Here is a 72,089-nt window from a genome sequence, read left to right as displayed (position 1 = left end):
AATGAAAACAGGATCTCAAAGAGATACCTGCACTCCATGTTCATTGCAACATTATTCACAATAGCCAAAATATGGAAACAAAAAATGAATGGATAGGGCTTCTCTGGTGGCGCAGTGGTTGAGAGTCTGCCTGCTGATGCAGGGGACACGGGTTTGTGCCCCGGTCTGGGAGGATCCCACATGCTGTGGAGCGGCTGGGCCCGTGAGCCATGGCTGCTGAGCCTGCGCGTCCGGGGCCTGTGCTCCGCAACGGGAGAGGCCACAACAGTGAGAGGCCCGCGTACCGCAAAAAAAAAAAAAAAAAAAAAAGAATGGATAAAGAAAATGTGGCATATCTTTACAATGGAATTTCAGTCAGCCACAAGAAAGAAATAAATCCTGCCATTTGTGACAACATGGATAGACCTTGTAGGCATTATGCTAAGTGAAATAAGTCAGACAGAGGAAGACAAATACTGGATGATCTTTTTTATGTGTGGAATCTTAAAAAGCTGAATCATAGAAACAGAGAGTTGGATGGTGGGTACTAGAGGCTGGGGAGGCCTAGGTGGGGGAAATGTGGAGGTATCAAAAGGTACAAACTTCCAGTTTGTACCAGATAAATAAATTTATTGTACCAGATAAACAAATTCTGAGGATCTAATATACAGTATGGGGATTATAGTTAACAAGGCTGTATTATATACAGTTGACCCTTGAACAATGCAGGGGTTATGGACCCCAACTCTCCATGCAATTAAAAATCCGCCTATAGCTTTACAGTCAGCCCTTGTATCTGCTGTTCTGCATCCACAGATTCAACCATCCTCAGATGGTATCGTACTGTAGCATATAATTATTGAAAAAATCCACATATAAGTGAACTTGTGAGTTCAAACTCATGTTGTTCAAGGGTCAGCTGTACTTGAAAGTCTCTAAGAAAGTAGATCTTGAATGTTTTCACCAAAAAAAAGAAATGGTAATTACGTGACCTGATGGAATGTTAGCTAAAGCTATGGTGGGAATCATTTAATGATATATGTGTATCAAATCTACACATTGTACATTTTATACTTACAAAATCTTATATGTCAATAATCGCTCATAAAGGTGGACAAATCTTATTTTTAAGACTGTATTTTTGAAAGTAGCTCAGGTTTCTACCAATAATTAAAAGTCTTCATTTTCAGATTATTTAATTTGGTTATTTTGAATAATATTTCTTACCAATTTCACTTCTACATAAGTTCTATAAAATACACTTATATTAAAATTTTAGATTTTTACTTGATTTTTTTTTTTTTTTTTTTTTTTTTTTTTTTTTTTGCGGTACGTGGGCCTCTCACTGTTGTGGCCTCTCCCCTTGCAGAGCACAGGCTCCGGATGTGCAGGCTCAGCGGCCATGGCTCACGGGCCCAGCTGCTCCGCGGCATGTGGGATCTTCCCGGACCGGGGCACGAACCTGTGTCCCCTGCATCGGCAGGCGGACTCTCAACCACTGCGCCACCAGGGAAGCCCTTTACCTGATATTTTAAAATATCATTATATGTTTTATTTTTGAAATGTCTTAACTATTCAATTTCACTAATTAAAAAATTATCATACAATATGTAAACAACAATTCCAACTATGTCATTTGCTCCTCAGTTTTCCTTAGTTCACTCTGTTATTTCAGACCTTATGCCTTGCAACTACTATTTTCTCTGCTTTGAGGGCAGTCCTTCCCTGCCACCATGTGAAAAATCTTATTTGCCTTCAACATCCAGTTTTGGTAAAATTTCTACTAAGAAGCATTTCTGATCCTCCCCCTACAACCTCTACCACATATAGCCTTTTTCCTGCCCTGTTTTTTTTGCTTTATTGATGACAGTAGGTTATAACACCCTGCAGCATCTCAATGGGAAGACAGTATCACAATGAGAAGTTTTGAGTTAGCATGAATGAGTTGGTGTGGTTTCAAAATTGGTGTTTCTAAAAGGTAGGAAATATTTTTTTCCCCTTAGGTTAAGGGTTTAAAATGGGTTTCATTTATTACAATGCAGAAATCTAGCCTGGGAAATGCTCCTTTGATGCTTTTAACAAAAGTGACCATCTACATAATCCTACATTACCACAACCTCCCACTGGTTGCCTCTATTCCCACAAACTGGGTGCAAGAAATGACAAAGTGTGTTTGGTCTTAAGCAGCAGCAGGATGCTATCTGTGTTTTGATCCTGCCTGTTTCACAGGACGCTGTAATTTATCTGTGGATTTATCTATAATTTCCTCCAGGCTGTGGGCTTTTTGAGGACAAGGACTTGTTAACCAACACCTTGATTCATTTCTGTAATCCCAGGGTCTACCACATTGCCAGGTGCATGGTAAGCACATAGCAAATATGAACATACATGCATATTCATTCCACATCCAGTACCTTACCTGCTCCTGAGGGCGGATAACCACTGTATTAAAATCAGGCCACTTGTCCACCAGGGCCTTTAGCTTGAAAGTGTTTCCCTGGTTCATGTGGAAGACGGTCCCATAAACCTGCAGTATCCCAAGAAAGTGAGAATGTCAGCTTATTAGGAAGAGATGGCAAAGTGCCTTGTTTGATCAGGACAAGGTTTATTTCTATGACATAATGAAATTTTTTTTCTTTTTTTTTTGGTACGTGGGCCTCTCACTGTTGTGGCCTCTCCCGTTGTGGAGCACAGGCTCCGGACGCGCAGGCTCAGCGGCCATGGCTCACGGGCCCAGCCACTCTGTGGCATGTGGGATCTTCCCGGACCGGGGCACGAACCTGTTTCCCCTGCATCGGCAGGCGGACTCTCAACCACTGCACCACCAGGGAAGCCCTGCATGTGTACCTGATATTTGCTTAGGGAAGGTTTTTAGAAGGGAGATTGCTGGGCCTAAAGTTATCTACATGTTTAAGGCTTTTTAACATATATTTTAAAATTATCCTCTAGTAAAGGTAAATATTTCCTACCAATAAGTGGAGGCTATAGTAATTAAAGGTCAGGGACAATTGTCTCTTTGGTCCTTTTATAGTAAATAAAAATAAAGCCAGATAGTCTACCCATAGAAGAATGCTTACCTTTCTCTTCCCCAGAGTAAAAGGATGGTTTACAAATGGTTAAGATTGAGGAAGGTGAATAGATTCAACTCACCCCAAATTATGCCAGGTCTTTCAAAGCATTAGCCTCACATAAGATGCATCCACAGTTCACCCCACTGTAAATTTATGGTCTGATCTGTAATAACAGTGGCTAATATTTGCATAGCTTCTCTGTATGCAAGGCACAGTTCCACCTGTTCAACATAAAGTCTTCTCATCCTGACAATAACCCCAAGAGGTTAGAGCTCTCATTACTCCCTTCTTTTTTTTTTGGCTGTGCGGCTTGTGGGATCTTAGTTCCCCCACCAGGGATCGAACCCAGGCCCTGGGCAGTGAAAGCGCCAAGTCCTAACCATGGGTCACCAGGGAGGTCCCTCATTACTCCCTTTGTGTATGAGAAAACTAAAGCATGTAAAAGTTAAGTGATGTAGTTTCGACATACAGCTTGATGGTGGAAGAGACAGGCACAGACCCAGGCAGGCTGGATGCTGAGTCTGCCCTTTTAGCCACAGAACCAATGCGATGTCACTGTCATCCACCTAACTCCCATGGTGGGATTAGGGTGCATGTTCTTGACAAAACTAATAATAGAAATTGAAATATATAACTTTATCGACCAATGTCCAAGGCGTTATGCCCAGTGGATGAGCATAATGGTTAGTACTTGGCTTCAAGGGTTAACCTGCCTGGAATAAAACCCTGGCTACTTACTGTGTGAACTTGGTAAAGTGCAGAGACCTAGTGTCTCTGTGCCTGTAGAATATCACAACCAGGGTTTTGACATTGATACGGTCAAGATGTGGAACAGTTTCATCATCACGAGGGTCACTCGTGTTGCTCTTTAGAGTCACACCCATTACCCTCCACTGCTCACCTCCTCCTTCACCTCCAGCAACCATCAATCTCTTCTCCATTTCTATAATTCTGTTATTTCAAGAACTTTATATAAATGGACTCATGTAGCATGTAACCCTTTGGGATTGGCTTTTTTTTTCACTCAGCATAATTTTCTGGAGCTTCATCCAGATTGTTGCAGGTATCAACAGGTCATTTCTTCTTTGTCATTTAGTAGTATTCCATAGTATGGATGTACCACCGTTCATTTGGCCATTCACCTACAGAAGGACATCTGAGTTGTTTTCAGCTTTTGACTATGATGGATAAGGTTGTTATAGACATTCATGTACATAGTTTTGTGTGAAAATAAACTTGTATTTGTCTGGGGCAAATGTGCAGGATTGTAATTGCTGGTTGTGTGCTGGTTGCAAGATTAGTTAGAAACTTACAAATTGCGTTTCAAGAGTGGCTGTACGTCTCACATTCCCACCAGCAATACATGAGAGATCCAGTTTCTCCTCATTCTTAACAGCATCTGAAGTGGAGGGCCTATTTTGCTCAAAGCATGCAGGTAGGCTCAGGTGAGTTGAAATTGGGTAAATGGATTATATTTCTGGCCTCAGCAGTAACCAGTTGGGCAAGTTATTTAAGTTTCCTTGGTCAGATGCATCATCTACAACATAGGGAGAAGAGGGATACCCTCCTCATATGGGAGTTTTGAAGTTTATATGAGTTCACAGATAAAGCCCAGTGGCTGGGATGAGGTAAGGGCTATAAGTGCTTTCTGTTGCCACTAATGAACTGCGCTGGCGTTGTTTTGACCTTGAGGTCCCCATTGGTGCTGGTGCTGGGCAGTGGTTGCATGTGACTTAAGCTTCTATCTTTAGGTGTAAAAGGAGCTTTTAAAAAGCAGTTTAGACACTTCCCTGGTGGTCCAGTGGTTAGGACTCCACGCTTTCACTGCCGAGGGCTTGGGTTCAATCCTGGATTGGGGAACTAAGATTCCACAAGATGCATGGCCAAAAAATAAAAAAATGAAAGAAAAGCATTTTACTCGTTTCATCAATCCTCTGAATGTTAAAAATGAAAATAAATATAAAATGTGCATAAATCCAGCCACTTTGTAACAAATATTGCTGCAATAAAATAATGAATAGTATATAATTATTTCTAGGTCTCCTCCATGGATAGAGCACAATCTTTTGGATTTCAAAGAAATAGGAGTTGACCTATTAAATGTTCCAAGAAGGTACATGGTGGTTAACCTTGCCTTAGGCACAAATGTTTAAAAATTAGTATGTACTTAGATCAACCTTTTAAAGAGAAATCAAGGAAATGTTTTTGAGTCTGCAGAGAGCGGTTTTTTTGCCACTTAAAAGTATCAGGCAAGTCATATTACTGAGACCTGTTTCCTCTTCTGGGACATGAGTATAATAGACCTCCCTTGCCAGGAGGTGGTGTGAACTATGTGAGATGCAGCATGAGTGAGTTCCTGCCACAGAATGGGTGCTCAGTAAAAGCTCATTCTCTTTCTCACCGCTATTACAAGAAGACGCAACCATTTGGTTCCCTAAGAATGTCCCATGCTCACCTTTAAGGACTCAGGGAGGCTCTTCCTTAAGTATTTTTCTAGCATCTGCAGCATCTGTGGACCCTGTAAGTGGAGCATCTTGGCAGGTACCTTAGCCTAGAGAGAAGATCAAGAAACAGCCAGGAATGAGAAGATACTGAACCAATAGGAATAGATTGGCACACATTTACCTGAACCTTAGAAGATAACAAGTGAGATAAATTTGCCTAGAAAACTGCTTTGGGAGATGGGGAGAAAGTATAGTCACCATAGATTTCTAGCCTTACTATGAAGGACAGGAGTTTAGAAGGGCATCATAAAAGTCCTGAAGGGGCCACCTCATAGAAGACACAAAGAAACAAGAGCCGAAGATTCTATCCTAATACCTATGTCCAAGCGCGTCTTCAGTGCCTTTTATTGGTGTCACTGTCACTGAAGTCCTCACCAACTCCAAGGAAGGATGAGACGGGCAGAAAGCACAGGGTTCTCTTTCTGATAATTTTCGCTTCACCTTCTTATACTACCCTGAATTTCAGTCATTAAAGACACATATATTTTAACAAACATATTCTGTTTTTAAATTGAAGTATAGTTGATTTACAATGTTGTGTTAATTTCTGCTGTACAGCAAAGTGATTCGGTTATATATATATATACATTTAAAAAAATATTCTTTTCCATTGTGCTTTATCACAGGAGATTGAATATAGTTCTCTGTGCTATACAGTAGGACCTTGCTGTTTATCCATTCTGTATATAATAGTTTACATCTGCTAACCCCAACCTCCCACTCCATCCCTCCCCTTGCTCCGTCCCCCTTGGCAACCACAAGTCTGTTCTCTATGTCTGTGAATCTGTTTCTGTTTCATAAATAGGTTCATTTGTGTCATATTCTAGACACAATCATATTCTAGATTCCACATAGAAGTGATATCATATGGTATTTGTCTTTCTCTTTCTGACTTATTTCACTTAGTATGATAATCTCTATTTGCACCTATGTTGCTGCGAATGGCATTATTTCATTCTTTTTTATGGCTGAGTAATATTCCATTGTACATATGTACCACATCTGCTTTATCCATTCATCTGTCAATGGATATTTAGGTTGTTTCCATGTCTTGGCTATTGTGAATAGTGCTGCTATGAACATAGGGGTGCCTGTATCTTTTTGAATTAGAGTTTTCTCTGGATATATGCCCAGGAGTGGGATTGTTGGATCATATGGTAATTCTATTTTTAGTTTTCTAAGGAACCTCCATACTGTTTTCCATAGTGGCTGTATCAACTTACATTCCCACCAACAGTGTACAAGGGTTGCCTTTTCTCCACATTCTCTCCAGCATTTGTTATTTGTAAAGTTTATAATGGTGGCCATTCTGACTGGTGTAAGGTGATACCTCATTGTAGTTTCAATTTGCATTTCTCTAATGATTAGTGCTGCTGAGCATCTTTTCATGTGCCTATTGACCATTTGTATTTCTTCTTTGGAGAATTGTCTATTTAGGTTTTCTGCCCATTTTTCAATTGGGTTTTTTTTTTTTGGTTGTTTGGTTGTTGTTATAGAGTTGTATGAGCTGTTTGTATATTTTGGAAATTAAACCCCATTGGTCACATCGAACAGACACATTCTTTAAGTATGCAAGTGCATCTTTCATGATTAAGTTGCTGTCCATGATTATCCCAATGTCACCACTAACAAGCTATGTAATCTTCAAAAAGTTACTTGACTTCCTTGTTCCTTGGTTTCCTCATTAATAAATCCTCTGGAAAGAGATCCTATTTTAGAAAATTGCTGTGAGAATTAAATGAATTAATACATATTAAGTGCATAGAAAAATTTCCAGCATATATTAACTCAAAATGTTATTATTTTTACTATTGTTATTATTAATATTGTCACTGGCCATTAACTACACAGTAATTCAAATCAGTCCATTGGATTTTTTTTCTGTATTGAAGGAATGGGATGTAACTTAAACACAGACCATGATGTGAATGTCTTCAGTTAGAATAGTGCCCTGGGAAAAATCATAGATGTGAGGATTAAATGAAGTAATCCACGCAGTGGCACCAAATGAATGAAAAAGTGCATGTAAAACTCTTAGCAGAGTGCCTAGCAGAGAATAATATTAATACATCATTATTATTATCATTCCCTGAAGGAAGCAGGAAAAATGTAGATTTATGTACTTAGTCCTTTTGTGCTGAGGCACTTTACCTTTCCAGATCACTGTCCAGCATGTTCTTGGCTTTCTTCTTTTTAGGAACATATGCCCTTTGGCATGGTCGGTTAAGATACAGACTTGTAGAGATGGAACCAGTGGTGCTTACTTTCAGTGGGAAAATGCTTATGGTTCCAAAGATCTCATCTACCTTTTGGAACCTGCTGTGTGAACAAATTTGAGATTGCTTGAATGAGTGAATATTCTTGACATTTCCATGTGTGTATCCTGCCCCACACTCCCAGGTGCTCTCCAGTTCTTTGGGGACACCAACAGGCCATTTTGTTCCCTATGTTCACTTATTGGTTTGGGGAGAGGAGAGTCTTTGACAGCATCACTATAGCTGTGGTTATATCTTTAAAAAATACATTTATTGTTGAATAATTTAAATGGGCATAATTAAAAGCATATGTAGGGTACAATTCTATGGATTTGACACATGTATATGCCTATGAAACCATCACCACCTTTCAGGTATAGAATATTTCCTTCATCCCCTGTGTTTCTTTTTTTTTTTTTTTTTTTTTTGCGGTGCGCGGGCCTCTCATTGTTGTGGTCTCTCCCGTTGCGGAGCACAGGCTCCGGACGCGCAGGCTCAGCGGCTATGGCTCCCGGGCCCAGCCGCTCCGCGGCATGTGGGATCTTCCCGGATCAGGGCACGAACCCGTGTCCCCTGCATCAGCAGGCGGACTCTCAACCACTGCACCACCAGGGAAGCCCCGCTGTGTTTCTTGATTTCTCTTTGTAGTCAGTTGCTCCCCACTGCTAGCCTACTCAAGAACTGATCAGCTATCACTATGGATTAGTTTGCCTTATATTGAATATGATGTAATCATACTATGTACTTTTCATGTGGTATAATGATGTTAAGATTAAAACAATTTGATTGGGCTTCCCTGGTGGCACAGTGGTTGAGAGTCCGCCTGCCGATGCAGGGGACACGGGTTCATGCCCCGGCCCGGGAAGATCCCACATGCTGCGGAGTGGCTGGGCCCATGAGCCATGGCCGCTGAGCCTGCGCGTCCAGAGCCTGTGCTCCGCAATGGGAGAAGCCACAGCAGTGAGAGGCCTGCGTACAGCAAAAACAAACAAACAAACAAAAAAACCCAATTTGATCACATAACAGTTGTTTGTTAATTTTTATTTCTGAGTATTATTTCATTGTAGAAATATACCACAATTTATTTATCCATCCATCTGTTGATAGGTGTTTGGGTTGTTTCTTTTCTTTCCTTTTTTTGGATATAATAAGTAGAACTACAATGGATATTCATGTAAAAGCTTTGTAGTGGTTATATGTTTTCACTTATCTCAGGTAAATACCTAGGAGTGGAATAGCTGGATTGAATGGAAGGTATATGTTTAACTATATAAGAAACTGCTAAACAGTTTTTTCTAAGTAGTTGTTTCATTTTACATTCCTACCAGCAAATCATGAGAGTTCCAGTTACTCCACACTTCAACAATGCTTCGGACTGTTGGTCTTTTTTTCTTTTAATTTATTATTATTTTTAAAAAGTTTATTTTATATTGGAATGTATTTGACTTATAGTGTTGTGTTGCTTTCAGGTGTACAGCAAACTGACTCAGTTATACATATACATATATTTATTCTTATTCAGATTCTTTTCCCATATAAACTATTACAGAGTATTGAGTAGAGTTCCCTATGCTATACAGTAGGCCCTTGTTGATTAGCTGTTTTATATGTAGTAGTGTGTATCTGCTAATCCCAAACTTCTAATTTATCCCTCCGCCCACACCTTTCCCCTTTGGTAACCATAAATTTGTTTTCTAAGTCTGTGAGTCTGTTTCTGTTTTGTAAATAAGTTCATTTGTATCATTTTCAGACTGCTGGTCTTTTAAATTTTAGCTAAACTATGGATGTGAAGAGTTATCTCATTGTGGTTTTAATTTACCTTTTCATGATGACACGGTACTGGTAATTCATGTTCTTTTTAAAAACTTCTTGATCAGTTTAGAGCAGTGCTCCTTAAATTTAGCACTACTTCTATTTCAGCCCAGACAATTCTTCGCTGTGGGAAGCAATTCTGTGTACTGTAGAACATACAGTAATGTCCCTGGCCTCTACCCACTAGCCATCAGTAGTAACACCTCCACTCTCAATTGTGAAAAACAAAAATGTCTCCAGACATTGGCTCCATCTCCTTGAGAGCCTCAGGATAGTGGAAGTCTAATGTTCTGAGAGGCAAATGTGACCTTTTGTCCAGAAGCATCTTGTAAGAGGTAAAATGAAGCGGAAGAGACAAAATGAGCTGGGGTTGTAACATCGTTATAACACTGCAAATCACATAATGTGAGACTGCTCTACATATAGGCATGCACACATACACACAGTGGAAAGTACCACCACCACCAACAACAAACATATTGTCCAGTTAATAGGGTAGACTGAAACCTGAAGAGGCTCTAGAACACTGTACAGTCAGGGTGAGCTTTTAGCTTTGGCAAAGGGCAAAGCCCACAGTTCAGACCCAGCCTTTGCCTTATTGGAAATGTTTGCAAAATGTTGAACAATTCAAACAGATAAAACAAGTTCTAAAGAATAGTTTTATAAAACAACATTAACAAATAGGAACAAATAAGACACAATCTTGATGTCTAGCACTAGGATAAGATTACATAAATTATGATCTCTTAGTATGTTGCAACTCTAGGAACCATTAATATAATAACTATCACACACATACACAGGAGAATACTAAAATAAAAGGAGAAAATAGAACATAAAACAGTACATAATTCCTGATTACAATAGGTAAATCTTTGCTTACACATATTCTATATGCAACATATATGAGAATTTTAAGGATGTAGAAAGATAAATTTAGAAGGCAAAACAAAATATTGAAAGACAGTTTATGGGGGCTTCCCTGGTGGCGCAGTGGTTAAGAATCCACCTGCTAATGCAGGGGACATGGGTTCGAGCCCTGGTCCAGTAAGATCCCACATGCCACGAAGCAACTAAGCCCGTGAGCCACAACTATTGAGCCTGCGCTCTGGAGCCCACAAGCCACAACTACTGAAGCCTGTGAGCCTAGAGCCCGTGCTCCGCAACAAGAGAAGCCACCGCAATAAGAAGCTCGGGCACTGCAACGGAGAATAGCCCCTGCTGGCCACAGCTAGAGAAAGCCTGCATGCAGCAATGAAGACCCAACAGAGCCAAAAATAAATTAAAAAAAAAAAAAAGACATTTTATGGCCATAGCATTATTGATAAAATCTTTTAAATTAACTTTCTTTTTCACATGATTTGAATTAACAGTAAATCTGGCCTGCATTCTAGTCCACATTCCTCTGCATATTTCCTCTTTGACTTTGAACAGACTACTTCACTTTCCTGGTTAACCTTTATCTAAAGAAAAAGCTACCTCCTTTAGAAGGTTTCCTAAAGGACTAAGTAGAACGCTGTTTGCTTGGTATCTCAGCACATTAGGTGTTAGATAAATGTTACTTGGATCAGCATCCTTCCTTGCAAATGTTATGACTTCTTCACTCACCCACCAGCTTCCCATATCCCCCCCATATCATTTATCTGCTTAGAACGAAACCTGGCTTAATACTTCCAAGAATTTCTTCCACAGTACACCTGCTGTATACAGAGTACCTGCAATGCATTATTTCTCAAATTGAATAGACTCCCTTTTCTTCAACCTAAGTGTCAATAAATAAGCTCGGCCCTTCATTTGGAAACCAACAAGAGCATTTGATTTTTCCCACCTTGTCGTGAGAGGAAAATGAGGAAGCAGGTGTCACAAAGTAGCGATTCTCTCCAGTGAGATGAGCCCTCACCTTGTCTCCACGGAGAAAGGTCCCCAGGAACAAATGAGAAGCAGCAGACTTTTCCAGAATATGAACTTTACCTTTACCCTGGCAAGTACAGCCAGGAACTGCAAAGTGTGTTTTGGTAATTTTTCTACAGAAATAGCTAAACTGAAGCTGTTGAAGTAGACCTTGTCTCTTTAAAAGCAGCGGGGAGAAGCTTCTGTTAGCTGGTGTGGAATCCAGTGGCACCTGGTCCCTCCCTCTGGGTCACATGTTCTGCTGCTTCTGCAAATTTGGGAGTCTGACTGTAACTACGGGTTTGTAGTCTCATCCTACCATTTACCAGCTGTGTGTCTTTGACCAAGTCATCTAATCTCTCTGTGCCTCTGTTTCCTCATCTATAGGTGAGGTAAATAATACTACGTACTCTCACTAGGTTGTGTTTATTTTTTTCCAATTTTCTTATAAATTTTATTTTGTTATTTATTTATTTACTTTGTTTTTTATTGAAGTATAGTTGATTTACAATGTTGTGTTAGTTTCAGGTGTACAGCGAAGTGAATCAGTTATCATATATATATACTTACTCTTTTATAGATTCTTTTCCCATATAGGTCATTACAGAGTATTGAGCAGAGTTCCCTATGCTATACAGCAGGTCCTTATTAGTTATCTATCTTATATAAAGTAGTGTGTATATGTCAATCCCAATCTCCCAATTTATCCCTCCCTAGGTTTTTGGTTTTTTAAGTTAAATAGGCTAACATTTGTGAAATGCTTAGGTAAGTGCCTGACAAATATAAAATGTATATTAATGTCTCTTAAATGAAACATAGCAAAACAAAATTACCGTCATGTAGGGTAAGCTGCATATGTAAATATCTCTCAACATATTTAGTGAAATACTTTTTCCCTGTGGTTATGGATCCAGCCCCTTTTGATAGGATCATTCTAATGTGACACAATGAAGAGAAGAATGTCAGAAAGAGATGACATGTTGTCCTACTACACCATCCATAACACAGTTATACACAGTGTGAGCTTTTCCTAGAAACTTCCTCACCAAATTCCTCATTTATGTTGACTCAAGGCGGCCGTTCCTAACTAGCTCATTATATATAAGGGAAGATGCACAAGTCACAGTGTTAGATAAGGTTTTGCCTTAATTTGGGATTCCTGGTATTCAAGGAAAACAAATTCATGTTAAAACATTATCTGTAGTCAGATAGCATGCAGAATGTATCTTGCAAACGGAGATAGAAGTATGGAGGCAAATTACTTTTACAGTATCAGGGAACTAACTTAGGAAAAGAAACAGTTTTCTGTTGTGAAAGCATAGAAAGCCAGGGAGAATTTTATTTATCTTACACATAGATTGTTCCAGCTTTCCTTTGGTGTTAATCCACTGTGTTTGCAATGGCACAGATTCTTACCAGCCAGCCAAAGAAAACTCAAGACTGTTTCATTATCCTTAACTCTGTGGGCTAAAGAAGATCAGCTAGTTTGATATGGCTGTGTAGATTGAAGTGTGTTCTTTATTGTGATCGTCATTATGAAGGACAGTGACAGATGACCACTTGGAGCTAGAGGTGTCCCATCAGCTAGCAGGTATAACTCCAGGTGTACTTGACAGTTCCAGACTCTTTGAAAGGACCCATAGTACACTGGGGGAGTCGGGGAGGAAATACACTGGAATGGTCTTAACTAAGATTCCCACAGTCCTGGCTTAGCAGAGAAGAACCTGATTCCCTCATAAGATAAGAAGCCAGGAGCCTCTCGTAAGGTGTGGTTAAATTTATTATTTCTGTAGGTGTTCCATATCTGGGTTATATCATGAAGAACAGTTCCTGATTCTCAGGAATATTTGTATGTCTGTCTTTACAGCACAGGAATTTTCTTTTCATAGTATTGTCCAAAAAGTGTATCATTATTGATAAAATTAATGTAATACAGTTTAGTACAATCCTCACTTTTTTTTATGTCTAAGAAATTTTAACCTTTTATCATTTCATTAGGAATAACTCAAGGTTTCAAATGTCTGAGTGTTTGGGACTTAATTTGTAGTATTACTGCAAAGGAAATACCTCTGAACATTGATAAAGGGCTAGTCTGACTGAGGGTTGGAGTGATTCAAATGATTAGGTTGAATGACAGTATTTTATAATCTTGATCAAGTTTGGTCAATTCCTATCAACAAGACTTTCCAAAAGTATTGTTCCAGCAAACATTCCATGAATGTTTATTCCTAGTATCTTACTAATATTCCTAAAGGCTAGTAGTTGATCAGAGTATCATTTTTTAAAAACATTCTGAAATTATATTTTTATTGGTTTTAACAAGATTTATAACCTACTCAAAAATGCAATAGAGTGGGCACCATAAAACAAATTTTAAAAAATTTATTCATTTATTTTTGGCTGCATTGGGTCTTCGTTGCTGCGTGTGGACTTTCTCTGTTTGTGGCGAGCGAGGGCTACTCTTCGTTGCGGTGCACGGGCTTCTCATTGCGGTGGCTTCTCTTGTTGTGGAGCACAGGCTCTAGGTGCGTGGGCTTCAGTAGTTGTGGCACATGGGTTCAGTAGGTGTGGCTTGCAGGCTCTAGAGCACAGGCTCAGTAGTTGTTGCGCATGGGCTTAGTTGATCTGCGGCATGTGGGAACTTCCCGGACCAGGCCTCAAACTAGTGTACCCTGCATTAGCAAGTGGATTCTTATCCACTGTGCCACCAGGGAAGTCCCACAAAACAAATTTGTTTGAAAGCACTAGAACCAGCACATGAATAGTCATGACATTCAGTGGCATGTCCCTTGTTTTTTTTTAAACTTGGATTTTATTTATTTATTTATTTATTGGCTGCCTTGGGTCTCCGTTGCTGTGTGTGGGCTTTCTCTAGTTGCGGCGAGTGGGGGCTACTCTTCCTTGTGGTGCGTGGGATTCTCATTGCAGTGACTTCTCTTGTTGTGGAGCACAGGCTCTAGGCAGGCGGGCTTCATTAGTTGTGGCACATGGGCTCAATAGTTGTGGCTTGCGGGCTCTAGAGCGCCGGCTCAGTAGTTGTGGCCCACGGGCTTAGTTGCTCTGCAGCATGTGGGATCTTCCTGGGCCAGTGATTGAACCAGTGTCCCCTGCACTGGCAGGCAGATTCTTAACCACTGCACCACCAGGGAAGTCCGGCATGTCCCTTGTTGAAATATAGCTTTTATAATCTGTACTGGTGGATGCTTTACACATAGGGTAAGCTTCATGTAGAATAAAATGAAGAGATTTTTTAAGTAGAGATTAAAGACATTAGAGATTATAGATGAGAAATTATTTTAATGAAACTTCCTTTTGTTGTCAACTTAAAGAATCTCTGCACATGGTGGCACCTTAAAAACATCTACAAATAATGGACATATATGATACTCTGAGTATCATTGTTCAAAATCACATTTAAAAGCATCAGTTGAATATATATCCATTATTTGTGGATTTTTTAAGGTGCCACCATGTGTAGAGATTCTTTAAGTTGACTGAACCAACAATAACTTGGAAGAAGTAAATTATAGAGTCAGGGTGGGATCGTCCTTATAACCTAAACAAGTTATTATTTGCAGTGAAGGGAAACATATATACAATGGACTATTACTCAGCCATAAAAAGAAACGAAATTGAGTTATTTGTAGTGAGGTGGATGGACCTAGAGTCTGTCATACAGAGTGAAGTAAGTTAGAAAGAGAAAAACAAATACCGTATGCTAACACATATATATGGAATCTGAAAATTAAAAAAAAAAAAGGTTCTGAAAAACCTAGAGGCAAGACAGGAATAAAGACGCAGACGTAGAAAATGGACTTGAGGACATGGGGAGGGGGAAGGGAAAGCTGGGACGAAGTGAGAGAATAGCATTGACATATATACACCACCAAATGTAAAATAGATAGCTAGTGGGAAGCAGCCACATAGCACAGGGAGATCAGCTCGGTGCTTTGTGACCACCTAGATAGTGGGATAGGGAGGGTGGGAGGGAGACACACGAGGGAGGGGATATGGGGATATATGTATACGTATAGCTGATTCACTTTGTTATAAAGCAGAAACTAACACACCATTGTAAAGCAATATTCCAATAAAGTTGTTAAAAAAAAAAAAGAATACCTATAAAGTCCCTTCCAGGGAGGCTCCAAGGAGGTCTTTCTCAGATTTCTTTTCCAGAATCACCTGCTTTTAGATCATGTAAGGATTGATCATGTAATTGATGGGGAAAGGCAGCCTGCTCCTACTGAAGATAGCATTGAATGTACTAAACTAGTCTTTTTCAATATTTACCTAGATCAGATTGTAAAATATTGGAATTTAGTATTGACGGAGCTATTTCCTGTGACATGGGCCTGCCAATGAGCTGATCATAACCATATAGGATGGGACATAATGGGATAGTACTCAGCAATAAATGAATGAAATACCAACACACACAACATGGCTTAAGTCTCATAGGCGTTTGGTGAATGGAAAATCCAGGCATAAAAGAGTACTCAATGTATGATGCTAATTTTACAGAGTTCAAGAACCTGAAAAATTAATCACTAAAGGGATCTTAACCAGCCCTTGACTCTGGTAGGGCTGTAGATTTACTGGCAAAGGGTATGAAAGAATTTTTAGACGTGACAAAATTGCTCTATTTTTTGAAAAGAATGCAGGTTTCCTGAGCGTAAGTAAGCTTGTTTCAACCCCACAGAACTACTCTCTCTCTCATTTTCAAAGAGAGAGAGAGATTCTCTGTGTATTAAACCTGTTGCGTTGTTGTATGTCCAAACACTTCTTTAATTTGTCCTTTTAATTAGATACTTTTTTGCCTGTCTCTATGATTGTAGGTTTAAGACCTTTCCTTAGAAATTTGATGACATCACTTCTCTGTTTGCTAAGTATCTGGGGCTGTCAATGAGAAGTCTAAAGTCAGTAAGATTCTTATTCTTCTTCTCAAAACCCCTCAGTTTATCCCCTCTCTCTGGAACCTTGTATGATCTTGTCTTCCACTTTGGTGCTCAGAAATTTTACAGTAATATATCTAATGAGTTCTTTTCACACTCAGCCTTAAGTAAGTTATTTCAATCTTAAATCATTCCTCACGTTTGGAAAATCTGCTTCTTCTGATGCTTCTGCCACCTCTTCTTTTTCTTCCTTTTACATTATTTTCATCATTCCATTTGCTCTGTTCTCATTTTTTGGAATGCCATTTAGATGGATCTTTTTTTTTATTTTTATTTTTTTTCTTTTTTTTTTTTTGTGGTACACGGGCCTCTCACTGTTGGGGCCTCTCCCGTTGCGGAGCACAGGCTCCAGACGCGCAGGCTCATCGGCCATGGCTCACGGGTCTAGCCACTCCGCGGCATGTGGGATCCTCCCGGACCAGGGCACGAACCCGTGTCCCCTGCATCGGCAGGCGGACTCTTAACCACTGTGCCACCAGGGAATCCCTAGATGGATCTTTAAACTTGTCAATGTTGTTCAGTTCCCTTATATTTTCTTTCATATTTTCCATCCCATTTTCATTCTATGTGATATTCTGAGGTATACCTTCTACCAGAACTTCTTAGCTTTCTATTTACCTATCAACCGTGTCCACTTTGCTACTCAGTCCATCCGTTGAGATTTTTATTCAATGTTCCAGTATTTAATTTCTGAAATCTCTAGTTGATTCCTTTTTAAGAATGTAACATAAAATATCAACAACTATACTTTTCTAAAGTCTCCTAATTGCTCTATTTCTCTTTCAGCAGGTGTGAATTCATCCACAGGTCGAGTTTGACGCCTTTCTTTCCTTGTCAATTCTTTGGCCATTCCTGGTTTTCTTTTTATCTTTGAGTTTGAGAGTTCCTATTCACAATTTTAAAAGAGCTACTGTTCCAGGTCCCTGGTATTTTGGAGGATGGGCCTGGAATTTTACAAGTTGTGGCAGTAATGTGCCCTCTTTGTGTGAGGCCCTCCCCTCTTCCAAGGGTCAGAGCTCTCTGTTGCTTCCAGTCCCCAAAGCCCCCCCCATCCCCCACTGCCTTCTCCTCTGGTAACACTCACATTTGCAAAATGCTTAGCAAAAATCAGGATGGAATCAAAGGCCAACCAGCCACGCTTGAATAATCTAGCTCTGACCAATAACAGGCCTGAGTTAGGTTTATTCTAGTTTGTCTGTTGACTCTGGGCTGATTCTGCCTTGCATGCTCTTCTAGTTGACATTTCACACATGTATTATAGGTGGCAGTTTCTTACACTTTTATTTCACCATAGTCTTAGTCCTTTTCATTCTCCAGCTTATAGGAATTACTCAACACATCTGGAGCATCAATAAATTCTTTTTTCTCTTCCCTGACTCTTATTGATGTTAATTCAATCATTTGATGAGAATTCAGCAAATGATAACTGGGCTCCATCTGCAATCTTGAGCCAATTCTCTAACTTGCATTTATGCAATCCTTTTCATTTCTATTTTTACAAGTGCATGTATTTTTATCTGCATTTAAAAAATGGGAAAACAAAATCTACAGTGTTATGGGATTTGCCCAGTATCATACACTGAGTGGCTGAGCCATACTCATAATTCAGATACATTCTTGACCCCAATCCCATGTTTTTACCCCATTACCCAGGGTACTAGATTTAGGCATATTAAAGCAATATTCTGTAACTATACATCATGTAGCAGTTATAAAGCACTTTCACATGCATTGTGTTATCTTTTCCTCATGAAATCCCTTGATATAGCATTATTATTTATCTTAGACAGGAAATCCTGCAATTAAAACAAATAAGAAAGTTACCAAGACAATTGAGCAATGACACTCAGGGTCTGGAGACTTCAAGTCTCTAGACAGGCACGGGCATAAACCTTGGGGTATCCCAGATATTTCTTTGCCACCTACCTCAAACAATAAGGCAATCATCACATTAAAAGGATATCCAAATAAACCCACCAAAGGCTGGGAAGTCTTGTTTCCCATAAAATATCTTATCTTCATCTTTAAGGATACTAGATTGCTCCTTTTCATTTTTTTTTCTTTTTTTCTGTTCAGTGGCAGTAATTTCTACTACTCTGTCTTCCAGCTTACTGATCCATTCTTCTACCTCATTTAGTCTACTACTGATTCCTTCCAGTGTATTTTTCATTTCAGTTATTATATTCTTCATCTCTCTTTGGTTGTTCTTTATGTTTTCTAACTCTTTGTTAAAATTTTCTACAGTAAGTCCCCTACGTATGAACTTTCAAGTTTCGAACTTCCAAAGATGCAAACATATGGTCGCATGTCTAATCACATAAGTTAGGTCACATGTCTGGCGTACATTGTCACGTGTGTGCATCCTCTACAAGTGGCTGTGCTTTTGTGTACTTTACTGTACAGTACTGTATAGAGTACAGTAGTACAGTATCTTTTTTCAAGCCCAGGATGTCTGGAAGCAAGTGTAAAAGCAGCGATGAGATAGCTGGTACTGCTAAGAAGTGCCACGCAATAACAATGGAAACAAAAGTGAAAATAATTGAGAGACTGGAGTGAGGAGAAAAGATACCTTATCCTTCATCTCCTATTTCTGATGATCCTTCAGCTCTACCATCTCCTACCTCCTCTACCTCCTCCAGTCAGTAACTCTTCTTGCCTGTTCACTCAATGCCAGCCCCTGTATGCCAGCTGTTGTACTGTACTACTGAACTTTTCAAGGTACTGCACTGTAAGATTAAAAATGTTTTCTTTATTTTTGTGTCCATTTGTTTTCTTTGTATTATTTGTGTGAAAAGTATTATAAACCTATTACAGTACAGTACTATATAGCTGATTGTGTTAGTTGGGTGCCTAGGCTAACTTTGTTGGACTTACGAACCAATTGGACTTAGAAACGCACTCTTGGAATGGAACTCGTTCATATGTAGGGGACTTACTATAACGTCTTGCTCTGTGTATCCACTATCCTCCCAAGTTCCTTGATCATCTTTGTGATCACTACTCTGAACTCGTTCTCAGGTGGGTTGCCCATCTCCACGTCACTTAGTTCTTCTGGGGTTTCATCTTGTTCCTTCACCTGAAACATATTCCTCTGCTGCCTCATTTTCTCTAAGTTGCTATTTGTATTTTTATGTATGTGGTAGGTTTAGTTACATTTCTTGGCCTCGGAGAAGTGGCCCTCTGTAGGAGGCATCCTATGTGTCCCAGCAGTGCACTCCCCTCTCGACACCCAAGCTATGTGCTCTAGGCGTTCCCCCTAAGAAGGCTATGTGGGTTTTTCTGTTGTGGTGGGCTAAGTGTGTGGGCAGTCAGGTAGGCCCCTCTCTGGTCGGTTGCCAGGCCCTGCCCTGTGTGGATGTAGCTGGCTGCTATTTAGTGGGGCCTGGTCCTGCGGTGGCTAGCTGCCGAATCCTAGGGGGTCTCTGGAGCTAATGATGGCTCACTGGTGGCTGGAGTCAGGGTCCCAAAGACTCTGGGACTGTTGCCCACCCACTGGCTGGTGAAGTCAGGTCTTGGGGTTAGTGCCAGACTACTGGTAGGCATAGCTGGTTCCTAGAGTCTGGCTCTGGAATCCCAGAGCTCATTTAAAATTATTGGTGGGGGGTGGTTCTTGACTCAGTTGGGTATGGGGTCCAGGGTGTCCTAAAGGTTGTGTTGGCCCGCTAGTGGGCTGGGCCAGGGCCCAGCCAGTGCCAGTGTAGGATCTGGCCTGCAGTGTGGGATTGTAGTTTTCTAGCTTCTTGTGTCTGCCCTCTGGTGGGTGAGGCTGGTCTAGAGGCATGGTCTGGCTTCCCGGTAGGAGGGGCTGGTCCACTGGTGGGCAGAGCTGGGTCTTGGCCCTCTGGTGGGCTAGGCCATGTCTGGAGGCAAACCCAGAGGTGGCTGTGGGCTCTTTAGTCTTTAGGCAGCCTGTCTGCAGATGGGAGTGGATGTGTTCCTGCCTAGTTTGTTTTTTGGCCTGAGGTGTTCCAGCACTGGAGCCTACAGGCTGTTGGGGGGCCAGGTCTTGGAGCTAATGAGCTAGATGTTAGCTATCAACAATGTCCCACTATATGCTGCCACCAGTGTGTGTCTTCCTTTACCAAAGCCTGAATTCCTTCTCCCTGTTTCAGAACCACAAAACCTCTTTCTCCCTGATGACTACAGGGAATTCTTGGAGGGGAGTATCAGCTTGTACTCATACAGAAATGAAAGTAGTATGGCATCAGAATTTTCGTCTATAGTCTAGGGAATAAGATATATTCTATTATTTCACTAAACCAGTGGTTCTCAAAGCATGGTCCCTGGACCAGCAGCATCAACATCACCTGGAAACTTGCTAGAAGTGTACATTCTGGAACTCTGCCCAAGATCTACTGAAACAGAAAATCTAGGTGTGAGGCCCTGTAACCTGTTTGAACAAGCCTGCTAAGTGATTCTGATGCAGGCTCAACTTTGAGAACCACTAAACTAAATGTCAACCAGAGGTGACTTTGCCTGCAGGGGACATTTACTAATATCTGGAGACATTTTTAGTTGTCATAATTGGGATGGAGGGTGCTAATGACATCTAGTGGGTAGAGGCCAGGGATTCTGCTAAACATTCTACAAATGCACAGGACAGACCTACAGCAAAGAATTGTCCAGTCTAAAATGTCCGTTGCGCCAAAGTCGAGAAACCTGCTCTAAACTGAGCCTTCACTCTCCCAACTGGCGAAGAAGTTAAACCTCAGTTGTATGTGTGTGTGTATGTGTATGCGCACACGCATGTATATTTGTGGGGATCTTCATCCCCAATTCCATAACTTAATTTCAAGTTTAGGTGGACCAGAGGGAGCAAGTTCTTAATCCAGATGATCACCTTCATTCAGGTGCTCTGTTTGCTGCCCGGTACTGGTGTTTAGTGCTGTTTCTCTCTAAGGGCTGGGGCAGGAAACTCTCCCACCTGACCCGTCCCAACCAGGAAGAATATCTTTCCACACCAGCAACCAGATTCTCCCCTGAGACAATGGTCTGAACCACACAGAATTCTGGCATGTTGAAGTAATATGCCAAGGTCAAGCGGAACAGTAGGCATCCATGCTACACCTCCCACCCCCTCAACTTCCATCTCTTCTCAATAAATCCCCACCTTCCTGGGGCTGGGTGTTCCCACTTTCCTCTCCCCATTAGCTCACACCATGTTTCCCCATCACGAACCACTTAGCTTCAGCTTATACAATCAAACACAAAATCTCTTTATTGTTTGAGGGTTTCAGGTGACTTTAGTAAGCTCAACTTTTAGGGACAATATTGAAGCATTTTCCCCAAAGTGGAAGGGTGGGGGGGGGACAGGAAACATAAGTTAGTCTTTTTCTTAATATCTCTCCCTGCTATATCATGCATATCATGTTTAACATAATATACCATATATATTTGTATATAACATATTTATTATACCTATAAAGCAGCAATCAGAGGAGAGGATAATATCTACAGACCTAAAGAGTAGAGTCCACTTGCTCTTCACTAAGGGAAAAGCCATAGGAAGAGAGGAATAAGTCGTAATGCCCAGGAAGTATTAGCCCTCCCTGGAAAAACTGGCAAGGATGTACCAACCCATGCCCTAAGAGTCCCAGGGGAAGCCATTTGGGGCAATATGTAGCGGATGAAGAAGCATGGCAGAGATACTGGAAGCATGGGGAACAGAACTGTGAAACCACTGCAGGAGGATCAGATGCTGCTTATGCTGAGATATCTAAGGCAAGCCCATCGACGGTAGTGGTCCTGTCGACCATTCACACTGCTGCCCCAGGACCCACACAATGTCCACTCCTTTACCTATGATTACAATTACAATTGGTTCTTTCCCTCCACCCACCCATCGGCTCCTCCAGCTGCATCCTCAGGCCCATCCCGTACTGTCTTGGATTCAGTGCTGCTTCACAGAGGCACACAGTTCCACTGGTTCCAGTCACAGGGCACAGGGATATGATTCAGACTGTGACTCAGTTTCTGCATAATTTTGTTATTCTTGTCTACATGAGAATACACGGGGAAGCCACGTTTGATCAGAGCCTTGGTCTGGTAATAGATGACGTAGGTGACGAGACCCTGGCCCCGGTACTCAGGCAGGGTGCCCCCCATCCGCATCTCTCCTGTCTGGTCCATCAAGAACCAGGACACAGGGGTCCCCTCAGGCCCCAGCAGGCAGAAGTTGGGGAAGGTCCGGATACAGCGCTCGATGAATCTCTGGCTCCACTCATTGCCACCGAAATGCCAGAATTTATTCACCATGGCAGCGTAGGTAGGATCCAACGATGAGACTTTAAACATCTCTTGGTCACTATGGATGTTCCAAGAGAGAAGCAAAGTCCATGAGTTTAGAGGTTTATATTTGTTCTTACCTCTATTATCTTGAGAGACAGAGTAAACAGAGGAAATAGCGAACGCAAAGTCTGGAGTATAAGTGAGCTTGTAATGACAGAAGGACAGAAAGAAGGCCGATGTTGTTGGACTGAGTGAGCTAGGAGGACAAGACAGGTCAGAGAAGTTGACATAGGCCTGATATATTCCAGGTGAGAAAAGAAATGGTGGGGTATTTTAAGCAGGGGAGAAACACGGTTTGGATTATGTTTCTAAAAAAGATTATTCTGGCTGCTTTGAAGAAGATGGATTGTGGGGAGCCAGAGTAAAAGCAGAAAGAGAAGTTGGGAGGCTACTTTGGTAGTGAGAGGTGTAAGTAGCGTAGGGTAGCTTTTATCAAACTCACATGGCCTTGGGTTTGCCATCGCTAAGTGATAAGTTCTTTACGTCCAGCAGGGAAGGAGCCAGTTCCCTGATTGACTCAATCGCCATATAGAGAATGTTTTGTGATTGCTTGACTTTGAAGGATTTAGTGGCTGCAAGACTTTGTATTACTTCATTCAGGCTGGACTGTGAACCTAGATGGGATTGTAAGGAGAAATGCAATGATTTATGTCCATTCTAGGGAGAAGCTCTCCAGTGGAGTAGGAAGTGTCTGAGGATTTCTAGTCAGAGAATTTTGGTGATGGGCTTGGTGCTGCTACTGTATGACTGGGCTCTTGTAATCAGGATTTGTGCAATTTTCCTTGTTTTGGAAAAGCAAAAACATGCCTAGAAATTCATTCAGCCATGGTCATGCCATTAGAGGCAATACCAAGACTGGAACTAACTTTTCTGGGCTACATAATCATGCAGTTTTGATGATCAAAGAAGGTGAGTTATAATAATTATAGTTGCCGGGACTTCCCTGGTGGAGCAGTGGTTGGGAATCTGCCTGCCAGTGCAGGGGAAATGGGTTCAATCCCTGGTCTGGGAAGATCCCACATGCTGTGGAGCAACTAGGCCCATGAGCCACAACTGCTGAGCCTGCGCTCTAGAGCCCGTGTGCCGCAGCTGCTGAGCCCACGAGCTGCAACTACTGGGGCCCACATGCTTGGAGCCCCTGCTCAGCAATGGGAGAGGCCACCGCAATGGGGGACCTGCGTACTGCAGCGAAGAGTGGCCCCCGCTCACTGCAACAGGAGAAAGCCCGCATGCAGCAACAAAGACCCAACGCAGCCAAAAATAAATAAAATTTTAAAAAATAATAATAATCATAGTTGCCAACATCTCTGGAGTACTTACTATATTCCCTATGTGGTAGATTGTTGCAGTAATGGCCCACAATTTGCCCACATCTCCTTGTATCCATTCCCTGGAATAGTCCCCTCCTGCACTGCATCTGACCTTGGCCATATGACTTGTTTTACCAATGGGAAAGAGTAAATTTGATGCAGAGAGAGGCTTAAAAATGCTTGCACATTGGGGCTCACCATGTCTTTGTGCTTCTGGTTACCTTGAGGCCAACGCCACATGAAAAGACCTAGGCTAACCTGCTGAAGACATGTGCTCTTATCATGATGTCACCAGGGCCTAGCCAGCACTGATAGTCAGACCATCATTCAGACTTGTAAGTTAGGCCATCCTAGAGCAACCAACCCACAGTCACCCATCAACTGACTGTAGATGCATAGCTACACCCAGAGGAGACCAGCAGAACAGATGCCTTGCAAAGCCCAGTCCAATTGTTGATTCACAGAATTATGAGGTTTGCTATGCAGTGAAAGTTAACTGAAACATTCAGGTATTGCACTAAGCAATTCCTAGCTAAGATTTCACTTAATCTTTTCAACAATGCTGTGTTTTAGGTACCATTATTTATTTTTATTTTTTTAGTAAATTTATTTATTTATTTATTTTTGGCTGTGTTGGGTCTTCATTGCTGCACACGGGCTTTCTCTAGTTGTGGCAAGTGAGGGCTACTCTTTGTTGCGGAGTACGGGCCCTAGAACACGCAGGCTTTGGTAGTTGTGGCACACAGGCTCAGTAGTTGTGGCACACGGGCTCAGTAGTTGTGGCTCACGGGCTTAGCTGCTCCATGGCATTTGGGATCTTCCTGGACCAGGGCTCAAACCCATGTCCCCTGCATTGGCAGGCGGACGCTTAACCACTGCACCACCCGGGAAGTCCTAGGTACAATTATTATCCTCATTTTTATATATGAAAGTCAGGATCTCAGATAGGACAAGTCCCTGGCTAGGATCACATGGCAAAGTAATAGGCAAATGCCATCCTAGGTAGTCTGACTCTGGAGACCACGCTCATAACCATATAAGTTGCTCTTTATGACCTAGGAGATGTTCTGTGGCACGAGTTGTCATTCCAATTCTAGGAATGAAAGTCCATGGGGAAAGCTCTGCTCTGATACCCAACCACCCTAAGGCATCCTGGATATGTCCACAAAATATGCCATAAATCCTTAGCTCTCAGGGGATTACATTACAGTCCTCTATATGAAGCCCATTAGGTACAAACTTTGAGGGTGTTTTTTCCCCCTTTACAGGTATATTTGCAGCTGAGTCAAAAAACTGACAGCAGGCTGAGGGTCTGGGGCTTGGAGAAAGGAGATACATGTCATAGGAGAAATTGTTCAGGATGGAGATGTGATTCAGCACAGATTCCATTCCTTTTATACTTACTTTGGATCTGCAAATGCTGTTTCCAATTGATGACTTCTGGTAAGCTGAGGAATTCCTGACAGTTTTTGAGGTCTTTCGAGTAGATATGGTAAGTATTGGTGTAGTGATCAAGGTCATCTGTCATGTCCTGTTATCATTGAGAAAAGGGGGGCCAAACAAATGTCTTATTTTTCATGATTGTAATACTTTTTTTCTAAATTCTACTATACTGTGGTATTTTTAAGTACTAAAATATTGGTGTTTGTATTGGTGCATTAGAAATTTTTCTGAATCATTTAAGTCATGAGATCAAGATGGGAGATTCAGGTGTTCAAATTATGATGAAAAACTGCAGAACAATACTATTCTCTACCCATATATTGTGTTAAAATTTCAACTCAAGCAAAGACAGCCATTTAGAAAGCATTCTTCTATATTTTCATCTTCCTCAACAGGAAGAAGAGAAAAGCAATTGACAAGGAAAAGCTTCTGTTGCAAGAATAAATTTTCTATATTTCAAACACTTGCAGAATACATAAACTATGAAGATGACAGTATTAAATTTGGTTATTGACATTTCTGGATTGAAATTTCCATCTATACTAAATTAAAACAAAAATGATGAAAACCAATTAGAAATGCTTTCATAAAATAATACAATAGATGAACAAATTGTAATTACAGAAAAACAAAGAAACCACTTATTTAGAAATATCCCCTCAAATCATTAAATAAGAGATGCAATTATTTGGAAGAAGAAGGCACGGGAAAATATTATCTTGAGGGCAGAATTAGAAACCTTTTCAAAAATAGTTGGAATTGTTGCACAAAAATACACTCACAAGTCAGCAATGATACCACTAACACATTTTGTTTCTTAAGATCCCATTTAAGGGCTTCCCTGGTGGCGCAGTGGTTGAGAGTCCTCTTGCCGATGCAGGGGACATGGGTTCGTGCCCCAGTCCGGGAAGACCCCACATGCCGCGGAGCGGCTGGGCCCGTGAGGCATGGCCACTGAGCCTGCGCGTTCGGAGCCTGTGCTCCACAACGGGAGAGGCCACAACAGTGAGAGGCCCGCATACCGCAAAAAAAAAAAAAAAAGATCCCATTTAAGATAAAAGGTCAAATAATTTTTTTGCAGTTCAGTTTTTTGTTATTCATATAAATGTCTTCATTTTATATACTGTTTAATTCCATGGATTTTAAATAAGTTATTATTTGTAGGAAAGATATATTTGTATTTTTATAAATTTATAATTTTACTGGATGTTTTAAAATAAACTTAGGGTTTTTTGTCTTTGAAATGTATTAACTATTTAGTTTCACTAATTTTTAAATGTTTCCCCAAAATGCATATGGAAATTCTAATATTATAAATTTTTTTTTTATAATCAGCCAACTAACTGTCCTGTTTCATACCTTCCTATATTTGTCCTTGTTACTTTCTCTGGTTAGAATGCCCTCCTTTCTTTGTCAGCCTAACAAAGATATGTTTATCTACAAAATCCAGTTCAGATGAAACATCCACTAAGAAGTATTTCTAATCTGATCCTGTAACCTCCATCTCCAAACTCCGTAGTTTAATCAGCTTTTGCCTGTGCTATCTCCATATACTGTACATTTTCTGTTTTTGAACATTTTACACTAAGCTGTAATTTATTTACTTACCTGTATTCTCCTCCAGGCTGTGGGGTTCTTAAAGGCAAGGACTTGTTCACTATCACTGCAATTCATTTCTGTAGCCCCAGGGTCTACCACATTGCCAGGCACATGGTAGGCACATAGCAAATATAAACATAGATGCAAATTCATTCCACATCTGGCACCTTACCTGCTCCTGAGGGCGGATAACCACTGTATTAAAATCAGGCCACCTGTCCACCAGAGCTTTTAGCTTGAATGGGTTTCCCTGATTCATGTGGAAGATGGTCCCATAAACCTGCAGTATCCGGACAAAGTGAGAGGGTCAGCTTATTAGGAAGGGATGGTGAAGTGCCTTGTTTGACCAGGACAGGTTTATGTCTATGAAACTGTGAAATTTTACAGCAGTAAAGGGACAAATAGGGCATCTGGGTCTAAAATCTCCACATGCTACTTTTTTTTTTTAACCTCAGATGAGAGCTTTTTCTTCCCATCTAATATAAATCAAACATGCATATGGTAAAATACTGGGATAAATAAAGTAAATGATCATAAGAACACTGTTCTTGTTTTTTGTAGGATTTAATATTAATTTTTCCAGACTTTCTTCTATTCATACTCATAGAGATACACAATTTTACAAATGTAAAATGATCTGATACATGATATTTTTCACCACTGAATAAATTGTGGGTGTATCTCTATGTTCATAAATACAAAATTTTTCAATTATGTTCTAATGACTGCAAGGATTCCATTATATGGTTGTATCATGGTTCATTTGTGCATTTGCCTACTGAGGGTCATTTCAGCTGTTTCCAAATTTTCATTTTAACAACTAATTCTTTGCAGAGCATGCTTGCACAGAAATCTTTGCATGGGCACCAGATATTTTCTTAGATTATCCATCAGGTAACTGCTAGTTCAAAGGTTATGGACATGTTTAAAACTCTTTAACATGTATGTCCACAGTACCCTCTGGAAAGGTAATTTCCTCCCACAATAAGCAAAGGCTAAAGCAAAATGCTCAAGAGAATGGGCTGTGGAAGCCTACAGTTTCGGTCCAGTCTTGAGTCCCCAACCCCGTCTTTTTGCATAGTTTGTTGAGAGAAAGGGGAAAGCAGGGAGAGAATGAATGAGATAGCCTGTGGACATTAAGTGACCTGGTGATTTGGGGGTGGAGGACTGCAGCAGTGGATACCACCATGGGCCACATGACTATTGTAAACATGAAGCCTCTGCAGATACCAGCATGGGAACATGCCAATGACCAAAGGTCAAAAAAAAATGTATGCAGTTTAATGGTTTCTACCATGGGTAGATGATGACCAAAGACTGTAGCAACATCCTTCCCTCCTACCACCCTCCACCCGACATGAACTATTGATGTTACACTATGGAGAAAGAGAAGGGGAAAAAAATCTAAGTTGCCTGAGCTTATCTGAAATCATTGTTTTCAGCCATGAATGGAGGCTTGATATAGAAATTCTGTACAGTTTGGCAAAATATAGATGTTTCTTTTTATCCCTTTGCATTTGGGGGTGTGTAAAATTGCTTTAGATTAATACATTATCCATTACAGGATCTGAAAATATGTGTAGCTCTTCCTCTTTCTTATTCTCCGGGCTGAATTAATTAAAACTTATTTTTTCTGCTGAACTCAGAACGTAGTGAGCCAGGCAGCTACTCTAAGTTGACTCAGCTGGAGTTGACACATGCAATAAAATGTACTTAATATCCAACACTTAGAAGAACAGATGGACGTTTTGTCAACTGAGACTCAAGCAAGTATTGAGTTCTAGGTTATGCCTCCATTAAAAGTACCTGGCAAACAACTATTCTAGATTTCAACCAGGGTAAAAATGTATATCTTTAATATACAACCAATGCTGTTTCTTCATGAAAGTTGTGGAGCCAAGAGGGCCGCCTTATCTTACCACAGAGATGCTCCAAGTAAGGACACTTGGGAACCACCAAGAGTTTCCTCAAGACGTTTGGGGTCCACTTAACCCAAGGAGTAAAGAGAAATTTAAACCACAAGATTCTATACTACAGAGCATGGAAGAAACACTTTTAGGTGGAAGAATTTTCAAAAATAGCTACTTACCATAAAAATCTTAGGCAAGTGTTCATAATATGTATAACTGATGTAACCTCTAAGAAAAATTGACTGTCTCTTTGAGAGGTTGCCTGGATCTTAAGGATTATCAAGTGAAAGTGGTTAAATATTAGGTAACAGAGATTAATATTAGTGAGATCCACCAAAGTGGGTGGCATTTTAGTTATAAGTTAGTTGATTTGAAGGCATTTTGGGCAGTAATGAAAGAACAGGGCGAGTTGCTTCATTAGTCTATCTCTAATAAATGAAAATGAAGCCATATGATCTACAAATAAAATAATGCTAACATTTTTCTCCTTTATACAGAACGATGGAGTAACAAATCTATTGGGGAGTGAGGCAGGTGAATGCATTTATCTTATCTAAAATGTATGCATCTTATAGGAGTGTATTATAAAACAGTAGAAATCTAGTTCTCTTTTTTTTGTTTTTTTGTTTTGCGGTACACGGGCCTCTCACTGCTGTGGCCTCTCCCGTTGCAGAGCACAGGCTCCAGACGCGCAGGCTCAGCGGCCATGGGTCACGGGCCCAGTTGCTCCGCAGCATGTGGGATCTTCCCAGACCGGTGCACGAACCCATGTCCCCTGCATCGGCAGGCGGACCCTCAACCACTGCGCCACCAGGGAAGCCCGAAATCTAGCTCTCTTTTTACAAAAAAATTTCAGGGAAACAATTTGTTCTCCAAATACACACACATACACACATTACACACACACACATTCACACATGCACGGTTGTACTTAAATTCCACTGGAATGGGCCCCATCCCTTTGGTTGCTAAAGAAAAACACAGGTGAGGACCCCAGCCAATCATTAGAGCTGCTCTCAAACAGTTCTGGATGTGGGCTTCTATGTATATGTTCTATTTAATCCTGAGATTTCTGATCAATTGTACTTGGTTAACAGAGGTCCTCAGAGTCAGCCACAAAATAGCTTGACGTGCCATAAGTTTGGAGCAATTGGACAATCTAAGTGAAATAGAAATTGACTTATTAATTTTAAAGAAGGCTCATGATGGTTAACCTCTCACCTGGCAAGTGTTCTTTTAAGGAGAACAAATTAAAAATTAACATGTAGTCTCAGCTAACTTTGTAGGAGAACTCTGGGCAAGTTTCCAGTGCTATTATGGAACGTTTCTTGGAAAGGAGCAAGGGAATACTTTTTGAATCAGCTTGGAGCAAAAAGCAATGCTAGGTCTCAGGCATTCCTACATTTATACCATAGCACTGCAGCTCACTATTTGTGAGGTATTGGGCAAACCACTTCACTGAGCCTCCATCTTCACATCAGTGACATGGGCATAACAGCAACTATCTTGTAGAGAGGTTATGCAAATTAAATGAGAGAAAATATGCACTAGTGCCTGGCACAGAATAGGTGCTCAATAAATATTAGTCTCTCTTTCCCTTCATCACAGGAACTTTCTATTCCTACTCCCCTCAGAATTTTCCATTGTCACCTTTAAGGATGTAGGAAGGCTCTTCCTCAAGGATTTCTCCAGCATCTGCAGCATCTGGGCACCTTGCAATGGGAACATCGTGCAAGACACCTTGTTCTGGAGAGACAACCAGGAAACAGCCAGGAATGAGAAGAGCAGGAGGAGATTCAGAAACAAAAGTAGCAAGTTCTCTGCTAATTGCCAGAGCCCTCTTCAGTGTCTCTTTATTGGTGTCGTCTTCACTAAAGTCATCAGCCATTCCAAGGAAGGATGAGACTGGCAGAAAGTGCAGAGCCAGCCTTCTGAATTTTTCAGCTCACTTTCTTAAAACTTTGATGAATTCTAGTCATTAATTTCACTTTACATTAACAAGCACATTCTAAAATATATATAACTTTTTTTGATATTTAGTTGCTATCAGTGATTTTTCTGACTCTACCAGGAGTAAGCTGTGCAACCTTCGAAGGTTACTTAGCCTCTCTGTACCTTGGTGTCTTCAAAGTAGATGGGATAATAGTATTACCTGACTCATAGAATTGTTGTGAGGATTAAATGAGCTAATATGTTAAAAGAGTAAATAAGTGCTTAAAGAGTATCTGTCACATAGTAAACACTGAACACATGTTATTTTATTACTACTACCACTCCTCTTCCTTACTGTCTTTTCTTTCCCCTCCTGTTCTCACCCCTCTTCCTTCTCCCCACTTGAGTTAAAGGGCTGTATACTGCATGATATTTTGATGCCACCTTTTTAATATAGGGCTTTTTGACATGCTTTAAAATATAAACAAATTATCTTATTGTTTGCTTGTTTCTTTATCTATTTAGGCCACACTATGTGGCTTGCAGGATCTTAGTTCCCCAACAGGGATTGAACTCAGGCCCTGACAGTGAGAGTGCCAAGTCCTAAGCACTGGACTGCCAGGGAACTCCTTCTTTGTTTAATTGCCAAGTCCTACTTCAAGCTGGTGCTCTCACTTTATCACTGAGCCTCACCCTATTTTTGAGTCTTACTCCATCTCTAAGCCTTACTCTTGGATCTGTGATACATGTTGCATAATTACTAGGTAGCATAAAAATAGTATTTTTACATATTTGATTCACTGCATCAAATTGGGATGGTCAAAACATCCCATAAGATCCTACTGACATGAAAAAGGAAGAAAAGAGGCAGTGTCACAGTGTTCTGATTTGAACTGTGATCTTAGGAGTACCAAGTTACTTTTTTTTTTTTTTTTTTTTTTTGCTGTACGCGGGCCTCTCACTGTTGTGGCCTCTCCCGTTGCGGAGCACAGGCTCCAGACGTGCAGGCTCAGCGGCCATGGCTCACGGGCCCAGCCGCTCTGCAGCATGTGGGATCTTCCTGGACTGGGGCACGAACCTGTGTCCCCTGCATCGGCAGGCGGACTCTCAACCACTGTGCCACCAGGGAAGCCCCTGGGAAGTCCCCAAGTTACTTTTTAATGAAGGCGCCAAAGAGGTATTCTGAGAAGGTGTTGTATTAAAACCCACCATATCTGAGATGACATGCTCCAGGCCAGAACTGGGTAAATTTGTGATTTTAGACTAGCAAGGGCACTTCTGTTTTTGGCCAAGGTGGAATACAATAAGTCCCTTATATACGAAATTTCAAGTTTTGAACTTTCAAAGATGCGAACGTGCATCGCTCATCCAACCTATGGACCAGGGAGTTACAATGACTTTTGTTTTTTATTATTTGTTTGTTTGTTTGTTTGTTTGTTTGGCTGCACCGGGTCTTAGTTGCGGCACGCGGGATCTTCATTGCCGAGTGCGGGATCTTCATTGTGGCGTGTGGGCTCTAGTTCCCTGACCAGGGATCGAAGTTGGGCCCCCTGCATTAGGATGCAGAGTCTTAACCACTGGACCACCCAGGAAGTCTCAATGATAGTGACTTTTAAGAAATATTATTTATTTCACACTTTTCACCTGGCAGTAAAGGCGAGCAATGAATCAGGAACAGTCTTGCGACAATTTTGGAAGGATGATAACATCTACAAGGCCATAAAAAACGTTGACTTTGCTTGTCATGAGGTTACAGCCGTCACCATGAATGGGGTTGGGAAGAACCTTTACCTGCAGTTTGCTCAGTTTGTGGATTTGGGAAGGTGGATGAGGAGTCCAAAGAGGTCTTCAGCAACTTAGTGACCCTCAGCGAGAAGCTGGAGCTAGATCTGCAATAAGACGACTTCACTGAACTCCGTGCTGTGCCACATAAGGAGCTTACTGATGAAGACCTGACGGAATTGGAGGCCCAGAGAAAGGACGAAGAGACACAAGAGGAAGAAGTAACTGGAGAACTGAAGAGATTCACGACGTGGGAAACGGCAAAGGGATTTTCTTTATTTGAGAGGGCACTGTTACTTTTTGAGGCACAGGTCCCGAATGTGGAACGGTGCACGAAAGTTGCAGCAGCCGTTCAGAATGCAATCCAGTGCTACCGTGTCATCTATGACAAGAAACAAAAGAGCTACTACCCAGACATCACTGGATTGTTTATTCAAGAGAGTAGATACGGGCCTCCCTGGTGGCGCAGTGGTTAAGAGTCCGCCTGCCGATGCAGGGGATACGGGTTCGTGCCCCGGTCTGGGAGGATCCCATATGCCGCGGAGCGGCTGGGCCCGTGAGCCATGGCCGCTGGGCCTGCGCATCCGGAGCCTGTGCTCCGCAACGGGAGAGGCCACAACAGTGAGAGGCCCACATACCGCAAAAAGAAAAAAAAAAAAAAAAGAGAGTAGATAGAATTGAATCCAGAGGACCTTAAGACTGTCCTGAAGGTCAATCTTATCTTTTATCTAGAGGCAACTCACAAGGAGTATAAGATGCAACATAAAGATGAATGTCAAATCTGTGGGGTGTCAGAATGGCCATCATTAAAAAGTCTACAAATAATAAACGTTGGAGAAGGTGTGGAGAAAAGGGAACCATCCTACACTGTTGGTGGGAATGTAAACTGGTGCAGCCAGTATGGAAAACAGTATGGAGGTTCCCCAAAAAACTAAAAATAGAGTTGCCATATGATCCAGCAATCCCACTCCTGGGCACATACCCAGACAAAATTGGAATTTGAAAAGATACATGCACCCCTATGTTCCTAGCAGCATTATTTAAAATAGCCAAAATATGGAAACAACCTAAATGTCCATCGACAGATGAATGGATAAAGAAGATGTGACATATATATATATATATACATATATATGTATATATATATTATACAAAGGAATATTAGTCATAAAAAAGAATGAAATAATACCATTTGCAGCAACATGTATGGATGTAGAAATTATCATACTAAGTGAAGTAAGTCAGAAAGAGAAAGACAAATGCCATATGATATCGCCAATGTGTGCAATCTGAAATACGACACAAATGAACATATCTATGAAAGAGAAACAGACTCACAGACATAGAGAACAGATTTGTGGTTGCCAAGGCGGGAGCGGGGGGGTGGAGGGACAGAATGCAAGTTTGGAATTAGCAGATGCAAACTATTATATATAGGATGGATAAACAACAAGGTCTTACTGTATAGCACACAGAACTGTATTCAATATCCTGTGATAAACCATAATGGAAAAGAATATGAAAAGGAATATATATATCTTTATAAAACATATATATATATATATATGTATATATGACTGAATCATGTTGCTGTACAGTAGAAATTAACACAACATTGTAAATCAACTATACTTCAACAAAATTAAAATATCTGTGGGGTGTAATATTACCGTATTTCCTGAAAAGTATAGCGTTTGGAACCACCCTCCAAGGATGCACACACAAAGCAACAACCAAGCATGGTGCCTCATAAATAAGGTAGATTGAAAACAACTGAGACTGTGATTCTCCAGGACATTGGACACACTCACTGTGAGCTGGCAGAACTGGGCAACAGGCAATGTCCTTGGGAGTGAAATTCAGAACTTCGGACCTAGTTATTCCCAGAAGAAGAAATTAATCCAAAGAAAACAATTCAAAAGAAGAAAAAAGCTCTCAGCAGAATCTGATAAAGCTGCACAAAGATAAGCAAGGACTGAACAAAACCCCAGTGTTCAACAATAGGAAAAGGAAATATAAACTATGGTGCAACTCCATGATATTAGCATAATTCCTATACATATGGACACATGGGAAAGGGTTGAAATAAAATGAGAAAATGTAGGGCCTAAAACAGTTCACATACCACATACATAAGCATAAATTTATAAGAGAACACAGACAAATAAAAAGATAGATTGTGGTAGTAGCAATATAGGTGAAAGCTTCAAAGTAAGTTTGTTTATTATACGATTTAAATAAACAATAGGTCTGGTCTGTATTCTTGTCCTTACTCAGCTACTCATTTCCTCTCTGACTTTACGTCCAGCAACCTTCTTACCATTCATGGAGACAAAAAACTGCCTACTTTAAAATATAACCAGAAGGATTCAACAGGGTGCTGTTTAGAGCGTTTTCACGCATTAAGTGCTCCATTCACCACCCCCACTGCCAGAAAATGCCCAGATCTTTCCTCATTCCTTTATTAGTTCAGATCCAAAAACTGCAAGAATTTTTCATAGTACCTAACAAGTTGCCTTTTACAGAATAGGTGCCAGATACACGTTTCTTAAGTTGAAGTTATTCCTTTTCCTTAGGTATATTTGTCATCGTATTCTGAGCAGAACAAAATATGAGCATTTTGATTTGTCTCATGTAAGTGGAGAGGATGTCACAAAGCAATGATTATCTTTTTTTTTTTTTTTTTTTTTTTTGGCATGAGTTCTCACCTGGAAAGCTGTCTTCACACCGAGCTTTGCAGGAACAAATGAAGAGGAGCGACCTTTAGATCATGAAATTTCCTTCTGGTGCAGACAGTTAAGCAGGTCTTGCGGAGTGCCTTTAGGTACGTTTTCTTCACAAATTGCCGAGCTGAGGCTTGTCATGTGGACCTTGCACTAGGCAAAAAGTTGGGTGTTAGCTCTCATGAAATCTATCCCTTGCTCTCTGGGTCTCATGTTGAGGGAGCTGGTTCTGCAAGGTTGGGAGGCTGCCAGTGTGCCATCTGAGCTTCTCTTTCTGAAACGCCAGGCTGCTCTTTGCCCCGCAGGCCCTGTCATTACTCTGATAACCAAGCTATGTGAAGCCAACAAGCCAGATACTGGAAGGGTCACACTGTATAGGGAATACCTTTCTCCTCCCCTTCCCATTCTCAAGTACCTGCAGTAAGAGAAAGATATTAGGAAAGATATGGTTCAGGTCTGGTTTGCAGAATCTGACTTTTCTTCCTTCACATATGCAGTACAGAAAATTGCACAGGGTGACTAAAGCTCCTAGGATCCTCGCTTTTTTAGGATGATCTGTGTCCTCTCCCCTGCCCATTCTGAAGCTCCAGTTAAACATCCCTACAATGATTCAACTCGGGCACTTCTTAGTCTCACTTTTTTTTTTTTTTTTTTTTTTTTGAGGTACGCGGGCCTCTCACTGTTGTGGCCTCTCCCGTTGCGGAGCACAGGCTCCGGACACGCAGGCTCAGCGGCCATGGCTCACGGGCCCAGCCGCCCCGCGGCATATGGGATCTTCCCGGACCGGGGCACGAACCCGTGTCCCCTGCATCGGCAGGCGGACTCTCAACCACTGCGCCACCAGGGAAGCCCTTAGTCTCACTTTTATAGAGAAGGAAACTGAGGCTTAGTGTGGCTGAGCTGGATAGAATTTAAACCCAGAGCCTTTCCCTCCAAAGTGCCCAGTACCCCACATGAACACTTGTTCTACCATTCTCAGAAGAGAAAGGAGGGTTCATAGAAAAGAGAGCCCACTCTGTGAAATGACGAGGGAGGGAAGGTTGACACTATCTGGGTCCTCGACCTCATCACTCTTATCCTTGTTCAGCAGGTTAGTGGAGGGAAGGAGTCACTCTAATCAGAGGAGCAGGGACAGGGTTGCCTAGTGTCCAGAAAGTTGAAAAACCTTGTGTGCTCCTTCAGTCCATAGACCAGCACAGCACAAGTTTACACATGTTCACTTCTGTCCTCCTAGAATATTAATTCTCCACCTTGTCTCCTGGAGTTGAAGTTGTTATAATTATTCATTACTCTTTCTCCAAGGCTAAAGGCCATTGAAACTGTTCTGTCTCAGAATGGCCATCATCAAAAAGTCTACAAATGATAAATGCTGGAGAGGGTGTACAGAAAAAGGAACCCTCCTACACTGTTGATGGGAATGTAAATCGGTACAGCCACTATGGAGAACAGTATGGAGGTTCCTTAAAAAAAAAACAAAAATAGGGCTTCCCTGGTCGCACAGTGGTTGTGAGTCCACCTGCCGATGCAGGGGACACGGGTTCATGCCCTGGTCCGGGAAGATCCCACATGCCATGGAGCGGCTGGGCCCGTGAGCCATGGCTGCTGAGCCTGTGCATCTGGAGCCTGTGCTCTGAGAGGCCCGCATACCGCAAAAAAAAAAAAAAAAAAAAAAAAATAGAGTTACCATATGATCCTACAATTTCATTCCTGGGTATATATCTGGAAAAGATGAAAACTGTAATTTGAAAAGATACATGCACCCCAATGTTCATAACAGCACTATTTACAATAGGCAAGACATGGAAGCAACCTAAGTGTCCATCAACAGATGAATGGATGAAGAAGATGTGGTATGTATATACAAACATATACATATATGTATGTATATATAAAATAATATTCATAAAAAAGAATGAAATAATGCCATTTACAGCAACATGGATGGATCTAGAGATTATCATACTAAGTGAAGTAAGCCAGACAGAGAAAGACAAATATCAAATGATATTGCTTATATGTAGAATCTGAAAAAACAAAGATACAAATGAACTTATTTACAAAACAAAACAAAAATAGACACACAGACATAGAAAACAAACTTATGGTTAACGAAGGGGAAAGTGGGTGGGGTGGGGGAAGGATCAGCCTAGTGGACCCCTTGGCCCCAGTAGAGTCCATATCCCACAAAGACTATCTACAACACAAGAGTAGGGTCCTTCTCTCTCCCACCTGAACCCAGACCCCTGGTCCTCTGTCTCTTTCAGCCCTTGCACTCACTCACTCACTCAGAAGATTCAAGAGTCTCTATTACCCTTTAACCTTAAACTACTCTCTTAACCTCTCTGGAATGTTTTCCCAGCTGGAAAAAAATAGTGTTGGCATGTCACGTAACCAAGGGTTTTCTCTGCTCTTCTGTTACCAACCCTCTCCGGTGGGTCCCCAAGAAGGGTCCTCTTGCCTGGCGTCGCTCCCATCAATAAAATGAGAACTAGTTCAGCTTAGAAGCAAAGGAAAGCTTTATTCTTCCATCAGGGAATGGAGAGGTGCAAGTTCTGGCTCTAGAGCACACACTCTCCCTGACAGGTGGTGGGCAGGGCTGCTTTATAGGGTTCTCTCCTTGGCAGGGCGGGTGTGGAGTTCTCCAGGGTCTGGGGCAGGCATATTGCTCAGGGCTCCAGATGGCAGTGTCGGGTGCAGGGTCTGTGCACACGGCCCTCTGCCACTGCCACCATCTTGAATCTCAGCGTTGTGGGCAGTGCTTCTGCACACGGCCCTCAGAGCTGAAGTGTCCGTGCAGCCATTTACACCAGGAACTCTGGTCTGAAGCACCAGGTGTGAGGCCTCTGCACGAGGCACCTTGTGAGCAAATGAAGCCAGATGAAGCACAAAATAAAAGAGAAAGGTTAGACTTTATTTTATTACCCAGATTCTATTTGTATTCCCCGGGAACTGGTTTTGGTTTTTTTTAATTTTTATTTTATATTGGAGCATAGTTGATTAACAGTGCTGTGTTAGTTTCAGGTGTGCAGCAAAGTGATTCACTTATACACATACCCCATCTACTCTTTTTCAAATTCCTTTCCCATATAGGTTATTACAGAATATTGAGTAGAGTTCCCTGTGCTATACAGTAGGTCCTTGTTGGTTATCTATTTTAAATATAGCAGAAGGGTGGGAGGGGTCAGGGATAGATTGGGAGTTTAGGATGGACATGTACACACTCCCCGGGAATTGTTAATGGGATTTGCCGGTGACACTTCCTTGACTCTGTGGTTATTACCTTTGCTGTGTTACACAAGATAGCAGACATAAATCTTCTCACACACTTTGGGGTCAGATACAAGGGAAAAGCTTCAGGAGCACTGGCATCAGTCTTCGTGGAAGTGTTTCTCTGGGTGCTGGGTTACGGCTGCCAATGACGACAGAAGCAGCATAGCAGAAGGGCTCAGGTGAGCAAGATGGGGCCGAACTAACAGGCTTGAGATCCTGACTCCACCTCTTACCTACTGTGACCTTGGACTGATTAGTTGATCTTTCCATGTCTCTGTGTCTGTATCTACAATAAGGAGTAAATAATAGTACTCTTATCGAAGAAGGGCCCATCCTTAAGTGGAATTCAGGCTAGTGGGTTTCCCTACTGATCCCTAATGAGTTCCAGAAAATATTTGATCTTGTAGTTTATCCAGCCTTTTCTCATCATTAGTATGGGAACCAAGCTTTCTCCACTTTCTAAATCCTAGGTAGAAGCAGAAATAAGATCATATCTTTTCTTAATTTAGATATGCATGGTTATAATTGCTTAGACAATAATAACTTAAGTTCCTGGTACATGGTAAGCATATAGAAATGTTATATTAAATAAATGAAAAATTATCTAATACAATGCAATAGGCATGTGCTAATGTGCATTGAAATGTTTAGTGGCAATAATTCTTTCCTTAGGGCCCTAGGTCCAGTCATACGCATGAGGCCAGTGGAGTTCATGAATGTCTGATAATTTAGCTAATTCTGGTTCTAATATTCAAAATTCTGAATAAAATAAGACTAGATCCCCAGTGACATGTGAGATTGTATCAAATTATCTAACAGATGTATAATTGCAGTCCCAGACGTAGAAAAAAGAGAGGAACAAAACATTTTTTAATGGCCCCAAAATTGCAAATTTGGTTTAAAATATCTACCTACACAAGCAAGGATCTCAATAAACCCTAAGCATGATAAACACAGAGTAAAACAAGCCTAGAAATATAATAATTAAATTTCTGAAAGGCAAAGTTAAAAGGAAAGTCATAAAAGCAGTCAGAGTCAGTAAAATGGCATAATAGGAAACCCTACACTCTCCAAACCCTAGGCACACCAATTTAAAAATAATACACAGCTCAATTCCCCTTGTGAGAAATCCAGAGACCACTTGAGAGGCTCCTGCACACCAGGTGGGCATGAAACCAGCAGTATTGAAGCCACTAGGGAAATATGTGGTACCTTCTTACCATACTCCCCCAAGCCCTGCAGCACATCACTTCATGCTGGGAGGAAGACCCCAACTCCCAGCTTGTCCCAGGGAAGATGAGAAGACTGGAAAGGACATGCAATGGTCTGACTCTTCAGGAGCAGCCTGAGGGACTTATTTTTCCATCTTGCCTGAGTCTGAGTGTTGAGAGGAAAGAGCCCCATGTTGGGAACCACTGAGAACAAAGGTGATGGTTTGAACTAGTGCACACTCACTGGTAATAGCCCCTCCCCCCCCAGCTTAATGCAGAGTGAGCAAGGCAAACCCCCCAAATTCCAGCTTTTCCCAAAAGCAAAAACTAAAAATTGTTCGCAAGGATGTAGAGAAATTCAGCCACTTGTGCACTGTTGGTAGCAATGTAAAACGGTGCAGACACTGTGAAAAACAGTATAACAGTTCCTCCAAAAATTTAAACTAGAACTACCGTGTGATCTGGCAACTCCTCTTCTGGGTATATAGACAAAGGAGTTGAACTCAGGATCTTGAATAGCTATCTGCACTCTCATGTTCATTGAAACATTATTTACAATAGCCAAGATGTGGAAGCAACCTAAATGTCCGTGGACAGACCAATGGATAAAGAAAACGTGGTAAGGGCCTCCCTGGTGGCGCAAGTGGTTGAGAGTCCGCCTGCCGATGCAGGGGATACGGGTTCGTGCCCCGGTCTGGGAGGATCCCATATGCCGCGGAGCGGCTGGGCCCGTGAGCCATGGCCGCTGAGCCTGCGCGTCCGGAGCCTGCGCGTCCGGAGCCTGTGCTCCGCAACGGGGGAGGCCACAACAGTGAGAGGCCCGCATACCGCAAAAAAAAAAAAAAAAAAAGAAAACGTGGTACATACATAGAATGGAATATTATTCAGCCTTAAAAAAGACAGAAATGCTGCAATATATGACAACATGAATGAAACTTGAGGACTTTATGCTAAGTGAAATAAGCTAGTTACAGAAGGACAAATAGTGTGTGATTCCACTTATATGAGGTATCTAAAGTAATGATACGCATACAAGCAAAAAGTGGAGTGGTAGCTAACAGGAGCTGGGGAGAGGGAAAGATGATGAGTTGCTTATCAATGAGTATAAAGTATCCATTTTGTAAGATGAAAAAGTTCTAGAGGTCTGCTGTGCTCATAGAGAACAATACTGTGCTGTACACTTACATATTTGTTAAGATCTCATATTTTTCAACCACAATAAAATAAATACATAAAATTAAAAAGTGGGGGGACAAAGCAGTCAGAGACATAAAAGACACACTTCCTTCAGGAAATAATAAGAATTGCTGTTGACTTCTCATCACTACAAAGTTCGAGTGCACTGGAACAGCATCGTAAAAAGTGCTTCAGGAAAAACATTGATAAAATTCTACATCCCAGTGAAAATACCCTTCAAAATTTAAGTAAAATAAAGCCCTTTTCAGGTAAAAATAAGCAGCTAATATAATTTGTTACTAGAATCTGTGCTGTTTTATGTTGTCAGTATTCAGAAAATTCCAGTGATGCGATGATGATTGCAGATGTCATATAGAAGTGCTGTTTTAGACCAACAGAATTTCAGGTCATCTCCCAAAATAAGGAAGTGCTTCTTCCTTGATGTATCAGCTTGGAGAATTCTTATTTTTTTTCTACCACTGGTACATCCTCAGTGTCTTTCTTCTCTGATAATCATGTACCTATGATTACACTAATTCATTAGAGATGTGAGCATTTTGTTGTTTCATGGCTTTATTGAGAGGTGAGAATTTTTTTAAATTCTTGTGTCTTGGAGGAAAAAAATATACATACATAAATATATAGATGCATACCACTATAGATTAGTACATAATGCACTATTCTACTCTCAAATTCCTTTCTGAGGAAGACAAAAAATTCATTATCTTGAAAATATATTTGATGACAATGCAACATATTTTCTGTTTCCTTTCTGAACTCTTAGAAGGGTGGATTGTACTACAAGAGAAAGTTGAGAGTAAGGTCGTCTTCCTGAACATTTTCGAAGCTTTAATTTTCTGAAACCGCACAGCACATTAGTGCATAACGTACAATGTTAGTTGGAGGGTTTTCAATATGTAAAGTCCTTTATTAAATTGTATAAAATGTTCTACAGCTTGGTATGAGAATAATGGCTGATATTAATTGTAAAACTCCTCTTTACACACAAAAGAACATTACATTTGAAGTATCCCTTTCTACCTAGTCTTGTCTTGATACAAGTAATTCATATTCATCCTGCAACTTGAAACAAGTTGATAACATGCCAATTTTTTTGTCTTGTCAATTTAGAAAAAAATGTCATATTCAATAGTTACAGATTTAACCTAGTTAACAGAATGTACAAATGTTATGTGTGATAAAATCCCACAAATTTGATCCAATTTTATAGATTTTTCCTGATTTACCTCAAATTTAAAGTATCTCTGCCACATACATTTTAACAGTTATTGTTAAATATCAATTTTCTTTTTGCATGTGTGTTGTTTCTGGAAAACAAGGTGTTAAATTGTCCTGCTATTGTGATATGACAAGCTATAGTACTTAAGTTGTCTTGCTCTGCGTTCCATGTACACGTTCTAAATAGAGATAGATATGAGGGTGCTGGAAAGAAGAACAATGACATCACTAGAACAGTGGGTTGCATTTATTCCTTATTGATTATGGATAGTTTCCTTACTAGCCATATGTACTAGAAGAAAATTGTGAACCAGTACAATAAACCAGACAGAAACAGAAATCCTGCATGATATCACTTATACATGGGATCTTCAAAAACAAAAAGTTGAACTCACAGAAACACAGAATAGAATGGTAGTTGCCAGGGTTGGAATGTGGAGGAAATAGGAAGGTCTGCTGGACCCAAAGGGAAATTCATGAGTGATTTGGGAGTAGGGACTCTGGTGGTTCTGTTGACCTCTCACGCTGCTTCCCCAGAGCCCAAACAACACACACTGCTTTACTGCTGATTACAGTTTATTCTTTCTTTCTGCCCACCCCCAACCCCGGCATCTCTTGCCATGTGACCAGCCCACCCAGCACTGTCTTGGGTTTGTGGCTGCTTCACAGAGGCACACAGTTCCACTGGTTCCAATCACAGGGCATGGGGATATGTTGCAGATTGTGACTAATTTTCTGTACGATTTTGTTGGCTCTGTCTGTATGGTTATATACGGGGAAGCCAAGTTTGTCCAGAGCGTGGGTGTGGACAAACAACATATGGGAGACGAGACCCTGGCCCCGGTACTCAGGCAGGGTGGCCCCCATCCGCACCTCTCCTGTCTGGTCCATCAGGGACCAGGACACAGGGGTCCCCTCAGGCCCTAGCAGGCAGAATGTGGGGAAGGTCCGGATACAGCGCTCGATGAACCGCTGGCTCCTTTCATTGCCACCGAAATGCCAGAACTTATTCACCAAGGCAGCATGGGTAGGATCCAGGGATGAGGGTTTAAACATCTCTTGGTTACTATTGAGAAGAAGGAAAAAGAACAGTCCATAAATCACACATACTGTGGAGTATTATATTTTGTTTGCCCCCAAATTGTCTTCAGACAATGCAAATGAGAGCACAGGTAAAGGTATAGATTCTGCAACCAGACCGCCGGGATTCATAATCCGGCTAGTTGTGTGATCTCGAGCAGGCAACATAATGTCTCTCTGCCTCCATTTCTTCTTTATAAAGTGGGGATATTAATAGTACCTTCCTCAAATACTGATATAAGAGCAATTACATCATGAGTACCTAGGACTTGTGCCCATAAACAATTAGAAGTACATAAAAATTAAGTATCGGTCCTTTCAGCAATGCAGTGACTCTCCCCCTAATATGAGGGAATTGATATCACCCCCATTTTACAGATAAGAAAAATAGGTAAACAGAAAATAGGCAAGTGCCCCAAAGCACATGCTAGCAAGCTGTATATAAAACCAGAGCTTAGAATCATGGAATCTTAGAATGTTGGCATGAGAGGGTCCTTGGCCACTGTGGGAACTGAATGAAGTCCAGAGAGGGGGAGTGATGTGGCATGCAGGTGGCCCCCGAAGTACAGAACACTGAATCTGAAGGCATCTGCAGGCTGTAAAGAGGCTTCGGGGGGTGTCCTAGAAAGAGCCCACCATGTGGAACTAGGAGATCTAGACTCAAGCCCATTATGTCCTTAACCATCCATGTGACCTGAACAAGCTGTTTCATTATCTGAGCCTATTTTCTGTCAGGAAACTAGGGCTAGTATCTCCTACCTTGTCTATCTCATGGGGTGGACAGGAGAATCAAATGAGATTATAGATGTGCAGGTGCTTTTCAGGTGTCATGTGTGATACAATGTGAATAAAGCTTTTCCAGGTACATTAACACACAGGGTCATAGGATTGGGCATCTCCAGCTCAAATCTCCACCATCAGTGTTCCGTTCTATTCAGTGTTAGACTGGACATCAATGGGGGAAAATATATAATTTGTTTAAATTTTTACTGGAAAACTTTTGCTCTGTGAAGTGAATTCATTAAATGCATATTTTTCAAGCCTCTGCTATGTGTTCAGTCTGGTATTGAGGATCTATCAGTGAACAACATAAAGAAGGTCGCTGCACTTGTGGAGTTTGAAACGTTGTAGGGGAGAGGGTCAAAGAACAAACAGGTCAGTACATACACAAACAGGCTGATTTCAGATAATGATAAATGCAATAAAGAATAAAAATTGGGTTTTGCAGTTGAAGACTTATGGGAGGCGGTGGTTTTAGACAGGGTTCTCTGAGAAGAACTCTCTGAGGAAATGACATTTGAGAGTATGAATGGCAAGAAAGAGGCAAATATATGAAGATCAGAGGGAAGGACATTGTAAGCAGAGTGCAAATGCATGTGTGAATGTATGAGATTGAGCTGCAGAAAGATGGCCAGAGCTGATGGTGGGAGTTAGCTAGAGGGACAGAATGAAGTCCAAAAGGTGATGGGTTCCAGGTCTTACGGGACCTTGAAAGTCCATAAAGGAGTTTGGTTTTATTAAAAGTATGCTGAGGGCTTCCCTGGTGGCGCAGTGGTTGAGAGTCCGCCTGCCGATGCAGGGGACACGGGTTCGTGCACCGGTCTGGTAAGATCCCACATGCCGCGGGGCGGCTGGGCCCGTGAGCCATGGCCGCTGAGCCTGCGTGTCCGGAGCCTGTGCTCCGCAACGGGAGAGGCCACAGCAGTGAGAGGCCCGCGTACCGCAAAAAAAAAAAAAAAAAAAAGTATGCTGAGAAACCTCGATGGCTTCTTGGCGGGTTGAATGGACATAATCCACATTACCTACTAAAAGCAATCACCCTGGAAATGGATTGTAGGGAGACAAGAGTGAATATAAGGGGAGACGTTGGGAGGCTACTTCAATAGGGAAAGATGTGAATAGTGCAGAGTGTCTTTTTTCAAACTCACATGGCTTTGGGTCTGCCATATCCAGCAGGTAAGTTCTTCGTCTCTGGCAGGGAAGGAAGAAGTTTCCTCGCTGTCTCAGACATCACATAGAGAATGCATTGTGTTTGCTTGACCTTAACGAATTTAGTGGTTGCAAGATTCCGTATCACCTCATCCAGACTGGACTGTGAACCTAGAGAGGGATAAATTTAGGAGAGAAGCAATTGTCCATTTAGATGCTTCACGAAGCTTCCCAACAGAAGCTATGCAGGACTTAAAGTCGGACATTGTTGCCTCTGCTGTTGCAAATGACCATGTGACCATGGCCATGTAGCTACCTAAGCATGTTTTCTCTTCTGCAATACAGAGATAATACTAGAAATCCTGACTATAGTACTGTGAAATCAAGGAGAATTGGTATTTAGAAAACAGTAGGCAACCTTGCATGTTCACATACTATATGCCCAGGTATTGGTCTGATACCACATTTAATCCTTACATTAACCTTATGTTTTAGGTACTTTTATTATCTTCATTTTTTATATGTGAGGGAACTGAATAATAGTTAAGTTACATCACTTGCTCAAGATCACAAAGCAAGTAACAGGCAGAGCAAGGATATCACCCAAGGGAGTCTGACTCCAACAATGACAGGTGTTCTTGTGACTGGGGTAGTGCTCTGTGGTACAAGGACTTATCATTCTAATTCTCGGAATGGAAGGCCAGAGGGGGAGCTCTGCTCTCACATCCAATCACCCTAAGGGATCCTGAATATGTCTGAAAAATATATCATGAATCCTCCGGTAACGAGAACTTGCATCACTCACACGTTCTTAAAAGAACCTTAGAGTTTGTAATGTTTGAATTCAACTCCACTGAAGAGATGGTGGCAGCTGATCCAGGGAATGAACATCAAGCTGAGTGTCTGGAGTTTGCTAAAAGGAAATAAAGGTTGTAGGGGAATGTACTCAGGATCAAAAGTGACCCTACAAGTATATAGATATGAGCAGTCCTAGCAGCCAGCACATATCCCAGATCCCTTACATACTTTGGATCTGCAAATGTTGTTTCCAGTTGATGATGTCTGATGTGCTAAGAGATTCTTGACAGTTCTTGAGGTCCTTAGAATAGATTTGGTAGCTGTTGGTGTAGTGATCAAAGTCATCTGCCATCTCCTGTTTGGTTGGGTAATATAAATAAATCAAATTGACTATACCCAGTGATTAGAATACTTGTGCTTGGTATTTCATTATACAGTGATGTTTTACAAACCTAAATATTGATATTCTTCTTGATGTACTATCATCATTCCTGAATCATTTACATCATAAGACTAAGTAAAGGATTTAATTAATTATTCCACTTATGAGTAAGAAAAACTTGATGAACTAGGTATTTATATGTTACATTACAATTTCAAATCAGCCAAACACGTACCAGTTTACAAAGCATTCTTCAGTAATTCTGTAATCCCTCAGGAGAAGGAAGGAATTTTTGTCAAAGTCAAGTTTCCATTGCAAGAGTAAATGTTACTCTGTTTCAAAGAGTCTCAGAACAAATGGATTATGAAAACAATATTGAAATTGACACAGGTAACTTTGTATTAGAATTCTCACATGTGATAAAGCTATACAGAGTGAAGACACGTGATGTCTTTAAAATGTAAACCACAATGCACTATTGTTTACAAAATAATTCATATTCCCAACAAAACTGAAATGCAAAATTTGCTCAACAAGATCTCCTCAAAATTAACAAATAAAGGGTGAGATTTATTTTGAAGGCAAAGGAAGGAGAGGACAACTACCCAACAAGGGTAGAATAGCTGGAAGCTGTTGCACAGAAATGCCTCAGCATTAATACCACCAAAAACCTCTCTTTTAAAGGTTGCATAAAAAAGTGAATATTATTCCATTTTTAGATTTCAATAATTAAATTATCTTTATTTTTGTATTCTGTTTAATTTGCTTTTTTAAAGTCACTATACATTTAAAATTTACTTGTAAATAATTTATATCAAAATACTATAAGATGAATTTTTATTTTATATTTGCAATATGCTTGCAACATATTTATATTTGAAACAGATTAACCACTTAGTTTGAGTGATTTTTAAAAGTCTGGTACTGAAAATATATTCCCAGATACAAGCATTGTAATTTGTTCTTTATATTTCCTTAACATTATTTATGTTTAACTTCACATATTTTGGGGTGTTATTTTCTCTGCTTAGAATGCAATCTCTGCTTTTGTCAACCTGTCAAAAACCTATTATTCTTCAAAATTCAGTTTTGGTGAAATGTCTGTTATGAAGGCTCTCTGATCCTCTCCCTGCATCCCCTGACATTTACAGTTTTAATCATCTCTTGGTCAGTGCTACTTCTGTATCTCGTATGTTTTTGTACATTTTCAAAACATGTTATAATTTATCTGCTTGTCTGTGTTTCCCTCCAGGCTGTGAAGTTCTTGAGGACAGGGACTTGTTCACTATCACTGCAATTCATTTTGGTATCCCCAGGGTCTACCACATTGCAAGGTACATGGTAGGTTCATAGCAGATACAAACATAGATGCAAATTCATTCCACATCTGGCACCTTACCTGCTCCTGAGGGCGGATAACCACTGTATTAAAATCAGGCCACTTGTCCACCAGGGCCTTTAGCTTGAAAGGGTTCCCCTGGTTCATGTGGAAGACGGTCCCATAAACCTGCAGTATTCCGACAAAGTGAGAGGGTCAGCTTATTAGGAAGGGATGGCAAAGTGCCTTGCGTTTGATCAGTTCAAAGTTTATTTCTATGAAATGAGGGTAAGTACCTAATAGGGCATTCAGTTCAATCTTCAGGTTCTACTAGGTTCTAGATTTTGGGGTCAAACAATGAGAATATTATATGAATATATTTTAAAATCCAGATAAATAAAATGAATAAATTAAAAATCATCTACTATCACATTGCAGAATTTAGTGTTCTCTTTCCATTTTATTCTGTTTATTTACACATAGTTTTTAAACATGAAATTACCTAATACATATTAATTTAACATCTATTTCCCCCCATACGTACACATACACACTATACTATGAGCATATTTCCATTTCAGTAAACAAATCTACATAGTCATTTTTAACGACAGCATAATAGCCATTTTATGGAAGGACTCTAATTCAATTTTACGATCTCTTATTGCTGGTCATTTCAGTGTTTTCTAATTTTAACAGTTTTTTCTTCAGTGAACATTTTTTTTTTGCATAAATCTTTGCAAATATGCCTGATATTACAAATTCTAGAAGGGGAATTTCTGGATCAAACGTCAACTGCAGTTTAAAGATTTTCTTTCTTACACACATCTCCAAATTACCTTCCAGAAAGGTTAAATGAACTCCTGCCTACTTAATAAGTAGAGATAGAGCATAGTATTAAGAACACAAGCTTTGGTGACCAAGGTCCAAGAACATCACATATTGGGCAATCTGTTTAATCTTTACTACAAGCATCGGTTCAAACATTGGTGCCCTCAAAACACTGAAGAGGCTGAGAAAGAGATTCTCCAAAGTAGAATGGACCCTGCAGTTGTGGGGAGGGGAAAAACAGTAGTACATACTAGGGCAGACCTCAGGACCTAAATGCACTGGAAACATGATGCCTCAGCAGATGGTATGGAAGAATGCCAAAGACCAGGGATCAATGGAATGGTGAACATTTCAGTGACAAAGGACCACACCTCACCCTGTGCATCCCTACCTTTGCCATGAAATGTTTATGTCAGACTAAGGGGAAAGAGGGGGAGGCAAACTTTGACTTTACTGTTTTTTTATAAAATTATTAAATTTCTGCCATCAGCAGGGGCTCAATATAGAAATTAAAAGCAGTTTTAGGGAAAATAAAAAATAATAAAAATACATTTTTTAAACATTGGAGTTTGGAACCAGTGACATTTATATATCGCATTTCTGTGCACATGGTAGCAACACTAAGCCAGAACACAGTGATGCAGGCAGCCACTACAAATTGAATGAATTGGAGTTAACATGTGAGATAAACCTATTTATAATAGTTTCCACTACTTTGAGAAAGAGATGGGCTGTCCTCAGGCCATGATACACAAATTTTTCTCTCACTTGAGACTTTAGTGAGTATTGAATGAGAATGAGTTTTAGGTCATACATTTGTAACAAGAACCATTCCTACAAATATTCTAGATTTCTGCTTATGGGAAAAAACTATGTCATCAAAGAATCAACTGAGTAGAGAGGAAAAGAACCATATTTACTCATTAAAACCGAGGATCTCATATTGTGGGTTACTTTGCCTCACAAGAGAGTTGGCTAAGGCTAGTAGTGCCAAGAATTTTCTCCAAAAAGTTGGGACCCACTTAACACAAGAAGTAAATAACAATTCAAACATCAGAGATCTACCCTATAGAGATGGAAGAAAACAATTTAACCTGGAAAACTTTTCAAAGCAGCCACTCAAGATAAAAATATCTCAGTCCACAGAGCACCTAACTGATTTAGTAACTCCTCTTCCTAAAAAAAAATACAAAAGACTTTTTTTTTTTAATTTATTTATTTATTTAATTTATTTGTTTCTGGCTGCGTTGGGTCTTTGTTGCTGCACGCGGGGCTCTCTCTAGTTGCAGCAAGCGGGGGCTACTCTTCCTTCCGGTGCGTGGGCTTCTCATTGGGTGGCCTCTCCCGCTGTGGAGCACGGGCTCTAGGCGCGCGAGCCTCAGCAGTTGCGGCACTCGGGCTCAGCAGCTGTGGCTCATGGGCTCTAGAGCGCAGGCTCAGCAGTCGTGGCGCACGGGCTTAGTTGCTCCACGGCATGTGGGATCTTCCCAGACCAGGGCTCGAACCCACGTCCCCTGCATTGGCAGGGGGATTCCCAACCACTGCGCCACCAGGGAAGCCCCACAAAAGACTTTTGAGTTAGACTTTTGAGTTCATGTTGAGCGCTTTGTGTAGTTCCTGATATTTGGTAAGTGTTCCAGAAGTGTTGGCTATACATTTTATCATATTTTATTTAATCCTCCCAACAGCTTGCAAGGTAATCATAACCCTCTTTAAGGTTGAGGAATGTCTACCGAGAGTATTTACTTTACGGTTTTACTCATTTTACAGGCAAGAGCACTGAGACTTAGAGATGTTTAATTTTTGCAGTGTTACCCAGAAAACAATGAATTTGTGGGGTCAGAACAGTCTGACTTCTGACCTTGTTCCTCTCGACAGTTCCCTACCCTACCTCAGTCAGAAGGATCAGTGTCTCTGGGCTACACTCAGCACTCATGGTTGAGTCTACACATGATCCCTATACAAGGTGTCAGAGCACCAGAAAAAGGTAAAAAAAAAAAAAAAAAAAAAAAAAAAAGGTGTAATACGATGCTATTCCTTCCAGGTTTCCCATCAGCATGATCAGTGTAATTAACTATACTGAATTATACATCATATTCATGCTGCCCTGAGAAGTCCAGAGCTGTGATTCATCAACAAAAGAAAATGAGATTTATTTTAGAGACCAGTCTTGTAAATTAACAGTTTATACCTAAGGGTTTTTGTTGTTGTTGTCTCTTGTTTTTTTTTGGGGGGGGGTGCTTATAAAGGTATTGATTTTTAATTTTTAATTCCAATTGTTCATTGCTAGCACATAGAAAAAATTTTTGTATTATGTATATTTACCTTAAAGCCTTTGCTAAACTTAGTTATATATCTAGGAGCTTTTTAGGGTTGCTTTTTTGTATATTCCTTAGGATTTTTTACATTACACAATCATACCATCTGTGAATAAACACTAATTTATTTCTTTCCAATACATATGTCTTTTATTTCTTTTTCCTGCCTTATTGTACTGGCTTGGATATCCAGTACCATGTGAATAGAAGTGTGAGAATAAATATCCTTGCCTTGTTACCGATCTTAGGAGGAACATTCACTCTTTCACTATTTAGTATGATGATAGATGTAGATTTTTCCAGTATGCTTTTTATCAGGTTGAAGAAATTCCTTCTATTCCTAGTTTGCTGACAGTTTTATTTCTATGAGGAATATTACATTTTGTCAAATATTTTTTTCTGCATCTATTGAGAGAAGATCATATGGCTTTTCTTTTTTAGTCTGTTGATATGGTGAATTACATTGATTGATTTTTGAATGTTGAACCTGCCTTGCATTTCCAAGATAAACTCTCCTTGGTTATGATGTATTATCCTTTCAATATATTGATGGATTTGACTTGATAGTATTTTGTTGAGGGTAATCTCTGTTCACAAGGGATATTGTTCTGTAGTTTTCTTTTCTTGTAATACCCACTTCTGATTTTTGGTATCAGGGTAATTCTGGACTCATAAAATGATTTGGGAAGTGTTTTCTCCTAGGCTCTATTCTGCAAGAGTTTGTGTAGAAGGGGTATTATTTTTTCCTTACATGTGTAGTAGCAATTGTCACTGACACCACTGGGCATGGAGTTTTCTTTGTTGGAATGTTTTAAATTACAAAATCAATTTCTCCAATAGATATAGGACAACAATATAGTTTGCATTTTTCTTCTTCAGTGACCTTTGGTAATTTGTGCTTTTCACAGAACATACATTGTGAAATTTATGAGCTCACTATTGAAAATAGTGTATCCTAATATCTTTATAATGTCTATTGTGTTTGTAGTAATGCTCCCTGTTCTATTCCTGATATTTATAATTTGTGTCTTCTATTTCTTGGTCAGTTTGGTTAGAACTTTACCAACATTATTGATTTTTTTCACTGAACCAGAGTCTAGATTTATTGATTTTCTTAATTGTTTTTCTTCTCTCAAATTTATTGATTTCAGCTCTTATCTTTCATAATTTTCTTAATTGTGTTTGCTTTGAAGTTAATTTACTCTTTTTTTCTAGTTTCTAAGGTAGAAACTTAAAGCATTGATTTGAGACCATTATTCTTTTTTACTATAAGCACTTAATGCTATCTATTTCCCAGTTATCACTGCTTTGGTTGCATCCCAAAACTTTTCAAAAGTTGTATTTTTATTCAACTAAAATATTTTCTAATTTTACTTGTGATTTTTAAGCATGATTTATTTAGAAGTGTATAATTTCTAGAAATTCAGGTATTTCCCAGACACCTTTCAGGTTTTTTTTTATTTTGAGTTTAATTCTATATTGTTCAAGGACATGCTTGGTATGATTTCAGTTCTTCTAAAATTTTTTAAATTATGGTCTACTTTGGTAAATGTTCCATGTGCACTTGAAAATAATATGTACTCTGCTGTGGTTGTGGGAAGTATTCTATAAATGCCAATTAGTTCAAGCTGGTTCATTGTATTTCATATGTAATAAGTTCACATATATTTATAGGTTTTCTGCCTATTCTACAAATTGCTGAGCGAGGAATGCTGAAGCCTTTTTTTTTTTTTTTTTTTTTTTTTTGCGGTACGCGGGCCTCTCACTGTTGTGGCCTCTCCCATTGCAGAGCACAGGCTCGGGAAGCGCAGGCTCAGCGGCCATGGCTCACGGGCCCAGCCGCTCCGCGGCATGTGGGATCTTCCCGGACCGGGGCACGAACCCATGTCCCCTGCATCAGCAGGCAGACTCTCAACCACTGTGCCACCAGGGAAGCCCTGTTGAAGTCTTTATACCTGTGTGTTTCCCTATTTCTTCTTTCAGTTCTATCAGTTTTTGTCTCAGGTACTTTGAGCCTTTGTTGTTGGGTGTAGACATTTCAGCCTTTCTTATGTCTCCTTGATGAATTAATGCCTTTATCATAATGCAGTGGCACTCTTTAGCAATAGCCTAGTCCCTTTGCAACATACATTATTCCAAGAAAAAATACTTCTCTATGGTATAAGATCACTTCTTAAACACAATTTCTGTCTCACCCCAAGTTAAACATAATAATCCTTTGGGGTTTGGCAAAACAGAAATTGACCAGTTATTAATTACAAAGAAGAATCATAATGGTTAACTTTTAATCAGGCACTTGATTGTTTGGGAAGAATAAATTACACATTAACTTTGCCAGTTCTGGACAAACTTCCAGTGTTATATAACATAAGAGTTGAAAGGGCACAAGGGAAAGTTTTGGGGTCATCACACAGCAAAGAACATAGTGGATCCAAATCACAGCATTGCCACTCACTATTGCTGTGATCTTGGTCAAGTCATCTAACTGAGCCTCCGTTTCCTCTTTGGTTCTACAGACATGATATACCTGCCTTGCAGAGAGATGATAAGAACTAAATGAGATGCAAGATGAGTGTGTCTGGCACAGAGTAGGTGCTCAGTGAATGCTTGTTCTCTTTCCCACCTTTTTCTGAGGCTGTTGCTAGTCCTTTTTTCCCTAAGAATGTTCCACTCTCACCTTTAAGGACTCAGGGAGGCTCTTCCTCAAGGATTTCTCTAACATCTGCAGCAGTTGTGGGCCTTGTAAGTGGAACATCTTGGCAGATACCTTAATCTAAAGAGAGGATCAAAAACCAAGGGATGAGAAGTGCTGCAAGACATACAAAGACACCTAAGCCCTGTTATCCTGGAAAACAGCAATTGCTAAAGAAACCTCTCCATCCCCTTTGTGTTTTTGAAATGTCTTCCTGCAAAGAACTGTCCTTCCTCCGTTCAGCTTAGTAAGACTCACCATGTCCCCCTGTTACCTATGACAAGGCCAGCTACTAAGCCTTCAAATTCCCAATCTTCAACAAATGAACAGCTCATACAACTCAACATCAACCCCACCCCCAAACAACCCAATTAAAAAATGGGCAGAAGAACTGGGTTCTTTGTAGCCCTGTTTACTCTTCCTTCATAAATGGTTAGCTTGACTGTTTATCCCCACTGAACCATCAGAACAAAGTGTTCTCATGTCTTAACAAAAGTTATCGGCTTGAGTGCACACTAATCAAGCTTCTCTCCTCCACACAGGGCTCTGCACTGTGACCTACCCTCAGCCCGAGCCAACACTGGCATTCAGAATGATCCTCCATGAACCTTGCTCACTCCTTTCCATAAAAGAATAACCATTTCCTGCCTGACCTTTCAGGTGTTTGTAGATGTTGTGGTCTAAGAGTTCTCCTGTTGAAATAATATCCTCTTTCTATCACAGCACTCCTTTTTCCCACTCTTGAAATAATCCTTTCAAATAAAGGCTCTCCTTACCAAAGTCTGGCCTTGATTTTTATTCAACGGTATCTTAGTATGGCTTCATTATAATTGAAATAGACTTTTGTGACTAGCCTGGAAACCTAAGTATTGATTTATTCATCCATGCAGTCATTCACTTATGCAATCGCTCAAAAAATATTTATTGAGAAGTCACTGTCATCTCAACACACGTGGTGAGTGTCACCTCAGCTAGGCTGAACTACATTTCTCAGAATTCCCTTCTCTGCACATTTCCAGTTAGGGTGGGCCACAGAGAGATTCCTAAGGAGGACCTGGAGGGCAGAATTGAAGCAGCAGGCATTTTGCAGCTAACTTCACGACCCAACATAGGGGCTGGGCTGGCAAGTGCTTCACTCTCCCCAGGTCTGCCTTCAGCTTGTCTGTCACCTGGGCCAGGTGTGGGTGTTTAGCTCCTTAACAAAAGAACCTGGCTTCTGCGGGACACCCATTCTACCAAGGTCAGGGTCAGTAGGACTGACAAAGTTTCTCCGGCCCCATGAGCCTCAGCTTATACTGTGGGTTTCAGCCTTTTCTTTCTCCCTCTCACGTTCCTTTCCCGGCTACCTTCCCTGTGTACTTCAGTCTTCAGCACCAGGAGGGAAGAAACAGCCTTACAGAAACTGCTGAATTAGTCCTCACAATTGCATAAGGTCGATTCCCTGTAACAAATCTACTTTTCCGCTTGGGCCCTGACTGATACACTTAACTTTGATCAACTAACTCTCTGAGCAACTGTGAGCTTAGATTTCCTGTCATTTAAGCACTCATAATCTAATAAGGAAAATAAAACACGTACACAACTAACACATGCCCCATAGAAAGAGCTAACTTATCCCATAAATATGCAATTACAATGCTATAGAATTCATGACATTTTGAAGCAGCCATTTTGATATGCTTTAAAATATAACTTATTCTTCTCATTTTTATTACCAAATGATATTGAAAATGAATTCAATCACCCTATCCCCAATCCTCACCTCTTCTTGAGCCTTATCCCATCCCGAAACCTAAGAGTCTGATGTGTATAGTATATATTACTATGTAATATAAAGCAGCATTTCTACATTTTGACCCACTGTATGAAATTAGGATTATCAGAAGAATTGGATCATAACATGCTGACTAAAAATGTAGACAGAAGACTGTGGCAAATCAAATGTTCTGCCTAAGGCCTACGAGATTCACAAAAGACAGAGAATACTTCTCAGTGGAAGCTTATAGCGTTCTTAAAGGAGATTGCACTAGAACTGGCCATTGAAGAGAGGATGGTGTCAGATGTCAGCTGCCATATTCCTGGGAATGACTGGCTAACTCTTTCTGACAAGAACTATGGAGAAAGTTCTTGTTAGGCTCAAAATGGCATTAAACTTGGAATATGTAAAACCCTGTAGATATTAGGAGAAAGTCACTGTTGTTTAAATTCATTTATTTACCTATGTTCCTGACTATTCTTTTAAAGGTCATCCCTGGTCTATTTTTGGTATCCACGAATTTAGCTCATCAATCCTAGGAAACTGACTTCAGCTGGCTTCTTCTCTACTTACTTGGCTTCCCAGCTCTCTGGTCACTGTGTTCAGGGCCTGCTCCTCTTCAGCTCAACCCTTTGGGAACACTGGTCCTTTGGGATGAGCAGGTAGAATCTGTACTTGGAGAAATGGAACTAGTATTAGTTTGTGTCTATTGGCAGTCATGCTCCAGTTACCAAAGCCTTCTTTTCATTATTTGATCCTGCTGTTTTAACATGTTGGAGAATCTTGGACAAATTAATGTTTTGATTTTTCATATGTGTTCCCTTTTACCTGGATTTTTTGTCAGTTATCTGGGGAGAAAAATAGTCCCTTCATTTAACTGGGAGGTCCCTTCATGATTTGAGGGGAGGAGAGTCTTGACCAGAACCACTAAGGGAGTGGTTATCTCTCTTTTTTCCTCACCTTTATTGAGATATGATTGACATATAATGTTGTGTAAGTTTAAGGTGTACAATGTGATGATTTGATACATATGTACATTGCAAAATGATTACAAGAAGGTTAGTTATCACCTCCATCACATCACATATTTCTTTTTGCATTGTTGTGAGAACATTTAAGATCTACTCCTTAGCAACTTTCAAGTACATAATACAGCACTGTTAATTATAGTCACCATGCTACACACCAGATCTCCAGAAATTATCTCATAAATGGAAGTTTGTACCCTTTGACCAAGATCTTTGCATCTCCTCCAACCCCTGGTCGCTTGCAACCACCATTCTTCTCTGTTTCTATCAGTTTGGTTTTTTTCAGTTTCCACATGTAACTGAGATCATAGCGTATTTGTCTTACTCTATCTGACTTTTTTCACTTAGCATAATGCTGTCAAGTTATCCATGTCACAAATGGCAGAATTTTCTTCTTTCTCATGACTGAATAATATTCCACTGTATAGATATACCACAACTTATTTATCCATTCATCCATCTATGGACACTTAGATTGTTTCCATGTCTTGGCTATTGTGAATAGTCCTGCAATGAACATGGGGGTGCAGATGTCTCCTCAAGATAGTGATTTAATTTCCTTCAGATATGTACCCAGAAGTGGGGTTACTGGATCATATGGTAGCTCTATTTATAATTTTTATTGGAACCTCCATACTATTTCCATAGTGGCTGCACCAATTCATAATCCCAGGAACAGTGCATTAGGGTTCCCTGTTCTCCACATCTTCGACAACACTTATCTCTTGTCTGCTTGATAATAGCCATTTAAACAGGTGTGAGGTATTCTTATTGTGATTTTGTTTCGAGCATCTTTTCATGTACCTATTGGCCATTTGTATGTCTTCTTTGGAAAAATGTCTTTTCAGGGCTTCTTTGCTCATTTTTAAACAGGATTAAATATATATACAATATATATATTTTGCCCTTGACTCGTAAGAGTTCTTTACATATTTTGGATATTAACCCCTTATTGGTTTGCAAATATTTTCTCCCATTCCATAGGTTGTTCATTTTGTTGATTGTTTTTTTTCTCTCCATAAACTTTTTTTTTTTTTTTTGCCGTACATGGACCTCTCACTGCTGTGGCCTCTCCCGTTGTGGAGCACAGGCTCCGGATGCACAGGCTTAGTGGCCATGGCTCACGGGCCCAGCCGCTCCATGGCATGTGGGATCTTCCCAGACCGGGGCACGAACCCGTGTCCCCTGCATCGGCAGGTGGACTCTCAACCACTGCGCCACCAGGGAAGCCCTCCATAAGCTTTTTGGTTTAATATAGTCTCACTTTATTTTTTGCTTTCGTTGCTTGTGCTTCTTTTGTCATATCCAAAAACTCATTACCAAGGCCAAGGTCAAGTTTTTTCCCCCATGATTTCTTCTAGGAGTTTTATGAATTCAAGTCTTAATACATTTAAGTCTTTAACCCATTTTAAGTTAATTTTTAAAGTGTTGTTTGTATCTTGACTGTAGCTGCTGTGGGCAGTCACTGGGAATGGTAAGACTCACTTAAGTCCTGTAAATGAAATTTTTTTTTTTTTTTTACTATCAAGGTAAAGTCTATTAGTCTCCTCTGTTGTCCTTCTATTCCCCACAAGACCACAGAATATTTCTTTAACTCAGTATCTGATTTAACAACTCCTGCCTTTCTTCATTTTATTTATGCTCTACTTCCAGAAGACCTTCTAAATCCAGCTTTTGCTCCCGTTTCAAAGTCTTACTCAAATTTCAGTTTTTCCCCTATTGACTCCCTCTATTTCCTCAATCCAAACAAAACAAATCACTCTCTTTTCTGCACTCCCCTAAGATTATGTACATATTTCAATCACACAACTTGTTACAGTAAATTGCATTTTGTCTTCTAGATTGTCAGTCCTCTGTGCAGGGCCTCAAATGATTTATTTTATTATTCTCAATGTTTATTACACACAGTAAGGACTCAATGTCTGTTTAGTGATTGAATGTACTATGTATTTGTATCAACATAATCGATTTAGTCACTCTGCTTACCAAGGGGGAAAAGACTCCTTCATTCATTCAACAGGTACTTGCAGGAGGCCAACCATGTTCTGGGCATGGGAATTTCTACCAGTTGCTCCTTTGAAAAAAGGCTCAGACCAGAATAGAAGTAACTGTGCCATATCTTGGAAAGTATCAAGACAGCAGTAGACATGTATCATTTCTAAAGACTAATCAGACATTAGCGAGGAGCATTTCACAAAAAGATTACATGAAAATATGAAAAGTTCAATTTGATGCCAGATTACTGGGGATATTAAAGTATCAACAAGTACATTTGGGAGAACTTTCTGCATGTGTGTGCACACACACACTGAAAGCACAAATGTGTTCAGTAAATGCAGTTGACTAAAACTGAGGAGATTCATTTTAGTGGGTTGCCAGCATTGATAGTGGGCAAAGTCCTATAGAGCACACTTTGAAACTTTTGACAAAGCCATTCCAGTACTGGGAATTTATTCAAAGAAAACAATTCAGATGAAGAAAAATACGCTGAAAAAGTTTGTAAAGGAATACAATATTAAGTAACAGGGAAGTATTGGACACAATCTCAGTGTCTCTCTATAATTTACATAAATTATGATCTATCATTATTTTACTACTCTAAAACCCATTAACATAAAAGTTATGATATATATGTTGTCATATGAGTCTTAAAGATGAAAATGAAAAGGATAAAAATGACAGTGCAAAAATTCTAACTAGCTATAAAGCCTTTTTCTGTGCATATTGACATAACTCATGTAAAGATAAAAAATTAGAAGGAAACACCAAATATAGGGGCATTACAGCTGAGATTTTTTAAAATTACATTCTTTTTTATGGTTTTAAATTCATATTTAATATCATCTGTATTGTAATTCTTTTACTAGAATCTACCTTGTTTCTTTGACACTTTAAGCAGGGCACTTAATTTCCCTGGGCATCATTTATCCAAGGGAGAAAAAATCTGACTATGTAACTTAGTATGTTACTAGAGGATTAAATAAGATCATATTTGTACAGTGTGTCAACAATCTCTGTTATATACTGAGACCTGAACCAGCCTATTCCTTCCTAGATGCTATTACATTTTCTATCCCCCATCTACCAATGGCAAGCTCCCAAATTGCTCCACATTTATCAATTCAGAATAAAAGCCTGTCTTTATCCAGTGAAAAACTTCTCACAGAATTAGGATACTGCCGTACACACAGTAGATGCCTGATACAGGTTTCTCAAAGGGAATAGCTTCCTTTTCATCTGGCATAATTCTCAACACAGATGAGCTCAGAAATTCTTATCCACATCCAAAAGTAGCATTTTGATTCATTCCACTTCAGTGAGGAAACAGAAGGAGATGAGGAATCTCAGAGCAATTATCCTTTGTTCTCACCTGCAAAGCTGTCTTCTCATTCAGTCTCTGCAAAGGTCCTCAGAAAAAAAGAGGCGGCCGATTTTTCCAGAAGATGAAATATGTTTTCTGGGTATAGTGGTCTTGAAAAGTGTACTTTAACCTGTTTGATCCAAAAACCACTGAGCTGAGGTTCGTAATAGAATTCATGCACCAAGCTGCATGCCTGGCAGGGGAGTGCGAGATGGAGTCCCTCCCTCCGGGTCCCATGTTCAGGGACATGGCCCTGTAACATTGAGACATTGGCAGAGTGCCTCCTGAGGCCCTTTTTCCAGAAGGCTGAGCTGCTTTCTGGTCCTAAAGGTCCTGCCAACACTCAGCAACTCTGATCTGTGAAACCAGCTGGCTAAGAACTGGGAGGCAGGTGGATCACTACAAGAAATACCGATTTCCTTCTCTCCCTTTTCATAAATACCTGCAGCAAAAGCAAGGGACAACTATTGTTTAGATTTGATGTATAAATCAGAGCTCTTCTTTTTTTTACCATAAATAAATTACTTGGAAAGACTAAAGGGTTTAGAATTTCCCCCTTAGAATAAGCTCAGTAAACCTCAAACAGAATAAACAGAAGGAACACCACACCCGGGCATATATTTAAACTACTGAGAACCCCAGTTAAAGAGATAACCTTAAAAGTAGCCAGAGAAAAAACATTTTATACATAAGGGAATAAAAATAAAAATAATGTCTGACTTTCAGAAGTTATAGAGTAAGGTCTAGAAGATAATGTTACCATGTCCAAGCTCGTATTGCTCACAGCATGATAGGGCAATAAATAGAGAGACAAGTTGTTGGGGCGAGGGATAGTAACTTTATTTGGAAAGCCAACAAACCAAAAAATAGTGGACTTATGTCCCAAAGAACCATCTTGCCTGAGTTAGAATTCAGGCTTCTTTTATACTAAAAGGAGAGGGACTAAAGCCAAACATTTCCTGGTTTCAGTCAGTCTCTGAAGAGGATGTGTTAATTTCTTCCTTCCTGCAGTCATTCACAGGTGGGCCTGGTCAGGATGTTTCCTGTGAGCTTAACAAAGGTATTTTAGCTTCATGCTCATTATCTGGGAGGCAGGATTCCCAGAGATGGGCCATTATGTATAATTTAAGCTTATAGGAAACATCTCTTTTGTGATTAACTTATAATAGAATACAAAGGTTGTTCCCTATCACAGTTCCCCACTGTCAGTGTCCATTCCACAATCTTGTGGGGAAAGGGATGAAGACCACTCTAGCTACTTTCTGCTGAATGGGGGTGATGAATATCTTAGAATCTTTAGTCAGTAGTAAAATCCTCTTTCCTTTTTTATCCACAACTATTTGAATCTGATGAAACCCCTTAGCATTTTGTTGTCTAATTTGTAATTGAACTTGGAGTTTTTGTTCCAGTTCCCAATACATATACTAAATTCCTATGCTATTTATTTGGACAAAAATAAACAAATAGGTTGATGCTTCTCCAGCTACAATGAAATTACCATTTACTTCAGTTGGATAGGCAGACCTCATGAACAGAGTTTAGTGTTCAATGTTCTACCATATTTGGCAACTGCTAGTTCTTTTAGGGCATTTATGGATTCTCCCACCCAGGCAGACACCTTGAATGGCCTATCATACAATATTTCAAAGGGGCTTAATTTAAGCCTGCTTCTGGGAGCCACTGATCCATAGCAGGGCAGCTGGCAAGGCTGTATCCCAAGTTAAATTAATATTCATTTTCTCAGTTTTTCCTGTTGATTGTGGTCTCCAGGATGAATGTTGTTCCAATGCCTTAGTCCAAATCAGGGGACAATTTCTTTCAGGAGGGCTTTAACCAATTAAAAAGTACTGATTTTTTATTTATGTGTGTGTTTTTCTAAAGTGCTGATTTTAAAAACTACTACACACAAAACAAGTGGTCCACAAAACATTCTCCTTTCCTTTTGAAAGTTTTATCATGCATTGTTAATCATTCACCAGTCTTTTACTATTAAATTTTAATGGCTAATTGAGACAAACAGTTCTGAGACCGTTCTTCCACCACTGATTAAGACTGGAGTGGCAGATATTGGGGATAATATTCATTTAGCCCTCTGAGCTTTCTGGGCAGACTTGGTGACCTTGCCAACTCCAGCTGCCTTCTTGTCCACTACTTTGATGATAGCCACAGCAACCACCTGTCTCGTCACAAACACCAAAATGACCAGAGGAGGATAGAGAAGCTCTCAACACACATGGGTTTGCCAGGAACTATATCAACGATAGCAGAATCACCAGATTTCAAGAATTTGGGGCTATCTTCCAGCTTTTTCCCAGAACGATGATCAATCTTCTCCTTCAGCTCAGCAAACTTGCAAGCAATGTGAGCTGGGTGACAATCCAGCACAGGTGAATATCCAGCACTGATATGGTTCAAGATAATCACTTGAGCTGGAAGCCACCTACTTCCATCAGTGGGTCATTTTTGCTGTCACCAACCACATTGCCATGATGAACATCTTTGACAGACATGTTCTTGACGTTGAAGCCCACACTGTCACCGGGAAGGGCTTTACTCAAAGCTTCATGGTGCATTTCAACAGACTTTACTTTAGTTGTAATGTTGACTGGAGCAAAGGTGACCACCATGCTAGGTTTGAGCACACCAGTCTCCCCTCGACCCAGAGGGACAGTACCAATAACAATTTTGTAGATGTCCTGGAGGGACAGACACAAGGACTTGTCAGTTGGAAGAATTGGTGGCGGGATGCAATCCAGAGCTTCAAGCAGCATGATGCTACTGGCATTGCCATCTCTAGGGCTGACTGCCCATCCCTTGAACCAAGGCATGCTAGCACTTGGCTCCAGCATGTTTCCACTATTCCAGCCAGAAATTGGTACAAATGCTACTATGTCAGGGTTGTAGCCAATTTTCTTAATGTAGGTGCTGACTTACTTAGCAACCTCCTCATATCTCTTCTGGCTGTAGGGTGGCTCAGTGGAATCTGTTGTTAGCTCCAACAACTAGCTGTTTCACACCCAGAGTATAAGCCAGAAGGGTATGTTCATGGGTCTGCCCATTCTTGGAGATAACTGCTTCAAATTCACCAACACCAGCAGCAACAATCAGGATAGCATAGTCAGCCTGGGTCAGCATGTTTTTGATAAAGTCTCTGTGTCCTGGAGCATCAGTGATGGTCACATAGTAAGTACTTGCTGGTCTCGAATTTCCACAGGGAGATATCAGTGGTGATACCACACTCACATTCAGCTTTCAGTTTGTTCAAGACCCAGGCATCCTTTTCAGAGACTTTCTGTCCAGGTGGGATACGCTTCCACCCATCCTGAAAAAGTATCCACAAATACTGGCAGGTATCTGAAATTTCCTGCAGCTCAAGGCATTTGAGTCCAGTCCTCAGTGGCACAGGTTCCTATGTTGGGTCCTCATCTGGGGAGGTCCAACAGCAGTCTTTGGGTTTATTTTTAGCACAAATCATGCAATTCTGATTGACTCGCTGGATGGTGTTGTGTAGGTAAGGCCCCATTATATACTTTTGAATCCGTTGTAATTTGGCATCTCTCCTGTAATGGGCACTATTTTGAGTGTGCTGCAGCACAGTGTCCAAGAGTGCCTCAGGGATCAGAACAGCTGTGCACTACGTTTCCAGCCAGATGAGGTGTGATCCAAGTGAAACCCCACTCTTTGGCCCTCTCTGTCCTTTTCTGAATACACTGGTTTGTATTTTGACAAGTCAATCTGTGGGAGAAGTGATCCTCTTGCCTAGAGTATATTGTTTTAGATTAGGTGTCCCAGCATCCCTTTTTAATGGTCTTCGTACTGGCCATGTGTTTTCGGCCTTCCCTGGGGTGCTGACAGCACACACTTCTGGTCTTATCTTTTTGTAGACCTGGGGGCAGTGGATTTTCTAATTGATCCCTAGAAGGAGGGGAAGTCCTGGGCCCCAGTGTCAGGAATTGGGGCTGGATAGGAACGGAAGGTGGTGGAAGGGGTGGATATATTGGCATACAGCCAGAGCGGCTGGGACAGCTAGCTCAGTTGGAGGAGTTAAGATTTTAAGATTTGAAGGAACATATCTTCACTCTTTTTCTTTTCCTTTTCTTATTTTCCCTGATATAATAGCACAAATGCTTACACACAAAGGATTTCATCATTCTTCCCTGCTTCTTCACAAAATAGCTATAGAATCATTCAAAAAGCCACTGTAAAACCATAAATAGGATTTGATCATCTCTAACCATTAAAAGGATGACTTTTTGCGTTGGCATCAAGCAACTGGGCTGAATTCTGGGCTGGGGCTTTTGGTGATTTTAGAAACCAAGTTGAACCTTTCTCTTCTCCCTGGGAATGTCCCACAGACAGGTCTTTTTTTCCCCTTTCTATTCCTTTCCTCCATTTGACACCAGTAAAAGTTTTAAATATCACAAAATTGATTTGGCTGTAAATGGAGAAACAGTACCAAACAAAATGAAACGAAAACCCCCAAAAGACAAAGAGAAAATCATAGATAAACCCCCAAGTTTGGTCTTGGGGTTTTACATATACAAACAACACAGGAGACCACAAGCTATGTAATTAACACAGCAAGGCTGACAGTACATGGTACACAGGGTCCCAAGATTACCCTGCCTAAACCCCTTGTGGAGATCCTAATGGGTACTGTGGCCACACATTGTTATTATAAAATATCATTTTCCTCTCAGTCATGGGTTCATAACTGTAATCAGATCACTTATCCAAAATGTGCCTCAGAGGATTTTCTTTATAATAGAAAGTGGATAAAAATCCACTTTTAAAGACCGAAATTCAAGACAAACAAAACACAAATGGCACACACAAATGCTAGCCTCCAAAGAAACAAACAAACCAGTTCACAAATTGGGTAAAAGTCTAACAACTCTTTCCTCTCTCTAATAGGGCATCCCACTCAAATACAAAATAAATTAGCTTATTCCAGAGAAAAAGCCCCAAATAGAGTTTCCAGCTATCCATACCAGAGCGACTTATGCTACTGTATGGAGCTTGTCATCTCCCAGATGTCAATTCCTTGCTCCAATTGCCGAGCGCTGGGCAGCCGGTGCTGCTTTGGGGAATTTTGAAGGGCAGATCCTCAGGACAAGTGGTCTCAGCAGCTGCTAGGGCCTTACCTGAAAAATCCCCCAATGGGGGTGGGGGGTGGGGCACAGTGTGTGGGGCAGCTGGCCACAAGCAGCAAGGCCCCTGGCTGGCTCCCCCAAATTTGTTACCAAGTCCAAGCTTGGACTGTTTGCAGCAAATAGGCCAATGAATCGAGAGACAAGTTGGTGGGGCAAGGAACAGCAGCTATTCAGAAAGCCAGCAAACCAAAAAGATGGTGGACTCGTGTCCCAAAGAACCATCTTGCCTGAGTTAGAATTCAGGCTTCTTTTATCCTAAAAGGGGAGGGAGTAAAGTCATACACTTCCTGGTTCCCATCAGCCTCTGGAGGGGATGTGTTAATTTCTTCCTCCCTGCAGTCATTCACAGGTGGGCCTGGTCAGGTTGTTTCTTTTGAGCTTAACAAAGGTATTTTAGCTTAATGTTCATTACCTGAGAAGCAGGGTTTCCAGAGGTGGGCCATTATGTGTAATTTAAGCTTATAGGCAACATCCCTTTAGTGATTAACTTGTAATAGAATACAAAGGTTCTTTCCTATTACAATAAAATAACATTTTAAAAATGCTGAAAGAAAAATAACTCTCAACCTAAAATTCCATATCAAGCAAAATATCCTTTCAAAATGGAGGCAAAATATAAACATTTTCAGATAAACAAGGTACATCTGCCTTATAAGAAAAAAAAGTCTGTAGGCCAAAAGGAAATTAAATGCAATGACATTTTTGGAACTGCATTTAGAAAGGGAGACCATTGAAAATATTAAGTGGTTTAAACCTATGTTTCTTTTCTTAAATTCCTTCAAAACAATTGACTATTTTAAATCCACATATAATAACTGTATACCACAGAGTTATAGCAAATGTAGAAGAAAATTATTTAACAATAGCACAAAGGGGGGAGGCAAATGAAATTATGTTGTTATTACATTGGATGTGAAATGGAGTAATATTAATTCAAGATAAAATATGATAATTCATATTTGTAATTATTAGAGAACCACTGGTCTGAGCCATCAGAGCGTGACATTCTCCTGGAAAGTGTAAGTCTGGTTGGAATTTCTCTTTATGTATCTCTTGCATGTTAACAAGACCCTGTACTGGCAGCCAAATCAATCATAAAGAGAACCAACCTTAGGATGAAACCAATGGTGACCAGAGAAAGAAAAAGAACCTAGTTCCTTGATGACATCGTTGGGCTTGCTGATAGGCACCAACCTCAAGCCTGGTCCACATTTGGATGCTCAATTTGATGAGATAACAAATTTCCTTATTACTACAGCCATTTTGAATCAGGGCTTTTTTTTCTTTTCTTACTTTAAGCCAAAAGCACCCAAACTAATATACTATGTGACTATATCATGGAATCATTTAAATTGTGTTTATCAAAAGACTTTAATAGTATGGGAGGGCTTCCCTGGTGGCGCAGAGGTTAAGAATCTGCCTGCCAATGCAGGGGACACGGATTTGTGCCCTGGTCCTGGAAGATCCCACATGCCGTGGAGCAACTAAGCCCTTGAGCCACAACTACTGAGCCCATGTGTCACAACTACTGAAGCCCATGCACCTAGAGCCCATGTTCCACAACAAGAGAAGCCACCACACTGAGAAGCCTGTGCACTGCAATGAAGAGTAGCCCCCACTCGACACAGCTAGAGAAAGCCCAGGTGCAGCAACAAAGACACAACACAGCCAAAAATAAATTAAAAAATTTTAAATAATTAATTAATTAATTTAAAAAACAGTATGGGAAATATGTATGTCATGACAGTAACTATAAAAACAGTGAATACAAAATGTTAATGCTTTTCCTTCAAGGGTTAGATACCAAGGGATCTAATATTATTTCATAAACTTCTAATATACACCAGACACTGTGCATGTTAGGATATATTCTTTTTTTTACTTTATCTTCACAACTACTCTATGAAGTTTCATTCATTCATTTATTATTTATTTATTCATTACTTACATTCATTCATTATTCATTCATCAAGTGGGTATTGATTGATAAGCCCCTAGCTAGGGACTAACATTTCAATATGTTCTTTGACTTTATGGAATTTACTTTCCAGTGTCAAGGAGGAGGCATGCATCTTACAAATAACTGTACAAATATTTAACTGCATTTGGGATGAGTTGTGTGAAGGAGATATACAGAGTTTTTTTTTTTTTTTAATCAGAATCTCTGGCTGATCTTTAGTAGATAGTGGCTCTTACCTCTAAGTTTACTTACCCATACCAATTTCTTTTTTTTTTTAATTTTTTTTATTTTTTATTTTTATTTTTTGCTTTATAACAAATTTAATCAGTTATACATATACATATGTTCCCATATCCCTCCCTTTTGCATCTCCCTCCCACCCTCACTATCCCACCACTCCAGGCGGTCACAAAGCACCGAGCTGATCTCCCTGTGCTATGTGGCTGCTTCCCACTAGCTATCTACCTTACATTTGGTAGTGTATATATGTCCATGCCACTCTTTCACTTTGTCACAGCTTACCCTTCCCCCTCCCCATATCCTCAAGTCCATTCTCTAGTAGGTCTGTGTCTTTATTCCTGTCCTACCCCTATGTTCTTCATGACAATTTTTTTTCTTAAATTCCATATATATGTGTCAGCATAGAGTATTTGTCTTTCTCTTTCTGACTTACTTCACTCTGTATGACAGGCTCTAGGTCCATCCACCTCATTACAAATAGCTCAATTTCATTTCTTTTTATGGCTGAGTAATATTCCATTGTATATATGTGCCACATCTTCTTTACCCATTCATCCGATGATGGACACTTAGGTTGTTTCCATCTCCGGGCTATTGTAAATAGGGCTGCTATGAACATTTTGGTACATGTCTCTTTTTGAATTGTGGTTTTCTCAGGGTATATGCCCAGTAGTGGGATTGCTGGGTCATATGGTAGTTCTATTTGTAGTTTTTTAAGGAACCTCCATACCGTTCTCCATAGTGGCTGTACCAATTCACATTCCCACCAGCAGTGCAAGAGTGTTCCTTTTTTTCCACACCCTCTCCAGCATTTATTGTTTGTAGATTTTTTGATGATGGCCATTCTGACTGGTGTGAGATGATATCTCATTGTAGTTTTGATTTGCATTTCTCTAATGAGTAAAGATGTTGAGCATCCTTTCATGTGTTTGTTGGCAGTCTGTATATCTTCTGTGGAGAAATGTCTATTTAGGTCTTCTGCCCATTTTTGGATTGGGTTGTTTGTTTTTTTTGTTATTGAGCTGCATGAGCTGCTTATAAATTTTGGAGATTAATCCTTTGTCAGTTGCTTCATTTACAAATATTTTCTCCCATTCTGAGGGTTGTCTTTTGGTCTTGTTTATGGTTTCCTTTGCTGTGCAAAAGCTTTGAAGTTTCATTAGGTCCCATGTGTTTATTTTTGTCTTTATTTCCATTTCTCTAGGAGGTGGGTCAAAAAGGATCTTGCTGTGATTTATGTCATAGAGTGTTCTGCCTATGTTTTCCTCTAAGAGTTTGATAGTGTCTGGCCTTACATTTAGGTCTTTAATCCATTTTGAGCTTATTTTTGTGTATGGTGTTAGGGAGTGATCTAATCTCATACTTTTACATGTCCCTATCCAGTTTTCCCAGCACCACTTATTGAAGAGACTGTCCTTTCTCCACTGTACATTCCTGCCTCCTTTATCAAAGATAAGGTGACCATATGTGCGTGGGTTTATCTCTGGGCTTTCTATCCTGTTCCATTGATCTATCTTTCTGTTTTTGTGCCAGTACCATACTGTCTTGATTACTGTAGCTTTGTAGTATAGTCTGAAGTCAGGGAGCCTGATTCCTCCAGCTCCATTTTTCGTTCTCAAGATTGCTTTGGCTATTCAGGGTCTTTTGTGTTTCCATACAAATTGCGACATTTTTTGCTCTAGTTCTGTGAAAAATGCCAGTGGTAGTTTGATAGGGATTGCATTGAATCTGTAGATTGCTTTGGGTAGTAGAGTCATTTTCACAATGTTGATTCTTCCAATCCAAGAACATGGTACATCTCTCCATCTATTTGTATCATCTTTAATTTCTTTCATCAGTGTCTTATAATTTTCTGCATACAGGTCTTTTGTCTCCTTAGGTAGGTTTATCCCTAGATATTTTATTCTTTTTGTTGCAATGGTAAATGGGAGTGTTTTCTTGATTTCACTTTCAGATTTTTCATCATTAGTATATAGGAATGCCAGAGATTTCTGTGCATTAATTTTGTATCCTGCAACTTTACCAAATTCATTGATTAGCTCCAGTAGTTTTCTGGTAGCATCTTTAGGATTCTCTATGTATAGTATCATGTCATCTGCAAAGAGTGACAGCTTTACTTCTTCTTTTCCGATTTGGATTCCTTTTATTTCCTTTTCTTCTCTGATTGCTGTGGCTAAAACTTCCAAAACTAGGTTGAATAAGAGTGGTGAGAGTGGGCAACCTTGTCTTGTTCCTGATCTTAGTGGAAATGGTTTCAGTTTTTCACCATTGAGGACGATGCTGGCTGTGGGTTTGTCATATATGGCCTTTATTATGTTGAGGAAAGTTCCCTCTATGCCTACTTTCTGCAGGGTTTTTATCATAAATGGGTGTTGAATTTTGTTGAAAGCTTTCTCTGCATCTATTGAGATGATCATATGGTTTTTCTCCTTCAATTTGTTAATATGGTGTATCACGTTGATTGATTTGCGTATATTGAAGAATCCTTGCATTCCTGGAATAAACCCCACTTGATCATGGTGTATGATCCTTTTAATGTGCTGTTGGATTCTGTTTGCTAGTACTTTGTTGAGGATTTTTGCATCTATGTTCATCAGTGATATTGGCCTGTAGTTTTCTTTCTTTGTGACATCCTTGTCTGGTTTTGGTATCAAGGTGATGGTGGCCTCGTAGAATGAGTTTGGGAGTGTTCCTCCCTCTGCTATATTTTGGAAGAGTTTGAGAAGGATAGGTGTTAGCTCTTCTCTAAATGCTTGATAGAATTCGCCTGTGAAGCCATCTGGTCCTGGGCTTTTGTTTGTTGGAAAATTTTTTGTCACAGTTTCAATTTCAGTGCTTGTGATTGGTCTGTTCATATTTTCTATTTCTTCCTGATTCAGTCTTGGCAGGTTGTGCATTTCTAAGAATTTGTCCATTTCTTCCAGGTTGTCCATTTTATTGGCATAGAGTTGCTTGTAGTAATCTCTCATGATCTTTTGTATTTCTGCAGTGTCAGTTGTTACTTCTCCTTTTTCATTTCTAATTCTATTGATTTGAGTCTTCTCCTTTTTTTTCTTGATGAGTCTGGCTAATGGTTTATCAATTTTGTTTATCTTCTCAAAGAACCAGCTTTTAGTTTTATTGATCTTAGCTATCATTTCCTTCATTTCTTTTTCATTTATTTCTGATCTGATTTTTATGATTTCTTTCCTTCTGCTAACTTTGGGATGTTTTTGTTCTTCTTTCTCTAATTGCTTTAGGTGCAAGGTTAGGTTGTTTATTCGAGATGTTTCCTGTTTCTTAAGGTGGGATCGTATTGCTATAAACTTCCCTCTTAGAACTGCTTTTGCTGCATCCCATAGGTTTTGGGTCGTCGTGTCTCCATTGTCATTTGTTTCTAGGTATTTTTAAATTTCCTCTTTGATTTCTTCAGTGATCACTTCGTTATTGAGTAGTGTATTGTTTAGCCTCCATGTGTTTGTATTTTTTACAGCTCTTTTCCTGTAATTGATATCTAGTCTCATAGCATTGTGGTCGGAAAAGATACTTGATACGATTTCAATTTTCTTAAATTTACCAAGGCTTGATTTGTGACCCAAGATATGATCTATCCTGGAGAATGTTCCATGAGCACTTGAGAAAAATGTGTATTCTGTTGTTTTTGGATGGAATGTCCTATAAATATCAATTAAGTCCATCTTGTTTAATGTATCATTTAAAGCTTGTGTTTCCTTATTTATTTTCATTTTGGATGACCTGTCCATTGGTGAAAGTGGGGTGTTAAAGTCCCCTACTATGATTGTGTTACTGTTGATTTCTCCTTTTATGGCTGTTAGTATTTGCCTTATGTATTGAGGTGCTCCTATGTTGGGTGCATAAATATTTACAATTGTTATACCTTCTTCTTGGATTGATCCCTTGATCATTATGTAGTGTCCTTCTTTGTCTCTTCTAGTAGTCTTTATTTTAAAGTCTATTTTGTCTGATATGAGAATTGCTACTCCAGCTTTCTTTTGGTTTCCATTTGCATGGAATATCTTTTTCCATCCCCTTACTTTCAGTCTGTATGTGTCTCTAGGTCTGAAGTGGGTCTCTTGTAGACAGCATATATATGGGTCTTGTTTTTGTATCCATTCAGCCAGTCTGTGTCTTTTGGTGGGAGCATTTAGTCCATTTACATTTAAGGTAATTATTGATATGTATGTTCCTATTCCCATTTTCTTAATTGTTTTGGGTTCGTTATTGTAGGTCTTTTACTTCTGTTGTGTTTCTTGCCTAGAGAAGTTCCTTTAGCATTTGTTGTAAAGCTGGTTTGGTGGTGCTGAACTCTCTCAGCTTTTGCTTGTCTGTAAACGTTTTAATTTCTCCATCGAATCTGAATGAGATCCTTGCTGGGTAGAGTAATCTTGGTTGCAGGTTTTTCTCCTTCATCACTTTAATTATGTCCTGCCACTCCCTTCTGGCTTGTAGAGTTTCTGCTGAGAGATCAGCTGTTATCCTGATGGGGATTCCCTTGTTTGTTATTTGTTGTTTTTGCCTTGCTGCTTTTAATATGATTTCTTTGTGTTTAATTTTTGACAGTTTGATTAATATGTGTCTTGGCGTATTTCTCCTTGGATTTTTTCTGTATGGGACTCTCTGTGCCTCCTGGACTTGATTAACTATTTCCTTTCCCATATTAGGGAAGTTTTCAACTATAATCTCTTCAAATATTTTCTCAGTCCCTTTCTTTTTCTCTTCTTCTTCTGGAACCCCTATAATTCGAATGTTGGTGCGTTTAATGTTGTCCCAGAGGTCTCTGAGACTGTCCTCTGTTCTTTTCATTCTTTTTTCTTTATTTTGCTCTGCATCAGTTATTTCCACTATTTTATCTTCCACCTCACTTATCCGTTCTTCTGCCTCAGTTATTCTGCTATTG

General features: G+C 40.2%; 3 protein-coding genes and 1 pseudogene across 3 annotated transcripts in view; all 4 read right to left on the bottom strand.

Moving 5' to 3' along the window:
* LOC132493725 (glycine N-acyltransferase-like) overlaps positions 1–5,583 on the bottom strand; it is a 15,312-nt gene extending 9,729 nt beyond the window's left edge. The window contains exons 1-2 of the mRNA XM_060104499.1: positions 5,506–5,583; positions 2,399–2,506 (exon numbers count right to left, since the gene is read on the bottom strand). Coding sequence (XP_059960482.1) covers positions 2,399–2,506; positions 5,506–5,583 — 186 coding nt within the window. The remainder of the gene's footprint in view (positions 1–2,398; positions 2,507–5,505) is intronic.
* A 16,781-nt stretch (positions 5,584–22,364) lies between these two features.
* LOC132493783 (glycine N-acyltransferase-like) lies at positions 22,365–30,741 on the bottom strand. The gene is made up of 5 exons (XM_060104593.1): positions 30,664–30,741; positions 27,276–27,383; positions 25,466–25,592; positions 23,194–23,365; positions 22,365–22,767 (listed from the first exon to the last, which is right to left on the bottom strand). The coding sequence occupies exons 1-5, from the start codon at positions 30,739–30,741 to the stop codon at positions 22,365–22,367; spliced, it is 888 nt and encodes a 295-aa protein (XP_059960576.1).
* Positions 30,742–43,009: 12,268 nt separating this feature from the next.
* Positions 43,010–53,757, bottom strand: LOC132493707 (glycine N-phenylacetyltransferase). Its single transcript, XM_060104467.1, has 5 exons — positions 53,680–53,757; positions 47,935–48,042; positions 46,382–46,508; positions 45,355–45,526; positions 43,010–43,412 (listed from the first exon to the last, which is right to left on the bottom strand). Exons 1-5 carry the CDS (start codon positions 53,755–53,757, stop codon positions 43,010–43,012), a joined length of 888 nt encoding a protein of 295 aa, XP_059960450.1.
* An 8,055-nt stretch (positions 53,758–61,812) lies between these two features.
* On the bottom strand, positions 61,813–62,989 carry LOC132492998 (elongation factor 1-alpha 1-like; annotated as a pseudogene).
* Between the last annotated feature and the right edge of the window lie 9,100 nt (positions 62,990–72,089).

Source organism: Mesoplodon densirostris, chromosome 7 (assembly GCF_025265405.1).
Source record: "Mesoplodon densirostris isolate mMesDen1 chromosome 7, mMesDen1 primary haplotype, whole genome shotgun sequence".
Taxonomy (NCBI): domain Eukaryota; kingdom Metazoa; phylum Chordata; class Mammalia; order Artiodactyla; family Ziphiidae; genus Mesoplodon; species Mesoplodon densirostris.
This window is presented reverse-complemented; position numbering and strand designations above follow the sequence as displayed.

Coding starts and splice junctions, on each gene's coding strand:
- LOC132493783 (XM_060104593.1), bottom strand. CDS start 30,741: ATGTTCCCATTGCAAGGTGCCCAGATGCTGCAGATGCTGGAGAAATCC. Junction 25,593..27,275: donor TTATCCGCCCTCAGGAGCAG/GTAAGGTGCCAG, acceptor CAATGATAACAG/GACATGACAGATGACCTTGA. Junction 23,366..25,465: donor ACAGCATTTGCAGATCCAAA/GTAAGTATAAAA, acceptor AATCCCATCTAG/GTTCACAGTCCAGCCTGAAT.
- LOC132493707 (XM_060104467.1), bottom strand. CDS start 53,757: ATGTTCCACTTACAAGGCCCACAACTGCTGCAGATGTTAGAGAAATCC. Junction 48,043..53,679: donor GCCTCCCTGAGTCCTTAAAG/GTGAGAGTGGAA, acceptor GGAATACTGCAG/GTTTATGGGACCGTCTTCCA. Junction 45,527..46,381: donor ACAACATTTGCAGATCCAAA/GTATGTAAGGGA, acceptor ATCCCTCTCTAG/GTTCACAGTCCAGTCTGGAT.